Consider the following 60,948-nt stretch of genomic DNA (forward strand, 5'->3'; position numbering starts at 1 on the left):
AGGGTAAGTTCAGGGTTGAATCAGATCCTATAAAAAGCACCACCCACTGGCCAATCAGCTGTTCGGAAAAAAATGACTCCGCTGACAGAAATGCAGCCCAGTCATGACGGGAAGTTTAATTCATTTGATTGATTTTGATTTGAAAGTTTATTTTGAATGTTAAAAAAGAAAAGAAAGCAACAACAACAGGCAATGAAAAGATTGTTCAAAAAGGAGTGGAAAGAAGTCGAAATTTCATCCCACCCCTTCATAAGAAAGAAACTGATCATTTGCGGACACTTAATAGTACCATTAATTAGTGCCAACGTTTTTTTTGTTGGAGGAAATGATCCCTGTTAAAGATAATGGGCCTAATTGACAGCTTTGCTGCTGGAAATGTGGAAAGTAGCCTATATGTCTACACTTCATGGTGTTTGAGGGATTTTCCTTTTTGTTTTTTAAAGAGGGAGACTAGGTATATTTCGGCGCAGCTGTTAATTTCTAACACAGCTCAATATCAGGATGATTTTATTCAGACTATCAATTTGGTGTTGATATGATTTAATTGTGGCGTCAGCTTTAAGCTTTATTGTAGCATATATAACGTTATGACAAAGAAGACCAATTTATCAGACGCAATGATATTAGACGATAATTGTAATACACGCAATTCATCTGCGCAGCATTGATTTCATGGGATTCAAGGGTGTGATCAGTGTCAGATGTACAGGTACAGGTACTGTAGCTACTTGAACCAGTGATGAGTAATTTAACCTACACATAATTTTATTTGTTACCTTGTCTTGATTTTTCCCTCTCTCCTCCTCTATTTCTTCTTTCCTGACCCGTTTTTTTTCCTTCTCTATTATGTGATTTCATTGATGTTTTGACAGGGGAATTTCTTTGATAAGCTTTTAGTGGCTTCTAACCTCTCCGGCACTTTTCTTTTTTTAATCTTGTAAATTTTATACTGTGTTTTTAACATTATGTGCAAATAAACTAATCTAAACAAAAACTAAACATTATTCATCCCGTTACGCGTTGCCACGCATGTTTCCTCCTCCTGCAGCTGCCACGGTGTTGGCCTTTTCTGTAATGTTGCTTTTCTCCTCCTCATATTTTAGTAGAATTAATCTCTGATCCTCACGAGAAATACTTTTTTTTCCCTCACATACGGCGCTCTGTGAGGACGCTCAGTGACGCTGCGCTTCTCTCATGATTGTGATTGGTCCGCTGCGTGCGCGTTCACGGCTCTTGATAAAGCAACCCTGGGTTGAGTTACCGAGTTGATATCCAGTGTCGTGATACCGATTATCCTGATTGCCATTGTTAGGGTTAGTCAACTCAGGATAGGTCTGGGTAACCCAGGAAAGGTTGATCTCGCTTCGTGATACAGGCCCCAGGTTTATCACCTGCATCTTTTGTTGGAAAACATGATGCATGTTGTGCCACCAAGTCGTCTTTGTTTGGCTTTGGAGTGGGAGCAATGTTGGCTGGTATGTTGACTGGAGGATGGATGTGGAACTGCTGATCTCCAAGCCTGATATTCTTATCAAGCCGCCATTGAATGACCTGCTGCACCAAGTCTTTTCTAAAACCCTGAGTTGTTGACTCATAGAGCTTCCTTACAATCCACTGGTTTGATTGCTTGGAGTGGATTGCATTGTATTTTTCTTTTCCTGGGAAGGAGGAGATGATGATGAGCATGCTACATGTGCATTACTTTGGTATGAAAATGAATAAACTGTGATATATTCCAGTCTTTCTCAACCTGAGGGTCAGGACCCCCTAGTGGGTCATGAGATAAATGGCAGGGGTCTCCAAGTCATAATTCTAATGTGGCAACACGAGGGGGTGATTATTAATTTATATAGTAGGGGATCTCTTTACCGACAACGCCACCTTGGGGTAGGGCCCAAGGACCCATATTAAAGGTGAACTATCACCAGAAAGACACTCAGGTTCGTTCGTTCAGGGAGGCAGGAGACGGAGTTCAATGATCATAAAAAAAATATTTTATTAATTAAAACAACGGGGTTTGGCACAATAACCAAAAAAAGGAGAAGAGAGCCCAACTAGGGGATACAGACTGAGGCTTACCGGCTGGAGGAGGGGGTGACAAGGGGGAGTGAAGTCCAAAAAGAAAAGGGAGAGCACCCCAAACACACAGAAAGAACATGAAGTGCACACAAAGCAAATCTTGAACAGGGGTCACACAGCACACAGGGGATCACCACCACCCAAGGAAACCACCACCACCACCGTCGGCCTTCAGCTGTAGGGGAAAAAGGAGAGACATAGTCAAGACTCAAGTATAAAAAAAAAGAAAACAAACAATATCCAATAACATAAGGAAACAAATTGTAATGGATTAATAAACTGACAAATATGGATTTAGATCAATAATAAATCAACCAAACAAAAGAAACACAAAGGAAACTAAGGAGTCTCTGGCCAGAGATATCAACTCAACAGTTAATCATCATAACTGATATACACAAATAACTGAGGACTCAAACTGAGGAGTTCCCCTCCCAAATGAAACTTAATTACAATAAGTTCCCCAAAACAAAACAAGGAACTAAACTAAGAAATTCAAGGAAATCGACCAATGATTAAATAAGAAAATAAACAAAACAATTAAGCCAAACCTTGATTAACACTCACACATACACACACACACACACACACACACACACACACACACACAGCCCAGTCCAGATGGGTGCTGAAAGTCCTGATTGAGCTCGTGGCGTCCCACTGATCGGAAGCCCGGTCAGCACGAGCAGCAGCCACACGCATCCAGCAGCACCACACCCGCAGAAGCAGGAGAGCAAGCCGACAGCAGGAAGCAGGTTGACACACACGCAGCCGACGGGAAGCCCAGTCCAAGCCGGCGAAGCAGCAGCAACAGCGAAGCAGCGATAGCCGCAGTAACAGTAGTAGCAGTGGTAGCAGCGGCAGCAGTAGCCGTGGCTAAAAGACCATAATTAAACAGCAATGCTCCTACTTAGCTTAGCGTTCGTGTGTTCTGGTGGCCAGCTGGGTAGAACCGGCGTCCGCCCAAAGAGGGAGAGGGGTGAAGAGAGTCACTGCGGCAGGGGAAGGCAGCCACTGCGTATCCCCCGTGCAGCAGGCTACGCTCCGGTCGGCAGCGATAGACCACCCTGGATAATCGCCTCGACTGCAGGTGAGACGCCAGACCTAATGAAAAGGTTACGGTTTCAGATACATAACACGCAGCCGAATATAAATACAATGCTAAGGTGTGCATACCTGTATTCTGCAGCGAGCGGCGAGTGCAACGACCTGGAAGTGGGCGGGGCGAAGAGGCAGGAAGCGAGAGGTCAGGAGGAGGGACACGGCCTTCCTTTATCCCCTTCGCCTGAGCGGTGATAGGCTAATAGCCCAGAAAGGGCGTGGTGAAGCCACAACTTGCATTCAGTGTGGCAGTGGTATCTCATACCACTACAATCCACCCCCCCCATTTTCATCGTCGACCCGACGATGCTCCTAACAGAGCGTGTCTCTAAGACCATGGTCTAAAGAAAGCAGACACAGCATTCGACTGAACGGCTGAGGACACAGCCTGAGACACCTCGTGGGCAGGCCTGGGTAGATGATGGAGATTTGAGTGTTGGCCAGCTGTAGGTCGGGCCGTCCGTCGTCTGACAGCTTCATCTCTCCTTAGAGGAGGGATTGTTAAGGGAGCAGCACCGACAGAAGGTGGCTGCACTGTCAAGTGGGCAGGAAGCACAGAGGATGACGATGGCGTACAAAGCACAGCAGTGTCACTACTCCCAGAAGAAGGAGCGGCCAAGGGGGCTGAAAGAGCTGAGGGCGAACGAACTGTCGAGGCAACAGGTGTTGCCGATGCTGGGGCCTGTTGAACTACAACAGGATGCCCAGCTGGTGGGGGGATGGTGTCCCTCACCAGAACCATCAAGTCCTCGTCATCAGATGAGCTCTCAGCCGCTGCAGGCCGGTCAAGGGAAATGGGAAGGGGAGCAGGGGTGTCGCCTGAAGCAGCCACCCCGACTATGGCTTTAAGCAGCGTTCGGTGCACCCGTTTGACCTTGGCAGGGTCGTCCTCTGGGGCAACTGTATACACTGCACCGTTGCCGGGGGGAGCTTTGATCACCTGATGCACTACAGGATTCCACCTGTCCTGGATCTTATGACGACCTTTCCAACCAAACTCCTTTAAAAACACTGCCTGTCCCACCACAAGCGGCTGTGACCGGATGGACTGATCATGATTTTCTTTCCGACGTTGGGCTGCCTCCTTCAGCCTGTCCCGGACACCCTCGAAAGCCAAGTGTAACCGGGTCTGATGCTCCCGGACCCAATCATTCACTGTCCCATCGACAGGATCCCGCACTCTTCCCAGCAAGAAATCAACAGGGAGCCTTGCCTCCCGACCAAACATGAGGAAAAACGGGGATTCCCCAGTGGATTGATGCGGTGTGGTGTTGTAAGCGTGTAGTAGTTGTGGTAGACAAGAGTGCCAATCATGCTTTCGGGAGGTTGGCAAAGTGCGCAACAAGTCATGAAGGGTGCGGTTAAAATGCTCACACTGACTGTTACCTGCAGGATGATACGGTGTGGTGCGGGATTTTTCAATGTTGTACAGATTGCACAGCTGTTGAATGAGCGCACTTTCGAAATTGCGACCCTGATCGGAATGAATGCGTGCTATTCCCACCCGCGCCACCGTAGAGGCACGCTGGTCACGGGTGGGAATAGCAAAGGTGTACTTGCTAAAAACATCCGTCAGCACAAGGATGTTCTCCAGCCCATTATGGGTTGGTTCGAGCATGGTGAAATCCATCGCCAGGATTTCATTAGGCTCCGAAGCAAGCAAGTGTCCCATGAAGCTGCGAACTGGTGGCCCGGCGTCCTTAGCCAATTGGCACCGCTCACACGTTTGACACCAACGCTTGACATCGGACGACATCCCCGGCCAATAGCACCGCTGCCTGAGCAGTGCTAAAGTCCTGCCCACCCCCTGGTGGCCGTGATTTTGATGGACCTCCATGAGGACTTTATCCTTAAGTGCAGCTGGCAACAGCACCTGGAGAACCACTTCTCCCCCATCAGGGTGAGAGACTTGCCGGTACACCACTCTGGCCCGCTCAGTCAACCGCTCCCACTGTTTGAGAAGCACCAAAGCTGATGGGGATAACTGCTTGCGTTCTTCGTGATTCGGGTATCGTTTCTGCTGCCAAAACCCAAAGATTTCCTGGGTCACGGGATCGGCACACTGAAGTTCCCCAATGTCTGCCGGCAAATACTGCGGCAGGGCCTGGACAGCAGCCTGACAGGCTACAGGTCCTCTGACCTGGAGGGCATGTTTCAAGGGCTGAGGAAGTGATGTGCCGGAGACAAATGTCTCAAGATCTACAGCTCTTGGTGGGTGCAAGCGAGACAGCGCGTCCGCATTTGTGTTACTCTTGCCAGGGCGGTAACGAATCTCAAAATCGAACGACGCAAGTTGGGCTGCCCAACGTTGCTCAAGGGCTCCAAGTTTAGCCGAGGACAGGTGGCTAAGCGGATTATTGTCTGTGAAGACAATGCCTTTGTGACCAAGCAAGTACTCACGAAATTTGTCCGTCATAGCCCACTTCAACGCCAAGAACTCCAGCTTCATGGAGCTGTAATTGGCTGGATTTCGCTCTGTCGGTCTCAGACTTCGGCTGGCAAATGCTATAGGGCGGACCTTTCCTTCCTGCTCCTGCGAGAGCACGGCACCTAGGCCTCCGTGGCTTGCGTCGACTTCCAAGATGAATGGGAGGGAAAAGTCGGCATATGCAAGGACCGGAGCTGTGGTAAGCTTGGATTTTAAAGCGTCAAAACTCTGCTGATGTCCTTCGGTCCATTTTGCCAAAACTTGCTGTTCTGACCGTCTAGACTTGGACCCCACCAGATCAGCGACAAGGCGATGTAGAGGGGCAGCCAACTTGGCGAAGCCCTCCACAAAACGGCGGTAGTAACTAGCAAATCCAAGGAAGGACCGCAGGGCCAAGATGGTGGTGGGAGGCTGCCAGTTGGCTACCACTTCAACCTTGCTTGGGTCAGTGGAAACACCCTCGGCCGAAATGACGTGGCCCAAATAACCCACTTCTTTTCGGAAGAACGAGCACTTTGACAACTTTGCCTTCAGACCTTCATGCTGTAACCGCTGCAGCACCACTTCCAGTCTCTCAAGATGTTGTCGAAAGGTAGAGGAAAAAACCACAATGTCATCCAGATACAATAGCAACGACTGACATTGTTGATCTCCAAAGACCCGCTGCATGAGTCGCTGAAAAGTGCTGGGTGCATTCCACAACCCAAAGGGCATACGGTTAAACTCGAACAGTCCGAAGGGAGTACAGAATGCCGTCTTGGGTCGGTCAGCCTCGGCCACCGGAACCTGATTGTACCCGCTGGCCAAATCCATAGTGGAGAACCAGCGGGCTCCAGTGAGTGCATCCAGCGATTCCTCAATCCGAGGGAGAGGGAATGCGTCCTTTCTAGTCCTGTTGTTAAGCTGTCGGTAGTCTACGCACAGGCGTAAGCTACCGTCCTTCTTCTTAACCAGAACAATCGGTGAAGCAAACGGACTGCAACTCTCCCGGATGACCTGCGCACCCAGCAGCTGGTTGATGTGTTCCTTGACCACTTCGTACTCCGACGGTGGGATACGCCGGTAACGCTGACGGATGGGAGTGTCGTCAAGAAGTGGGATCTCATGCGTTATTAAGTTGGTGCAACCCAGGTCGCCATCGTGAGAAGAAAAGACTGAAGCATACTTCCAGAGAAGGAGTTTGGCTTCCTTTTGTTCCTCAGCTGACAGAGCAGACAGATCAATCGCATCCATTTGATCCTGCAGCGTAGGAACCGCAGCCTGGGATGCAATGGTGGCCAGGTAAGATGGAACCTCCGTAACACCAGAAGTTGAGCTCACCACACAAACCTCACGCAAAGCACCAACCTCTGTACGGGGGTAAAGCAACACATCAGAAGTGCCCACATTTACAATGGGTATGTACACAGTACCTCCCTCAACTTGAACCAGTGCTGGAGACGCCAGCAGCCCAGCAGGAAGGCCCCGCTCCAAGGGCTCAAAAAGCACAGAAGTCCCAGAGTGCTGGGCGGAACAGGTGGCTGGAACAAGCTGCATAGTGCCACCAAAAATACGGCAAGCTTTCTTGCCTCGCAGCTTGACCTTGCCAATGAAATCAGAAGGGGAAGTCAGAGAGGCTTGATGACATCTCTGCAATGCCTGAACCACAGACTGTGGTGCTTCAGTAACGGTGGGAAGATCGAACAGGGCAGAGCCATGTTGCCCAAACAAGGTACGATAGCATCGTCGTAAGATGTTCATCCCTAAGACACCCGGGGCATGAGGAGATGCATCGGCTGGAGGGTCCTTGACAACCAGTATTCCACACCCTGGCAAAGTCCTACCACAGAGCTCGACATCAAGCTCCAAGTAGCCAAGGTATGGTATGGGCAATCCATTGGCGGCTTGAAGCTGAAGCCAATGGCAAGACTGGAGTTTCTCTTGGTCCCAAGTCCCAAAATGTTGCCGGAAAAAGCCTTCCCTGACCGTGGACACCATAGACCCAGTGTCCACCAAGCAAGGAACCTTTACTCCGCCCATAACCACATCCGTGTGTGGACAAGTGCCGACTAGCTTAGCTTCTCCCTCACCCCCCAACATGACTGGTGAGCCAGTGGCAGCTCCCCCCGAACTTTGGCTCCGCAGTTCGACGGGCGCTAGTTTTCCGAATGCTGACCTGTATCTTGCCGAGCGGCTGGCCGCCGGGAAGGAGAAGGTGGAAGAGGGGCATGGCCCCGTCTGCACTCCCTGGCGAAATGGCCAGGCTGCTGACACCGCCGGCAAATTACTGGACCACGGTAAGGAGGATGGTTACGCTGCTGATTGATCGGCAGCTGAGCAAGAGCTTCTGTGAGACGATTAAGCTGTTCCTGTTGGAGCTTCAGCATCTGTTTCACCTCCTGCAATTCTGCAGCCTGGGGTGGACTAGCCACTAAAGGAGCAGTCTGGACACCACACTGCAAGCCCATCATCAAAGGAACTGAGTGGCTTCGGCCCCGCACACCCCCTGGCAATCCCTCTCGCTCCCACCTAATTGCCTCCACCCTAGCCTCCAGCAGGGAGACAGTAGGCTGCCTACGTACGAGTTGTTTTAGTTCTTGGCGAAGGGAACCATCGATGACGTTTTCAATAAACTGATCGCGCAGCAAGACGTCTGCATTTGGCATCTCGCTTGGAGCGCTTTGTTTCACCGCAGACATCAAACCCATCAACGCAAGGGAGAACTCTTGAAGGGTCTCCCCATCTTGCTGTCGCCTTAAGAAAAACGCCTCTTGCAAAGCAACGTACGAATCAGAACAACCATACAGCTCTCGCAAAACCGCAATAATTTTAGCTGGATCACTTCTATCTGCAGTCGAGCGATATTTTATTTCTTCACGCGCCTCTCCCTCTAAATGGTCATAAAGAAAGTACGCTTGATCGAACGGGGACAGGTGGCGAGCCCTCATGCAAGCTTGAGCTTCCTCAATCCACTCATCTAGCCCTATACCTGATCTACCCCTAAACACTGGGCACTTCCTATCTCGGGGTACAAGGACCAGTCGCTCTGTGACAGGAGTGGTAGAAGTGGATGATGCTGGGAGATGTTCAGCAGGAATGGTAGGTGCAGCACTAGGACCAGGCACGGTCGCAGCCTGCTCCTGCTGCAACCTGACATTCTCCGCCCTCAGTTGTGCCACCAAATCCCTCAACTCTTGTAGCTCTCCCTCCATTTTCTGCAACTACGCTATGAGTACCGCTGCTACAAAAAAAACACAATGGACCCCCCCGCTGGTTCGCCTTAAGCTGCTGCTTATTCACACACAAACAATCACACAGGCAATCTGAAAACCCAAAAGACAAAGAGGAAGGAAAAAAAACAGAACACACGTCTCCGTCTCCACTGAGTTGATCCTGCCGACAACGCCAGATTTGTGGCAACACGAGGGGGTGATTATTAATTTATATAGTAGGGGATCTCTTTACCGACAACGCCACCTTGGGGTAGGGCCCAAGGACCCATATTAAAGGTGAACTATCACCAGAAAGACACTCAGGTTCGTTCGTTCAGGGAGGCAGGAGACGGAGTTCAATGATCATAAAAAAAATATTTTATTAATTAAAACAACGGGGTTTGGCACAATAACCAAAAAAAGGAGAAGAGAGCCCAACTAGGGGATACAGACTGAGGCTTACTGGCTGGAGGAGGGGGTGACAAGGGGGAGTGAAGTCCAAAAAGAAAAGGGAGAGCACCCCAAACACACAGCAAGAACGTGAAGTGCACACAAAGCAAATCACCACCACCCAAGGAAACCACCACCACCACCGTCGGCCTTCAGCTGTAGGGGAAAAAGGAGAGACATAGTCAAGACTCAAGTATAAAAAAAAGAAAACAAACAATATCCCATAACATAAGGAAACAAATTGTAATGGATTAATAAACTGACAAATATGGATTTAGATCAATAATAAATCAACCAAACAAAAGAAACACAAAGGAAACTAAGGAGTCTCTGGCCAGAGATATCAACTCAACAGTTAATCATCATAACTGATATACACAAATAACTGAGGACTCAAACTGAGGAGTTCCCCTCCCAAATGAAACTTAATTACAATAAGTTCCCCAAAACAAAACAAGGAACTAAACTAAGAAATTCAAGGAAATCGACCAATGATTAAATAAGAAAATAAACAAAACAATTAAGCCAAACCTTGATTAACACTCACACATACACACACACACACACACACACACACACACACACACACACACAGCCCAGTCCAGATGGGTGCTGAAAGTCCTGATTGAGCTCGTGGCGTCCCACTGATCGGAAGCCCGGTCAGCACGAGCGGCAGCCACACGCATCCAGCAGCACCACACCCGCAGAAGCAGGAGAGCAAGCCGACAGCAGGAAGCAGGTTGACACACACGCAGCCGACGGGAAGCCCAGTCCAAGCCGGCGAAGCAGCAGCAACAGCGAAGCAGCGATAGCCGCGGTAACAGTAGTAGCAGTGGTAGCAGCGGCAGCAGTAGCCGTGGCTAAGAGTAGTAGCAGCGGTAGCAGCGGCAGCAGTAGCCGTGGCTAAAAGACCATAATTAAACAGCAATGCTCCTACTTAGCTTAGCGTTTGTGTGTTCTGGTGGCCAGCTGGGTAGAACCGGCGTCCGCCCAAAGAGGGAGAGGAGTGAAGAGAGTCACTGCGGCAGGGGAAGGCAGCCACTGCGTATCCCCCGTGCAGCAGGCTACGCTCCGGTCGGCAGCGATAGACCACCCTGGATAATCGCCTCGACTGCAGGTGAGACGCCAGACCTAATGAAAAGGTTACGGTTTCAGATACATAACACGCAGCCGAATATAAATACAATGCTAAGGTGTGCATACCTGTATTCTGCAGCGAGCGGCGAGTGCAACGACCTGGAAGTGGGCGGGGCGAAGAGGCAGGAAGCAAGAGGTCAGGAGGAGGGACACGGCCTTCCTTTATCCCCTTCGCCTGTGATAGGCTAATAGCCCAGAAAGGGCGTGGTGAAGCCACGACTTGCGTTCAGTGTGGCAGTGGTATCTCATACCACTACACTAACATAAGAAGTCATAATTCTGATATGAAAAGTCAATGCTATGAGATAAAAATGTCACAATTCTGAAATAATAAGTAAATTCTGAGATCTACAATAAAATTCTGAAATGAAGTCAGTAAAACATTAATTATAACCTAAAAAAGCAATAACTAAGATACAAAGTCAAAATACTGTGATGAAATTCATAAATCAGAAGAAGTCATAATTCTGAGGAAAAAAATTATACACATTTATTGTATGTATTATATTGGTTTCAACACTGATATTATTTGCGTGTAATAATAATGTCCAGTGGTTGGACAGGGGTGGTGAATTCTGACTTGGTTTCTCTGGGGACTCACAACTCCTAAAGGCTGAGAACTACTGATAAATCCAGTGAAAGCATGGGATGACATAAGGTATATAATACAGTATGTACAGATGTAAACTGTATTGACACTAATAAAATATGTGTTATGACTTCAAGCAAGATAGTCAAGTTGAGTTCAGTTTAGAGGGGAAGGTAGGTCAATAAATGAGTTACTATCATAATACAGTAGCACAAGATGTTGCTGAAAAAAACGAGTTTTAATTTGAATATATTGTACCTCCAGTAGCATACAGTTTCTGTGATAATGTTGTTTCTGGGATGCATGTAACAGCATAGCTGGTAATCTCCATTGACGTGCTGTATCTTTTATGCTTAACAGCTTGAGTAGAGTCATGCTGATGGCCAACATTGTGGTTGTGATCAATAACACTCATTTGGATTTGTGCCTGCATGGTGATGTCTCTGCGTACTTCAGCATAGAGCTGTGGAACACTTCAAGGTCCCCTAAATAAAAAGGAAGATTTCATTTAGATATTTTCAACTCTATATATCTGTAACAAAGCCTCACAATATTACATTTCATTTCTAATGCTTTGAGGGAAAAAGTACATATTTTTTTAACTTGTACATTTGCAGAATCACATTATCCATGTTTCTCTAAGTGGTGTTCTGATTCACTGATGTCATCTTCTTCAGTCAATAGTCACTGAGCCTCAATATATAAGTGTGAAATTTAGGGATATATGCAGTCAACCTAATGCTCATGAGCTTATCCAAACTTACCTGTGTGTTTGAACAAAGTCATTTGACTTAGGTCTCTCAGGAGATTTTTATCTAGTACAACAGCCTTGAGAGCGTTGCAGGCAGCACACCCCTTCTCCAGCCATTTCTTCCTTCTTTGTTGCTCATCACTGTGGTCATCATGGTAACATTTGTACTCCTGCCCATCATCTTCCCAGCGGTGGATACCACATACATCATACAGGATAGAGGTCCACCGGCGTCTCAATTCCGATTGTTTGAGGAAATTTAGACACTGTTTAGCAAATTTCACAAAGTAAGTGTTAGCCACTTCAAAGTATCCTCATTTGGCTTCATCTAATGATAAACACCAGCAATTCAATTACCATCACTTACCTAGGACCAAGACAGCTGCAAGTAAATAATAATACCCCATAGAAACGTTATTCTGAACATAACTTTTTAAGAGGAATAACATAGCTATGAAACAGCTTGGCAGCTTTATGCTTGGCAAGCAGCAGTTGTGACTCGAAGATCTAAAAAAAGATGGTGAGCTTTGAAAAAATGTCTTTTGTATCGGCAAACAATTCCAAGAGAGAAATAAAAATGAGCCTGTTTAGAGTTTTACGTTTTATAATTCTGAAAGGTTCATATGACAAAAGATAAAATAAATTAAAATTAAACTAAGCATCACCTTCTCATCTCCACCACAAGAGCTGCACGACCACCAGAAGTGATTGCCCAGAGACTTGATCCATGGCTGCAGGTCCCGGTTTTCTTTCTTCCTTGCTGCTGCAGTTGTCTTCTTCTTTACACCTAAATAATATATCAAGATAAAAAAGAAAAAGTAAACCCTGTGGAAAAGCCTCGCCAAAGGTCAAATAAAATCACAGTAAAGCCTGAAGTCTACATCTGTTTCACTGATTTCAGTTTTTATAAGCAGAAGTTATACTTTTCCCACAACCTTGAAGATTACAAATTATTCAACACATTGTATAATGTAACAAATAATATTACCTTTTGCAACATGCCATGGGTCAAACTGATGTCTGAGGTCAGGGTAGGACTCCCTCATGATCTTTTGTATTGATGGAGCCAGTGGTACTGTAACAACATCAACACTAACTCCAGAGTCCAGCAGACGATTCAGCCCCCTCTGGAAACCAACAGACGCCACTGCCGGTGAACTTGTGGTCTCTGATACTTGTATTGTTTATTGTAGCAGAAAAGAAAAAACACATGCAGAATGACCCATAAAAGCAGAACATAATGATTTAACACACTAAATGACTTATCTTCTTTGTTGAGTAAACTTAAAAGCTGTAGCAAGTGTATGTAGCACTGTGGCCTGGGGAATCAGATCTGTAGCTGAAAAATAAGTTACTTGCAGGGTGCTGGCAATTATGATTTAATTGGATGATAATATAAGAGTACAACTTATCGCATGTATGATCCATAACTGCAATATCTACCTAGCATCACCACCAATGTCTGCTGCACATGCTGTGTCCTGGAGTTCTGACAAAAATTTTTCTTGCATGTCAGTGTAGGCTTTGTGAACAACAGGTATTAGATAGGTTGATTGCAGTGAATAATATGATGACTTCTTTGGCAGCTGTAAGTTTAGAACATCAGCCCACTCTGCAGTTTCATTCTGTGTTGTCCCAGTAAAAAGAATGGCTGCTGAAAATACCAGGTTATTCTCAGGCATTCCACGGACCTCAGGACAAGATCGCCACGCTCCCTTATGGCCATTGATGCATATCCATTCTATCTTGATCATGGATCCATTAGTGGTTATGTTCTTCTCATCAATAGCTACACCACGTGTGTCAAGTTACAAAAAGTTCCATAAGGGCTGACTCATTTACAATCCACTTCATCTCGGACCAGTCACTGCTCCGTTCTGCTGCGGCAATGCTCATGTCTGAGGAAGATGTTCTTGTGGGGGTACATGCACTACTCAGTGGAAGGAATGTGCTGTCATCTCTTTCACAAGGTGGTTCTATGGAACTCACACTTGTATTCAGTATCTCAGATGCAGCTGCTGAGCTTGGGTTCTCTGACTTTGAACGAAAAAAAAAATAGTCAAGTCAAATACAAAGTAAAGTGGCTTACTGTTTATTGTTTATTTGTGTCCTTAGCTGCAAAATGGATAGGTTTTGAAGAAGTGGTGTTTTTTTTTTTTTTTTACTACATTATGTGGAACGCATTCATGATTGACAGTTACATGCACTGGGCCTCATTTTTACCTTGTGAAATTGTAGCATCAGTTCATTCTGAAAAAAATGTATGCAAAACAAAATGTAAATTCATGCTTACCTGTGACAGTGTCCAGGTGGGAGGTAGGGCTAGGTATGTACCAGATGATGATGGTTTTGTTCTTGGAACAGTTTCTGCAGGGCTGGTGAGAACCACCTTCAAGTGTTAAATTTCAACTCTAGACTTCAGAGGGGTTTACTGAGGGAGTCCAGAAAACACTTGGTCCACTTCTTGAGGGTTTGAATCAATGTTGGCCTCAGATTGTGTTGTTGCAGCCATTGCAACAGGAGTGCATGCCTTTGAAAACATAAAATCAAATATTGTGTTGTAGATTACAAGACAGATTCTCAATTGTGTTTTACAAACACACACACAAACACACACACACACACCACACACACACACACACACACACACACGAGAGGTCCCGGGTACAAATCCTGGATGAGCTCCCACTTATGTTACAAACCAGGGGAAAGGGAAGCAACACAAAAACCCATAGGTTATAAGATAAAGCAGTTTATTGTAACTTAAATGAAGGAAAACTGATTAACGATAAAAGGAGAACAAACCAAGGAAGAGGGCCAGTGGGTGCTGTTTAACTCAAAAACAAAATATAACAAAAAGAGGACTCACTAGGAGCTTAACCTACGATCTGACTAGTCAAAAATAAAAGGAAAATAAATTCTGATTATCTAATCTATCTTTTAAAACAAACAAAATGCAAAACAGCACCCACTGGCCCTCTTCCTTGGTTTGTTCTCCTTTTATCGTTAACCAGTTTTCCTTCATTTAAGTTACAATAAACTGCTTTACCTTTTAACATCTTTGGTTACTTTGGTGATCCTTATTATCACAACCACACTTCCACATAGTTGCATAATAACAGTCATGTCATCATATTACATTATGTTATGTAGAAGCTTCACTGGTAAGATGACCCTGAGTGATTTGCTGATCATAACGTCACTAGCTGATTCTTGATAGCCAGTTCGTACATAATACCGTTAGCTTCGAACCAAGTGCTACGCGCCATCTAAGCTAGCTAGTAGCTAGTTGTTCTTACCTGGGGTGCTGGCACAGCAGCAATCTTCAAAACATGTTTCTTCCTCTGTCCTGGATGTGTAGGAACATAATCGTCCTTGTTGAAATGCACACTACACACACAAAGCTTTTTATCATTGCCACTTTAGTTTCAATGTTCAAACCTACCGCAAGATGCCAAAGTTGCCTAATAGCAATGTCTGTGACAGGAAAGCGGTGAAATATATACAGCGAATCAGACAGGTTTTTGTTGCTACAGCCTGGAAAATCATGCACCATTTTTATATATTTTCTTGTGTAACAATATAAATCTCTCTCTAGCTCTCACATTAGCTCTCTCAGGTCGCAGCGGTCACCATCCAAGCGCGTAAACACCGTCAAAAAGCTGATAGAGGGTGCCTGGCTGTCAACAGGCGGCACCGCACAGTGATACGAAGGGAGACTATTTTGAGCGCATATTGTTTTGGAAAGCAAAACGTTTCATTTTTGTGACCTCAGCAAACTAGCCGGAACCACCTACTTCAACACCAGAACCAGGTCAGACCTCCACTCACAGGACCAACCTGATCTCACAGAAATACGTGAAATGACCACGACCTCTTAACACCGCATTCCGTGGTGGCAGCACGTAATGGGTTGAAATTACGTGCTGCCACCACGAAAACAATGCCAATGTAAAGTCAATTAGGATCCTCTCCCGTGGTGGACACACGGATTCCCTGATTCAATCACGTCACGTCAACCTCGTTTTCCTCAATGATATCTTTAACATTCCTGTACACACACAAAAACGCGGAAGTGTTCTTGATATTAAAATGGCAAATATATTCCTCTGTTATAATTTCCCACCAATAATAATAATAATGATAATAACGTGATAGTTCGGCTGTTCTAGATATTTGTTATAGCCTGTTCAAATATTCAATCACAAAAATGCCGTTTCTAGAGAACTTGCTAAAATATCTGAAATGAACCATCATGCCTACTTTTTCTTAACATATTTCATCTAGGTGCAGTGTCATTACTAGTTCAGCTTTACTAGATATTAGATTTATTCAGTAGATCTAGCTTTTTACAACCCTATTTTACAAGCTTTAAACGAACCTACTGTCCCAAAAATGCCGTTTCTAGTGTATTAGCTAAAATATCGAAAATTAGCGGACATCTTTACTTTTTCTTACCATAGTTCATCTAGGTGGAGTGTAATAACTAGTTCGGCTTTACTTGATATTAGATATATTCAGTAGATATATATTTTTACAACCCTATTTAGAGCCCTACTTTGCAAATCAGAAGAACTACAACTATGTTGCTGATATGTATCAAACTACATGGCGCGGTCCCAGGGAATTGTAGTTTTTTAAAAATCTAAGTGTTTTTCCCAGATTTGGAAGTTGTAAATACTGAATTGAGAGTACACTGTGGACTTTAAGGGGATGGTAAACACATTTGTGAAATCAGATTTTAAATATCTAATTTCTAAATGGGAGAAAATTAATTTTATCCATATCTGACAGCACCCTCAGTTGTTGACTACACTCACATGATAGCTGAGGTCAAGAGCTCTCTATAACAGTTGGTCCCATGTCTGTACCCCCTTTAGTTGCTGAGTTATAAGCCCTCAAACATGCACTGAGGTCAAGGTTCAAAGGTCAATGGCTGAAAGCAGGAGCCATGTAGAATCATCATACTGACATATGTCACTCTCCAGGTTGAGACCTTTCCAATGATGTATTTGGTTTAGCTCTACGACGAAGTTTAGATTTTTTCATTTTTTGGACACAAGCCATGCCAGGTGTAGTTTCAGAGAGCACTTTGAAGGCCCCGTGTATAAAATGAGTTTTGTTTGTTTCTTTGCTTGTTTTTATCTTTTTTACTGTAGATAGTTACTAAAATGAGTCATCCTCAGACAATACAATACTACTAAAAAGTAAAACCAATAATAACAATAATGAAATAAGCAAAAATAATATTAAAATCATATTGAAATGTTAAAATCTATTTACAGAGTGAAATGGTAGCCTAATAGATAACTTAGATAATATTTATTATTGTTTAGACACCTTATTATTGCTTAGATACTATTTAGCCTATTATTGTATTTACTTTTAGCATGTTCTACTTTTGAGTAATTTCCGAGAAGTTATGATAAAAAAAAATAAAAAATTACAGACTATAGGAGACAACCTCTTCAATGTCTCACGTCAATTAATTAACACTATTTGTCGGCTTTTTATAATGCCTTTGTTGTTTTTTTTTGCTGCTGTCTCCAGTTGAGAGTGGTGATTTGCTAAATACATTCTACAATAATAATTAGATTAACATTTGGTCTATAATATTGTTGGCTATATTACGCATTTTAATTAAAAAAAACGTAAGAATAAAAGAAATAAACACAGAAATAATTACTTTTTTTTTATTGATACTCCTCTCTGACACACACACACACACACACACACACATTGAACACGCGATTGAATGAATGAATGAATGAATGAATGAATGAATGAATGAATGAACATTGGAAGTGGTTCAGCCGCAGTCCCGCCGGCTGGCTCACATTGAGATTACATTTGTTTTTTATTACTAACAAAATGTTTTATATTGACCGTATGAATGGTTTCGTTTTCAAATAAATATTTGGAAACGAAAATATGCTTTGGTGTACTTTTACAGAGTTTTGCAATATGTATATAGCCTACCTGTATCAAAATGTATAATTATCAGCAGCGGTTTGTGTGACAGCTGCCACGGTCGGAGGTATAACCAGCGGGGCAGCCGCTGGTTCTGTGGCGCTGGCTTGGGGTCCACTCTCCCCTGGTGGAGTGGAGGGTGGCCGGGTTGCCAGGGGCAGACGGCTCCATGTGATGGTGTTTCCTCTCTGGTTCTTCCGTGCTCAGCCTTATTTTTATCTTCTTATTTATTTATTTATTTATTACTGGCGTTTGGATTCAGTTACGGCAGACGGATGGCAATCTGAAATGGAATGAAGCCCACAGATGGCAGACAGCAGCTACAAAACAGTAGTGGAACGCGCCCCATCCGCCCACAGCACAATGCTCTTAAAGCCCCACCCTATCAAAAGCTGGCAAAATACATTTATTTTATTTTATGGCCTTGACATTAACCTGTCATATTGTTGAGTTATCAAGAACACTTCCGCGTTTTTGTGTGTATACAGGAATGTTAAAGATATCATTGAGGAAAACGAGGTTGACGTGACGTGATTGAATCAGGGAATCCGTGTGTCCACCATGGGAGAGGATCCTAATTGACTTTACATTGGCATTGTTTTCGTGGTGGCAGCACGTAATTTCAACCCATTACGTGCTGCCACCACGGAATGCGGTGTTAAGAGGTCGTGGTCATTTCACGTATTTCTGTGAGATCAGGACACAGTAGGGGAAAAGTCACTGTTGAAGCATGACACTGCTAATGAGTATGTCATTCAACTTCATGTCAAAAAATCTGAACTATCCCTTTAAAAAGGCTACAGATGCACTTTGGTAACTGGTACACAGTTTCCTATCCAGCCAATCGTAATGATAATGGGTTTTAAGGCGGGTTTTAAAAATGGACAGAGAAGGAGCCTGTCTAACGTGGAGCGGCAGACTGTTCCACAAGTTAGGAGTGCAAGGGTGATGCAGATCAGAGAGGTAGGGCGGGGCAACACCATTTAGAAATTTAAAAACAAATAAAAGAATTTTTAAATAACTGTAAAATGCACAGACATCCAGTGAGTGAGGCCAGAATGGATGTTATGTGCTCTCTCTTTCATGTTCCAGTTAAAAGTCGTGCAGCAGCATTTTGAACCAGCTGCAGACTTAAATGATGAAAGCTGGACTTCACGACTGCACTAATTTGACGATCCAGTTTAAAATCACTGTCCATCCTCAAACCCAGATTTGTAACTGTGGGCTTCACATGTGGTGTCATATGTGTCAACATACATTGTCAAAACCTTACTTAAGTAAAAATATGTAAGTATTATCAGAAAAATGTACTTAAGTGTGAAAAGTAAACATACTCATAGTGCAGTAAAATTATGGCATATATGTCTGTATACATGACATGCATAACTATTGTATCTATCTCTGAAAAGTCAGGAAAACAGCCTGCTTTTATCAGCTTTGTGACAATGACTTTTCCAGCTAATCCAAGAGACTTTTTAAAGAGTTGATGTAGCTTCAGAAGGAGGAGAATTTTCTCAACACATCATTAATACTTCATCCCTCAGTTTATCACAGACATTTAACATCAACACATCTGGATATAGGCCTACATGGTTTTCACTGGACAGGAAGGGAATATAAAATTTTAATCTGAAAAGTAAAGTACCTCAAATTTGAGTACCTTGAGTAAATGTACTTAGTTACATTCCATCACTGATGTTAGCAGAGTATAAAAAACATTGGCTCTAGTTTTGTTTAAATGCTGCTGAATTAAGATTCTTTTCATAAATAATACTGGTAAGCAGTAGTTAAATTCATCATCAGCCATCGTTCAAAAAAACATAATAGGCAGCACTTTTGAGAAAAACACACACATCACAAAGTTTCAGTAACAATACTAGCCATTTATTGCTCAGGTGACTGATTCCATATCCTTCAAATCATAACATCATATAGAAAGGTCAGATACAGTCTTCACAAAAGTAAACACTCTTTGTAATTAACATCCTCAAACAGGCACTGAGTTTTGGAAATATCGAAACTTCCTAAAACACACCCTAAACTCAATAGCTACAGGCACAGAGTGGTGGCAGTAGAAGTTACTTTTATTTCTCAGTGATCAAAAGGATATTATTTACTGATTTTCTACAAACAGTCAAATTATCATCAGTTTGTTTTACAGGAGTATATTGTCTTTAGCATGAGCATTAATAATACAATCTGACCAACCACAGAAAAAATGGAAACCAGAGCCGATAAAGCTCACACACAGAAAGAAGAGTAATACACTGCACAGACTTGGATTTCATTGTGTCACACTCTCATATTTCCCCATGTCCAGTGGTAACTCATTGTAAACCAAGCTGTGTGGTCGCAGCAGCATTTTTTTTTGCTATTTTTGCTACATAGATGTATCAGTCCTTTCCAGGGATACACTCAGCCAAACCTTAGCTCTTAAACTACAATGAACTCAAAGGGGCTATGATGACACACTCTTGTGCAAGCATAGCTACTTAACGGCTACAGAAATCAGGAAGTGAAAGATTTGTTCATATCATGTGCACATCACCTAACTTTGCATTTTCTTTGCAAAAGAGCTCTAAACAGAACATTTTACCAAAAGATGAAAAGAACAGGGCAAAGAAAGAATGTGGCGCAAGATGGGGAACAGAGAAGTTAGGGCCTATGGTCTTTCTTTCTCAGCTTCCTTTATGTACTGCAGCTGAAACCAGTGCCTTTATTACATTATAAACCATTTCCTCTGTGAAATCACCTGCTCAAGATAAACAAACATACTTACAAACACAGACACTCAATTAACCACTGGGTTGTGGTGGAAAGTTTTGGTGTTATTACCATGAGAAGGGCAGATGGTGCACAGCACACAACAGCAGCCTGTTTTGACAAAAAATAGAGAGCCTTGCACTAACCAGGAGTGTATTACACTGCAGTGTTTCTTTTACTCACGAATAAAAAGATTTTTAGTAAATTGTTAGTATATTTACAGTAAAAATCCAAACTAAGATAGTACACTTTTGCTTGAGTTGTGCTTGCAAAAAATAAGCCTTTACTTGTACTTTTAATAGCTGTAGTCCAGTTGTAGGCACCACAAATAATAATGGCGACACATATCAGAAACTAAAGAGTGAAACCCTGACATTTGTTTAAATGGTGCTGAATAAAGATCCATTCATTAGTGCTACTAGGAAGCAGTAGTAAAATTCATCATCATCAGCCATTGTTGTTGCATTCACAAAAAGCTGCAGCTCATTTGCACATGTGTGTGCGTGCAATGGGAAGATGTTTGCTTTCATCATGAATAATGTTAATTTAGGAGTTGGATGAAAACCAATGGCTTGGACTTTGCTGCTCCCTGTAGCAAACGCCAGGATGCGACAGGGGCTCATAGTTCTCAGGAATGTCTCCTCACCCTTGGTTAGAGTCCTGTCTCCAAATGTGTCTCTCAGCTCTTTATCTAAAAGCAAAGGAAAACTAGTCTTGACTTGGAGACTGGAAAATACTCAAGTTTAAGAAAGACTGAGTCAACTATTTGAGTGACTAATGGATTACTGTTATGTCTGTCACTTACAAGCAATCATACAACAACTGTATTCTTGTTTGTGGTACATAAACATTAGGTAAGTGCAGCTTCATGAGTTGTAAAGAATAAAATTAACCTGTACATTTCCTGGATTGCCTTATTGTATTATCTATTGAATTACAACTTACCTCCGACACATTGGAGAAATTCCTGAAATTTTACCACCACCAACTCCTCCCTACCTCTCTGTTACTCCCCAATACAGAGTAGCTTGGTTTGAGAACACCAGCAACAAAATCAGCTGCTAGATCTTTGTCCTCTCTTGGTATGTCAAGCAGTACACGCAAGCTGGGGTTCTCTCTCAGGAGTGATAAAACCTGGAGGGAAGTTCAACACCATAAAAGACAATGCCATAAAAATGAGTAGCTATGGTTAAATATTGCAATTTTTTAAACCACAAGCTGTTTTTTAAAAGATTTTCTTTAAACTAATGTAACTCTGTGGCCTTGTTATAATGATATGTATTAAGTCCTTTAATAACATTTTGTTATTTTATTATACCAAATTAATGAGCAAACATGATACAAAACTGTGATAGTGGGGCGGCATAGCTCAATATTTTTCTATAATTGTTCAATTTTGTGATAAAAGCACCAAATCTGTCATTTTAGGTAATTCTTATCACGCTGATGTATGTTCAAGTGTTCATTTTCTCAGATTAGTTTGGTTTTAATTCGTTATTTGATGCTATAAACACAGTCTGACCACCCGGGCTTCTATTTTGGTACTTCCTCTAACCGGCAGTATGCATTTGCATATTAGCTAAATATTTAGTTTCACCAAGCACATTTAGATTTAACATTTAACATTTAGGTTTAGATTTAAAATTTAGATTTACATTTAATGTTTAGATTTAGATTTAATATTTTGATTTAGATTTAACATTGAGATTTAGATTTAATATTTAGGCCTCTAGTTTCGCAGACCGGGCGAGGCGGAGGCGCAGCGCACCTGCGCTTCGCCAACTGGGTGTGGCCAGGCGGATTTTGCAAGTTTGGCACACCGTGCGCCTGGCGCAGCTACTCCTCTTTCCCACCTCCGTCCCTCCTACCTGTGCAAGTCGGAAAGAGGGAGGATAGAAGGCGTGGAGTGGGTTTTACACACATCACACCAATCAAATGAGCCCCTCTCCTCGCCCTTAAATGCGCCGCACAAAGGCGTAATGAGAGTTTACTCAATTCGCCATGGCAGAAGAGAGCAGCAGCGTCAGATGGCCAAACTTCTCACAGGAGGAAACTGATGTTTTGGTCCGGGAGGTCCAAGCTCGCAGTGTCCGAATATACGGAACTGCGAGCAGACCTCCACGGGCTGATGATGCAAAGGTAGCCTGGGAGGAGGTCACCACAATTATAAATCAATGTTGCGTTTCTCTCGTGCGCGCGCTCTCTCTCTTTCTCTCTTGCAGTCTCACTCTCTTTCTTTTCTTTTGACTTTTCTAGATGACAGATGCTGAATATATACTCCCTATCTGATGCTGTGGCTGTTTGTGGTTGGTTGAGAGGGATGTGAACTCATTAGTTTGCAGCTGTGTTAATCAAATCAGGTTGGGTTTCCATTACGCGTGCCGAACGTGCCAAACGGTGTCAAACCCCTTTGATCTGACATCAGATGTGACGGGACAGTCGATATAGAGATACATTTATGTGCTGATTGCAGATAGTTGCATTGAATAGTGGTTTCGTGGCTATTTATTACATTATTAATGTGCCTGACATTCTGGAAACCTGCCTGTGAGGTTTTGGTGACGTGTGCGCACTGTCCGCTGGACAGCCACACTTTCACTTACACCGGCTGCGCTGACAGTAGACCTGGGGCTCTAGTTTCCCGGCACAGCGCAGGGTGGTGAACCCCGCGCAGAGCAAGTTTCGAGCAGCGCAGCCCGAGAAGCGCTCGGTTTGGTAGTTTGGCAGACCGAGGTGCGCTGAGATGGGTGTGGCGGCGCAGCAGGGGGAGGTGTCGACAGATCCAGCTTGGCGTAGTGACAGTTTCGTGCCAAAAGGCTTCGCCGAAGGTGCGCTAAAAGCTTGCCAGCTGAAACCAGGTCTACTGTCAGCGCAGGTGGAGCGCAGCAGGTGTAAGTGGAAGTTTGGCTGACACCTCACAGGCAGGTTTCCAGAATATCAGGCACATTAATAATGTAATAAATAGCCACAAAACCACTATTCAGTGCAACTATCTGCAATCAGCACATAAATGTATCTCTATATCGACTGTCCCGTCACATCTGATGTCAGATTAAAGGGGATTGGCACCGTTTGGCACGTTTGGCACATGTAATGGAAACCCAACCTGATTTGATTAACACAGCTGCAAACTAATAAGTTAACATCCCTCTCAGCCAACCACAAACAGCCACAGCATCAGATAGGGAGTATATATTCAGCATCTGTCATCTTAGAAAAGTCAAAAGAAAAGAAACAGAGTGAGACTGTGAGAGAGAAAGAGAGAGAGTGCGTGCACGAGAGAAACGCAACATTGATTTATAATTGTGGTGACCTCCTCCCAGGCTACCTTTGCATCATCAGCCCGTGGAGGTCTGCTCGCAGTTCCGTATAGGAACAGCCTGTCACTCACGCCCTGGAGCTGGTCTTCCACTCCTTGGAGCTGGGCTTCTAACCCCTGGACCCGGGATGTTAGAGAGCCCAGCTCCCTCTCCAGCATCCTGACCCCCCCCCGAAGGTCCAGGAAGGGCTGGTCCCATGGCTGCACCCGGGGCTGTCTGGTCTGGCTGCGCGCGGCCTGCGGAGCTGCCCCCAGGTGCCCCCGACTGTCCCCCCGGCTCATCCTCCTCCTCCTCCTCACAAGATGATCTTCAGTTTTACGTTCTAAAAGCTTTTTTTTTTTTTAAATATACATTTATACTTGTAGGGCTTTAAGTTTCCGTTTTTAATTCACAGAGCCTGGTTATTGTTGTGTTTGTGTCAAAATAAAGTTTATCAAACGTTTTCACATCTTTGATTTTGTGATTTACATGCCAAAATGATCACAATTCAACTGGGAAAGACAAGTTCATTTTACAGGCTATGCATCATCAGCCCGTGGAGGTCTGCTCGCAGTTCCGTATATTCGGACACTGCCAGCTTGGACCTCCCGGACCAAAACATCAGTTTCCTCCTGGGAGAAGTTTGGCCGTCTGATGCTGCTGCTCTCTTCTGCCATGGCGAATTGAGTAAACTCTCATTACGACTTCATGCGGTGCATTTAAGGGCGAGGAGAGGGGTTCATTTGACTGGTGTGATGTGAATTGGCTGTGTAAAACCCACTCCACGCCTTCTCTCCTCCCTCTTTCCGACTTGCACAGGCAGGAGGGACAGAGGTGGGAAAGAGGAGTAGCTGCGCCAGGCGCACGGTGTTCCAAACTTGCAAAATCCGCCTGGCCACACCCAGTTGGCGAAGCGCAGGTGCGCTGCACCTCCGCCTCGTCCGATGTGCGAAACTAGAGGCCTATGGCTTTAGTTATTTGACCACAAAGTTTACATGTTATAGAAATCTTAATTTTCTAATGAATTGTGAAGATTTTGATATTATTACTCTGATTTTGTATGATGAGAGTTTAATTAACAGAATATTTAGTCCTTAGTGTTGAAACTTTCATTAGCCCAGAGAGGCTGATAAAATAATCTGCATCCAAGCAGATTTTTCAGTATTGGATGCTTGTTTCTTATTCAGCTGACATGAAGCACGACTCGTGACTACTTATTTTTATACTACTACTTATTTTCATCTGCTGGAAAGAATTGTCCAGACTGGAGCGTGGGCGGCCGCTTGGTCGCCTGATGGAGATCTGTACACTCCTGCAGTGGTTCCCAACCTTTTTCCTTAAGGGATCCCTTTTCCATCATTGAGTTAACTCACGACCCTGACCAAGTGACGTTATGGATATTTCATATTACGCTAAAAAAAGATTAAGAGAACACTCAACAGTCACAGTATAACAGCAAGTCAGTTAAACTTCAGGAATAGCAATGCTTTAAAGAAGCACAAGTGATTGTGAGTCACTTTCAAATGCTTTGGTGCAAATCAAAGTGATGACAGGTGCAATGGAGAGGCAAAAGCAAGACAACCCCCAAAAAGGCAATGGTTTTACATGTGGTGGCCACAGACAATTGTTCTCTCCTTATCCTTCCTCACTGAGTCTTCTCTAGATTTGTGTTCTGCTAGTGTCCTTGTTACTACTGGCAGCATTAGGCGGTACCTGCAGCCCCGTCAGGTTGCACAGGTAGTCCAGTTTCTCCAGGATGGCACATCCATACGTGCAGTTACAAGGAGGTTTGCTGTGTCTCCCAGCACAGTCTCAGGAGCATGGAGGACATACCAGGAGACCGGCCATGACACAAGGAGAGCTGGACAGGGCTGTAGAAGGGCATTAACCCAGCAGCAGGACTGGTATCTGCTCCTTTGTGTGAGGAGGAACAGGAGGAGCACTGTCAGAGCCCTACAAAATGACCTCCAGCAGGCTGCTGGTGTGCATGTTTCTGACCAGACTGTCAGAAATAGACTCCATGAGTGTGGCATGAGAGCCGACGTCCTCTAGTGGGACCTGTGCTCACAGCCCAGTAACATGTAGCTCGATCGGCATTCACCAGAGAACACCAGAAGTGGCAGGGCTCCCATTGGTACCCCGTTCTCTTCACAGATGAGAGCAGGTTCATACTGAGCACATGTGACCTGAGCACAGGTGTGAAAGAGTCTTGAGACACCATGGTGAACGTTATGCTGCCTGTAACATCATCCAGCATGACCAGTTTGGCAGTGGGTCAGTGATGGTCTGGGGAGGCATATCCTTAGAGGGTCGCACAGACCTCTATGTCATAGCTGGGATGAAATCCTCAGAGCGACTGTCAGACCTTACACTGTTGCAGTGGGCCCTGGGTTCCTCCTGGCGCAGGACAATGCCCAGCCTCATGTGGTCAGACTATGTAGGCAGTTCCTGGATGATGAAGGTATTGATGCCATTGACTGGCCCTCTCGTTCCCCTGACCTAAATCCAACTGAGCACCTATGGGACTTTATGTATCGGTGCATCCGATGCAGCCAGGCTCATATGCCCTGATCCAGGTCTGGGAGGAGATCCCCCCCAGGACACCATCCTCCGACTCATCAGGAGCATGCCCAGAGTTATCAGAAGTTAATACAGCCACGCACTACTGAGTCACATGCAGAGTTGCCGTGATAAAATTCTCGGAAGTTGGATCAGCCTGTGATTCCAAATTTTTACTTTGACCCTCAGTGGGTTGATGATTTTGGTTTCCATTTTGGTTTTCAGTTGTTATGTCATTTTGTTCTCAACAAATTAAACAATGTACATCAGTAAAGATTTTCAACTTGAATAATTTGTTCATCAAGATCTGATGTGTGATTTAGGTGTTCCCTTCATTTTAATAAGCAGTGTAGCTTCTGTTCAGGTCTTTACAGTGCGTTTATAACATGAATCATAATCTAAACTTTAAATAACATTTAATTTACTTTTCTTCACAGAAATGAATGAAATGCTGAGATAAAGGCCTACTGTATATTTAAAAGAAACGTTTTCTTACAACCCTGTTCATCAAGAAGGCCTCGTGACCCCCGTGAAGCTTTGGCGTCCCATAATGAGGGCCCCGACCCCCAGGTTGAGAACCAGTACTCTACTGAGTGCACTTATTTGGTTTGACTTTTGATGTTTTTTACTGTGGGAATGAATTTGGGTCACTTTACTTTACAGCTAAGACACAGAGCACTTTAACAGTAAGAGTGAAATACAAGCTGTACCTCCACTTTGGTTGAAGTGCTGCTTCAAGTTGTCCATCCTGGCTTTGAAGATATGTGGGCAGGATTGCAAAACACTTTTCATTTTTGGGGGTGGGTGCTCAAGCAAAAAAGAGGGCACAGTTAAATCTCAAATGAGGTTGTCAGGCTTACATCACGCTTTTAATAGAAAATTTATGCCATGGACCAATTTTAAAAAAGTAAAATATTAAATAAGAAAAAGAAATAGAAAATAAATGTCTCACAAAAAATGGCACTCATTTGGTCAGAGGGCAAAAGGGCAGGTTCTTGAGCACCACCTGGGGTCTATCTGTGCATGTGCCTGATATTCAGTATAATCCATTTTAAAGTTATAGTCTTACCAAATTCTAAAGTACTGTAGTAGTGAAAGTGAAACTAAACAAATGTGTCCTGGAGCTACGCAGGAACAAAATACAGAGCCCAGTGGAAAGTGAAGCAAATATTCACAGTGTGATCTCACCTGATGACGAAATGTGACAGAGAAGTAGCAATAGTAGATTTTTCGTCTTGTTTTGATCAACAGGTGACCGACCTGGCTCAGGTGTTTGTTCTGCTTTTTACTGGCACTGGGAGGAGGGAGTGTCTCTGTTCTGACACAACTAAATTAAGGACTGTATGAAACTTACTGGGGTGGGGAGGGGGGATGATTCTCCCGTTTCATTTAACATAAAATAAAATAAATTAAATAAAATGAGAACTAAAACTCAATAGAATTGACAAGACAAAACAACAACGACAACAACAACAACAACAATGCACAGACTGTAGAGATGCAAATTTACCTCAATGATCAAAGCAAACAAGGAAATAGGCAGGTATAAGGTTTTCTTTTAAACTGAAAAAAAATAATGGTATGTATGAACAGTTGTTTTAATATGTTATTACTAAAATGATCTGTCATCAGTGTTCATTTTGTTGACAAAAACAATGACAACAAATATTTGCCAACAACCCTTTTCTCATGACAAAGATGATATGGTACATCTGTAGTGTAGTGGATAGTGCCGGCGCCCCATATATAGAGGCAATGCCCCGACGCAGTCGTCGCAGGTTTGAGTCCGGCTTGCAACCATTTACTGCATGTCACCCCCCGCTCTCTCTCTCACCCCATTTCACTCTGTCCTATACATTAAAGACAAAAAAGAAGACAAAAAAAAAAAAAGATGATACACTGAGGAGGTAAAAGAAAGATATTCGATAAAATCTAGGACAAACTGTATGTGTTATTTTCACTGACGAAACGAGACGGTACACTAAAATGTTAGTGTTGATCTATCGGACGTTCAAAATAACGAAATGATAAATTATTTCATGAAATGTTTTGGACAAATGTTTAAAACTAGTAAGCCAGGTCATGCTTGAATTATATTTTCTGATACTGTTTGAGTGGAATGAGATCAGAGCGCCTATAGATGGCAACCACCAGGATGTTTTGCTAACCTGCAAAACGCTCACACCAGAGCAGTGTCAGCTGTTAGCACAAGATGTGAGCTGCAGTTTGTCAGTAAATGAGCAGCGTGTGTCTGACTGTGGAGGGTGGAGTTGTTGAATAGATTTTTGGAGTTTGTTGGTAGTGTTGGCTATTAGCAGCTAGCTCTGGTTGTTAGCCACTGAACTTCGGCAGAGCGAGCAACCGCCAGCTGCCAGACTTCACATCTGTTGATCCCCACAGGACTCCACTCAGTCTGGACTGTCTGAAGCAGGTTTATGGTTTGATTCCTGTTTGACAGGCAGGTCGGAGGTTCAGTTCTGTCAGTGTAGCTATGCTGTATGAAAACAGTGTGAACTTTGGGTGGAGGAAACAAAAGTTGGGAAATGGAGCAGGTGGCAAATGAGGAAATCCACGTGACTCTGACACCTGAAGTTTCACACAGATATCTGCTCTCTGCTGAGTGGACTTTTCTAGTCCACAGAGCTACTGGTGAGCTGTTTCCTCCTGACTCTGTGTTCATACTAAGCTAAGCTTGTCCGGGAGCTTCCTCTGCTCAGAGCTGACAATGATATCAGTCTTTTAATCCAACTCTTTTGTAAGAACACTGAATGCTCAGGTAATATTCATATTACTGCAGCTATAGTCACAGATGAGTAGACTCAAGACAAACGTTTGAAAATTGGAGACTTTATTGAAAAGCAAAAAATCAGCACCAAAAGAAAGAGCAATACATTTGATTTTCACATTCATTTATGGTTATCAGTACACAGGACAATGTGCCAGAGGTTGTGTGGATTCCTATAGAAGCCCATTATTCATGTTAAATGATGTTTGACCTTTCATTAGGTCCTAGGTTAGCTGTGGCGTTATAAATCTGACAGGCGACACCATTCTCTGACCCTGACCTAATGTATCTTTAAGCTGCCGTTAAATCCTTCACTCACCCAAGCAAAGAGCTGAAACTCTGCTGCCTTATATCTCCATCATATCTGCTCAGGCTAAACTACAGTAGCTGGCCCAACTGGCTTAATAACTTCATGACTGCCATGGTCCGCTCAGCTGTCCAACCACCATCTCTGTCTATGTGGTTCCTCCAGTCTTACCAGTAGCTACTAGTTAGCAACCCTTGTGGTAAACTTTTCATGAATCATGTCTCTTCACCTGTCCTGTCTAATCCACCACAAGAGGTGATTTTAATCACTGCATTCAGTCTCTACATGTTGACAGAAACCTGTAATTCATTTGTTCTGAAGCCATAAAATATTACAATATAATCAAAAACATTTATTTAGCATTCTTAGAAACAGGAAACACTTTGTTGCATCACAGTAAAATAAGTGAGAAAATAAAGAATAATAGAAAAATCTGACAAAAACATTAAAAATTTGTGATCTGGAATAAATCTATTATATTAAATGTTTGAATATCAAGCATATGAATCATAACCACTTCATTCTGATTGCAGGAAGCCATCTTTCAGTCGTTATTTGTAAAGCATTGTAAAGTTATGATATAACAGATATCAGAGTGTTTACTCTTTTTGTCAGTCAGGTTTCTGGATTGAGTTTCTCAGAGAGCTCAGAGCTGCTGTCAGGAGCTGTGAGGTCAGAAACAAACTGTTAGTGTGAAACTGTGAAGTCCACTCATCCTGCTCTGAACATTTATAAACAGTAAATACAGGAAACAGTCTTGGAAAAAGTTCATCTGCACAATAAATGTGAAACCTGTTTTAATCTAAAGTATAAAGTGTGTATCAGATCAGTAGAAATAGAATAAGAGTAAGTTTTACTTACAAGATGGGGGAAGTTTGGCTGAAATAAAAAAAAAAAGATGATAATTTCAGTTACAGTCGCTAATGCCAGAATATATAAATCCATTCCAGCCTTCTGATTAATCCTTACTTTATTTACTTATCTCTTCTCTCCTACCTTATTGTGGTTTAGTCGTATTATCATGACTCCAAAAGTAGATCAGGAGCTAGAGCCTTCAGCTATCAGGCTCCTCTCCTGTGAATCATCTTCCTGTTACGGTCCGGGAGGCAGACACCGTCTCCACATTTAAGACCATACTTAAGACTTTCCTTTTTGATAAAGCTTATAGTTAGGGCCGGCTCAGGCTTGCCCTGTACCAGCCCCTAGTTAGGCTGACTTAGGCCTAATCTGCCGGGGGACCTCCTATAATACACCGGGCACCTTCTCTCCTTCTCTCTCTCTCTCTCCTTTGCTAACACTCATGTCCTGTTACTGCATCTTGCTAACTCGCGTCTTCTGCAGGTCACTAACTCGGCCGTACTGCATGTCACTAACTCGGCTTCTTCTCTAGTGCCTTTGTGCTCCACTGACTCGCAGGTTAACTTATATCACAGCGGTGCCTGGATAGTGTGACGTGTGTGCTTGTGCTGCTGCCGTGGTCCTGCCAGATGCCTCCTGCTGCTGCTGTTATCATTAGTCATACTACTACTGTTATTATACACATATGATTATTGTCACATATGTATACTGTCAGCTATTAATATATACTTTCAACATATTGTACCACAGTAGCTGTATTTATTATAATATCATTACTTAAATAATGTTGTTGTAAGCTACTGTTACTACTGTCTGTCCTGCATCTCTCTCTGTCTCTCTTCATGTATCATTTTGTCAAACGGATTACTGTAAATTTATGATGTCGATCTGTTCTGGGGGGGGGGGGGGATAAAGCCCTGTGAGGCAAATTGTGATTTGTGATATTGGGCTTTAGAAATAAAATTAATTGAAAATTGAAACTGATGACGGATAGGCTTTGAGCCTGACAGCACTTACTGTTGGTTGTATAAAATTGAGTTGCAGGGAACTGATGTTTGTTTCAATTCAATTCAAATGCAACCAGGATAAAAGCATCAACTCAAAGACCAAAATCAAAGAACTAGAAAAGCCAGTTAAACAGCACCTTTCCTCTTTTTGTAAACGATGAATCCAGAGGCAGCGACGAGGACGAGAACAACCACTGCTGCAGTGATGGGGACGGTGATGTCACGGGGCTTCTCTGATAACAACAACAACAAAAATAAAACATAGGACCGGTACAGATAAAGCAGGTTTGAGCAGAAGTCCATCCCTCCCTCCCTCCATCCATCCATCCATCTGACTTGGACTTGAGTTAATACAGTATAATGGGCTGTTATCTTAAAAGTGTGTGTCTGTAAAACCATTTTAAGCATCATATGTGTTAGATTTAAAAAGACAGACACTGTGGCACATTTTGTTAAAAACTAGAATTCCCTCTTCACGGTTGTGTGCCCCCTTTGAAACAGTTTATTTGCACTCACAGTTTATATCCTTGTCTGTGACAACATGGATGCTTCACACACATCTTCAACCCCGACAGCACAGAGGATCTAAACAATCAGCACAGTTTCAAGGTGGACACCCAAGATTAGTGTCACCAATTCAGTATCTGACCAAATGTCTCACCTTCTGTTCCTGAGTTATGACGCTGAATAATGGCCAGGGAAGTGTTGTATTCAGAACATTATGATGTCACAGTGAAGTTGACCTTGAACTTTTTATCCTATCAGACAGTTGTCTGAAATTTTGTCATAATTAGAGTATGGATTCTTGAGTTGTGACCAAAAGCATGTTGTGTGAGGTCACAGTGACCTTATAAAAATATTGCGTTCATGAAAATGAGTCAGATATAAGGTCACAGTGACCATGGCCTTTGACCACCAAAATCTAATCAGTTATTTCTTGAGACCAGGTGAACATTTGTGCCAAATTTGAGGAAACTCCTTCAAGGTGCTCTTCAGATGTCACATTCACGAGTATGGCACAGACGGACAACCTGAAAGCACAATGCCTCCTGCCACAGTTATCACTGGAGCAGAGCAGAGGCATAATAATACATGAATCATAATATAAGAAAATAAATATATCTAAACTGAAATGATCAAAGTTAAAGTTGTCTTCAGTTAGAAATTAGATACAATGGAATGAAATCATGTTGTGGAGAGTTCAACATCGGCCATGTACTGTATGATTCTGAGTTCAGTAAAGAATGGACACGCAGAACAAAGCTGTTATTTGTGTGGTAAAAACAATGTGGTCTATAAAATGCTTTAATCTTTCTTTGACTTTAAAATGATCTTGTTAAGCTCACAGGACCTGACCAGAGATCAGAGGGTGAGCAATGTGCATTGGTTTATTATTATTTTTTGAAGATGACTTCCCAGCTAAACTGGAGGACAAAAGCTAAACTACCTAATGCTGAGGTAGCTAACACGCTCACTGACAGGTTAGGCTTTTTGTCCATGTGGTAGGCCGAACACATTAACAGACCCATACAGCACCAAAAACAGTGAAAAATCAATGAATCATGAACTGCAGGACAACTAACGTAAACTAAATACATCTTTCTCACATCTGTCACTCTTACCCATGTTGGTCCTGATCACTGCTTTGTCCAGTTTGGTGACGATGTGGTCCTTCACACCAGAGAGATGAAACACACAGTCGTACCTCCTCCAGTCTTCAGGTGGGACTGATGACAGGTTCAGGTCAACACTCATCTGGAAGGATCCATCGTGGTTGGGGAGGATCTCTCCGAGCTCCACGTCCTCATGAATCTCCTCTCCATCTTTCCTCCAGAACATCATGGCTCTGTCAGGGTAGAAACCTGTAGCGTGGCAGCTGACTGGAGAGGAGGGAGACTTCTGGAGGAGAGACACTGAGGGAAGGTCTGCAGACAGAGAGGCAGGTAAAGACATATGTGAGTTCTACCTTTTTTGCACAGTAAATTTGAATGCTTGTTCATACCATTGGAGGATAATTGTTGCTGGTCAATCTAAAAGTAATCTCAATCAACAACAATCCAAAGTGTGAAAATTCTTCACACAAGTGTGCTAAGTGCATTCACACTGCATAGTACAGGAAAATGCAGTGTACTACTGGCGCAAACAAAACGGTCCAAAAGTTGAGTGTAGAATGATGGACACCTCTCACCCTCAACTGTCACCATCTTTGTAATGTAGCAAACTTCTCAACTTTTGACATGGCAGGGATAACACAGAGCATGTTGGTTATACATGTTTTTTGCACTAAGTACCAGTACTGTTGTTGAATAAAAGGTGTCAGTGATGTTTGTTGGGTCTGTAATGATTTGGTACCGTTAACAGTAATGCGAGTGCTAACATTAGTTTGCTAGCTAATGTTAGCATTTGCTGGGTAGCTAACTTGCTCCTAGCTAAGGCAGCACATATTAATCAGCACTGATGTTGTGACGTAGGTTTGGTTTAAGTGTGGGTGGAGATAGCAGTCAAATGTTGGCAATAATGCTCCACTGTCTGTTTGCAATTTGTCATTTAAGAAGAAAACAAAGATGAAGAAGTAGAGGTGGTTAAAAAGCCGTCGTCATTTCCAGTGAGTGCAAAATGGTAGTTTGCGATTTGAGACAACACTGGCCTGTTGAAATTAGTGCACCACGCAAGAAGTACGTAGTACAGAGTAGGGGTGAGTTCGTGTACAAAAATCTCTTAATATTTAGAGTGGGTAATTTTTTTTATGTGTAAACGTGTACACGGGTTTCTCCGCTGGGTGGTGCTATTGCATTATACTAGTAAAGCCCCAGTTATCCGAATACCAACCGAATGGGCCATTTAACGGTTACAGGCCGCCACTCCGAAATATCGCCATTCCGACATCCCGAATTCTGGTCCCTGAGTCCTGACAGTAAGCTATGGCGAGCCTGTAGACGCCGTATTTCCCACGCATGTCAGCGATTTTCATCGGGGACGCACGCGAGTAATTCAGGCTGACATTACCTGTGCATGTGGTGCATGACATGGGAATAAAAGAAACTAACTAACCTGTTTTTCAGCAAACTCCTCTGGTAATTTTATTAAAAAGCATGGCATATAGGCGATCACAGATATTTGATGTGGGAAAGATGTAGCCAGATGTATTACCTGTTTTTAAGCGACACCAAGATACGTGGCTCGTCCGTCCGTCCGGAAAAAAAGTTTTTCGTTTATGATCTCACTCACTCCTAGAACACAGTGTATTAAATTGAAGTGTAGTAATGAAAGTATGCGATTTTGAGACACACCCCAAGTCTCCGCTTTGATGGACAGAAACGTCAGAGCATTCCAACATGTCAGTCTCTACTGATTGGTGAGAGCTAAATCAAATTTTACTGCCACAAAAAACAATCAAACAGAAATTAATGTCAGACAGTTTGGAGTGAAAATACAACAGCAGTTCATTCTGAGCAGGTTGTATGAACATTGTTATGTTAATGAAACTACATCAGGTCATGTGATTCTACCTTTTCTCTGCAGATAGCTCTTTCCAAAGGCCACATAAACCTTCAGCCACTCAGGACAAACATGAGTTAAGTAGTTTTCATGGTCTATTAGTCTGACTTTGTCAGCATTCCATCTCAGTTTGGTGACGACAGCCTGTGGTTTCGGAGCGATCCATGTCAGTGTCTTCAGGTCCAATGATATGAAGTCTTCTCCATCATAACCATACTGCATAAAACCCTTAACCTCTCCAGTTTCATCATCCCACCCACAGCCACTCATCATCTGGAAAATGTGGATACCTGAGAAACAGAGACTGTAATTAACAGTGATGTACAGATGATACCTCCAGTGGAAAGATGATCTTAAACATATTGTACATTGTGTGATGCTCAGTCTTTTGGTGTGTTTATGATTCAAGAGCAGATCATCAGTGCACTTTTTCTTCACATAAGTGATGAAACACAATTTCTATTTCACAGTTTAAAAGTTACAAAGGTAACCATATATTTTAAGATGATGTAGTTTTGCTGTTGTTAAATGTGTTCCCCAATCAATCAATAAATCAATATGTTCACTGTTTTCCATAGAGACATGTGAGAACAATGAGGTGCTCTTCACAAATTCAAGGTTCACAGGTTAAGACTAACTGATTTACACATGGTCATTTTGTGGGTGAAATATTCCTTTAAGATGCCAAACATGAGCTGCAGTGTTACTGGTTGGTGTCCAGCTGAGGACCTCATCTCTCTCCCCCTCACTTCCTGTCATATCTGACAGAAAGTAGTCTTTGATGCAGTCCTAGGTTCCAGTGACCAATACAACTGACAGTTCTCCAGGAATTCACTGAATTATCTTTATTGCATAACTTCAACTACTTGGATTACCAAGTGGGCAAACTGGGCAAGGCAGCTGGAGTTTATAGAGCCAATTGACACAGTTTCTCTCCACCAACTGTAAAACTTAAGTGCATGATGGGAAACACCTGACTGTCCTTTAATCTTAAAGTTTATTGTCTTAGTTGTTTGACTACAACGTTTACATGTTATAGAAATCTTAATTTTCTAATGAATTGTGAAGATTCTGATATTATTAGCATGATTTTGTATGATGAGATGAAAGGCGCTGCAGCACATCTGCTGGAATTACAAGAACTGACCTTTTGCTAAGCCCCGCCCCTTTATGATGTTCTGTTATCATATTTTTGGAAAAATGAAATAGTGATTCCAGAGAGAAGCAGACAGAGGGGTCTACAGTCTGTGTTTGAAGGATATATCCAGGATGTCAAACTGACTCAGCAACAACAACAGGTTAAAAACACCAGTAAACCACCACATCACTGGTGATCGCGACAGAAGACAATGAATATAAAGGCAAACGTTGCTGATATTGAACCAGCTGTGTGGCATCGCAGTGTGTGCAGATTAACAGTGTTTGGCTTTGCCCTTGTGCTGCTGCCAGTGGCTGGACCTCCACCGCTGGACAGGCAGGGATCTCCAGGAGTCAAAACAACATTGATCTGCGCACAACACAATGACACACAGTTGATTGAATATCAGCAAAGTTTCCCTGCTTCCCTTCACAGCAGGGTAGGTCTTTTTTCACTGTTATAATCAACAAAAAGCAAAAGCAGCATGTGTATACATGCAGTAGGCTATGTCATCAGTAGCTAGCTATCTAACCCTACACTTTTCAGGGTTTGATTTGGGTTTTGGAACAGGGAAGAAATGTTTATCTTTTCCCAGCCTCTCCAGGTAACGAGTATCATTAATACACGACGTGCCCCAGGCACAACATTTAGCTCCAAATCCACACAACCAGCCTGAAAATGAAGTCTAAAATGACTGTATTAGAGTCAATGGAGCACAGCTGTATTGTTGTTGGACCCTGGTCTGAGCCGGCCCAATGCTACATTATGATTGGCCTGTCTGCGTCTGGGGGCGGGACTTAGTGAAAGGTCAATTGTCCAGACTGGAAGCCCGGGTGGCCGCTTGGTCGCCTGGTGGAGATCTGTACTCTACTGCAGTGGTTCCTTAACTTTTTCCTTAAGGGACTCCTTTTCCATTACCCCTGACTAAGTGACATATGTTATGGATATTTCATATTATATTCAATACATAACAATAACATTAAAGAACAACTGAAACTTTACAATTAACTCAAATAGTGAACTCAATCATTGCAGGAAGTTGTGCAAAATGAGTAAATGAATTTTGAGCAGCGTTATTTCTGTGAATTTTACATCAGAGATGAGTTTTCCTGATATTTTTAGAACTTTTTTACACAGTTCTCTGTCTTATCTTTATTTCAACAGTCATACTTGATCGGCTCATTTTTGAACAAATTCAGTGTTTTCATCTCCCAGATGTTTGGCCATTGTTCTACAAGCTCTGTGGCAGGATGAGGCTGTTTCACAAAGACTGAAGGCTCTATGAATATAGCTTATGCTCAGGTCTTTACTATGCACCTATCCTGGGAGATTTTATAACTTAAATAATAATCTGAACTTTAAAAATAACAATTTAATTTACTTTTCTTCATAGACATAAAATGAAAGGCTGAGTTATAGGCGGACTGTATATTTGAAAGAATAAAGGCCTCGCAGTGCTGGGAACCAGTGCTCTACTGAGTGCACTTTTCTGGTTTGACTATCGATGTTTTGAAATATCATACTGTGGGAATGAGTGAGGGTCACTTTACTTTACAGCTAAGATACAGAGCACTTTAACAGTAAGAATGAAATACAAGCTGTACCTCCACTTTGGTTGAAGCGCTGCCTTAAGTTGTCCATCCTGTGTTTGTAAGTATGTGGCAGGTTCTCCAAACAGTGTCGAGTGTACCACTCCAACTGCTGCGGATTGTTTTCTAATGCTGTTTTCATCCAGTCCTGTTTTGGTTGTATTATCTTTATATCGGTGTCACAGTAACCCGTCAGAAGGTCATCAACCATTGCAGCACCCAGAAGCTGTGGGAAGTTTGGGACTCCAGAAGATGCAGTGAAGAAAAACTTCAGGGAGTGTTTTACTGCAGGACAAATGAGGAACATTCAGTTTAAATATACACATCATCATCACCTTCATTATGATATATTCAGTGTGATCCATTTTAAACTTACAGTCTTACCAAATTCTAAAGTACTGGAGAAGTGAAAGTGAACTAAACAAGTGTGTCCTGGAGCTACGCAGGAACAAAATACAGAGCCCAGTGGAAAGTGAAGCACATATTCACAGTGTGATCTCACCTGATGACGAAATGTGACACAAGAGAAGCAGCAAAAGTAGATTTTTCATCTTGTTTTGATAAAGAGGTGACCGAGCTGGATCAGCTATATGTTCTGCTTTTTCTTGGCACTGGGAGGAGGGAGTGTCTGCTTCTTCTTCTTCTTCTTCTTCTTCTTCTTTTAGGTTTTATGGCAGGTGGCAACCAGTGTTAAGGTGCATTACTGCCACTCACTATATTGGAGTAATTTATCCCCCATGAAATGTATTGGAAAACGGTTTAAAACTAGGAAATTATATTTAAACTTGAAATTATATTTTCTGATACCATATGAGAGGAACAAGATCAGAGCGCCTATATATGAGCACCAGTTTCCTGATGTTAAATTCAGACAAAACTGAAATTATTGTTCTTGGCCCCAAACAACTCAGAGACATTTGATCAAGATTTGTCTTTTAATTCTCATTTAAAACAAACCTCACGGACTGCATTTTTTCATCTGCGTAATATTGCGAAAATTAGGCCTATCCTGACCCGAAAAGAAGCAGAAAAATTGGTCCACGTTTTTGTTACCTCAAGGCTGGATTACTGTAACTCTCTATTATCAGGTAGCTCTAGTAAGTGTTTAAAAACTCTCCAGCTAATTCAGAATGCAGCAGCACGTGTACTAACAGGAACTAAGAAATCATATTTCTCCTGTTTTAGTTCCTCTGCACTGGCTCCCTGTAAAATCCAGAATTGAATTTAAAATCCTACTGTTAACTTATAAAGCTCTAAATGGTCAGGCTCCGTCATATCTTAGTGAGCTCATAGTGCCATATTATCCCACCAGAACACTGCGCTCTGAGAACGCAGGGTTACTCGTGGTCCCTAAAGTCTCCAAAAGCAGATCAGGAGCTAGAGCCTTCAGCTATCAGGCTCCTCTCCTGTGGAATCATCTTCCTGTTACGGCAGACACCGTCTCCACATTTAAGACTAGACTTAAGACTTTCCTCTTTGATAAAGCTTATAGTTAGGGCTGGCTCAGGCTTGCCCTGTACCAGCCCCTAGTTAGGCTGACTTAGGCCTAATCTGCCGGAGGACCCCCCTATAATACACCGGGCACCTTTGTGCTCCACTGTCTCTCAGATTAACTCATATCGCAGCGGTGCCTGGATAGCGTGACGTGTGTGGTTGTGCTGCTGCCGTGGTCCTGCCAGATGCCTCCTGCTGCTGCTGCCATCATTAGTCATTAGTCATACTTCTACTGTTATTATACACATATGATTATTATCACACATGTATACTGCCAGATACTAATACATACTTTCAACATATTGTACCACAGTTGCCAGAACTATAACTATAATATTATTACTTTCATTAATGTTGTTGTAAGCTACTGTCATTACCTGCATCTCTTTCTCTCTCTCTCTCTGTCTCATTGTGTCATGTGGATTACTGTTAATTTATTATGCTGATTTGTTCTGTATGACATCTATTGCACGTCTGTCCGTCCTGGAATAGGGATCCCTCCTCAGTTGCTCTTCCTGAGGTTTCTACCGTTTTTTTTCCCCATTAAAGGGAGTTTTTTTGGGGAGTTTTTCCTTATCCGCTGTGAGGGTCCAAAGGACAGAGGGATGTTGTATGCTGTAAAGCCCTGTGAGGCAAACTGTGATTTGTGATATTGGGCTTTATAAATAAAATTGATTGATTGATTGAAAAGTGGTAACCAGTAAACAGTCAGCACCAGGATGTTTTGCTAACCTGCCAAACTCTCACACAAGAGTGTCAGCTGTTAGCACGAGATGTGAGCTGTAATTCGTCAGTAAATAAGCAGCATGTGTGTCTGACTGTGGAGGATGGAGTTGTTGAATAGATTTTTGGAGCTTTTTAGATGTAGCGTTGGCTATTAGCAGCTAGCTCTGGTTGTTAGCCACTGAACTGCACAACCTGATCTCACAGAAATACGTGAAATGACCACGACCTCTTAACACCGCATTCCGTGGTGGCAGCACGTAATGGGTTGAAATTACGTGCTGCCACCACGAAAACAATGCCAATGTAAAGTCAATTAGGATCCTCTCCTGTGGTGGACACACGGATTCCCTGATTCAATCACGTCACGTCAACCGTGACACGTTTTCCTCAATGATATCTTTAACATTCCTGTATACACACAAAAACGCGGAAGTGTCCTTGATATTAAAACGGCAAATATATTCCCCTGTTATAATTTCCCACCAATAATAATAATAATGATAATAATGTGATAGTTCGGCTGTTCTAGATATTTGTTATAGCCTATTCAAATATTCAATCACAAAAACGCAGTTTCTAGAGAACTTGCTAAAATATCTGAAATGAACCATCATGCCTACTTTTTCTTAACATATTTCATCTAGGTGCAGTGTCATTACCAGTTCAGCTTTACTAGACATTTGATATACTCGGTAGATGTATCTTTTTACGACCCTGTTTTACAACAAGCCGCAAAAAACCTACCGTCCCAAAAACGCCGTTTTTAGAGTACTATCTAAAATAACTACAATTAGCCAATATCCTTGCTTTTTTTCTTAACATAGTTCATCTAGGTGCAGTGTAATAACTACTTCGGCTTTACTAGATATTAAATTTATTCAGTAGATCTAGCTTTTTACAACCCTATTTTACAAGCTTTAAACGAACCTACTGTCCCAAAAATGCCGTTTCTAGTGTATTAGCTAAAATATCGAAAATTAGCGGACATCTTTACTTTTTCTTACCATAGTTCATCTAGGTGGAGTGTAATAACTAGTTCGGCTTTACTTGATATTAGATATATTCAGTAGATATATCTTTTTACAACCCTATTTAGAGCCCTACTTTGCAAATCAGAAGAACTACAACTATGTTGCTGATATGTATCAAACTGCATGGCGCGGTCCCAGGGAATTGTAGTTTTTTAAAAATCTAAGCGTTTTTCCCAGATTTGGAAGTTGTAAATATTGAATTGAGAGTACACTGTGGACTTTAAGTGGATGGTAAACACATTTGTGAAATCAGATTTTAAATATCTAATTTCTAAATGGGTGAAAATTAATTTTATCCATATTTTATCCATATCTGACAGCACCCACAGTTGTTGACTACACTCACATGATAGCTGAGGTCAAGAGCTCTCTATAACAGTTGGTCCCATGTCTGTACCCCCTTTAATTGCTGAGTTATAAGCCCTCAAACATGCACTGAGGTCAAGGTTCAAAGGTCAATGGCTGAAAGCAGGAGCCATGTAGAATCATCATACTGACATATGTCACTCTCCAGGTTGAGACCTTTCCAATGATGTATTTGGTTTAGCTCTACGACGAAGTTTAGATTTTTTCATTTTTTGGACACAAGCCATGCAAGGTGTAGTTCCAGAGAGCACTTTGAAGGCCCAATGTATAAAATGAGTTTTGTTTGTTTTTTTGCTTGTTTTTATCTTTTTTACTGTAGATAGTTACTAAAATGAGTCATCCTCAGACAATACAATACTACTAAAAAGTAAAACCAATAATAACAATAATGAAATAAGCAAAAATAATATTAAAATCATATTGAAATGTTAAAATCTATTTACAGAGTGGAATGGTAGCCTAATAGATAACTTAGATAATATTTATTATTGTTTAGACACTTTATTATTGCTTAGATACTATTTAGCCTATTATTGTATTTACTTTTAGCATGTTCTACTTTTGAGTAATTTCCGAGAAGTTATGATAAAAAAAAATAAAAAATTACAGACTATAGGAGTCAACCTCTTCAGTGTCTCACGTCAATTAATTAACACGATTTGTCGGCTTTTTATAATGCCTTTGTTGTTGTTTTTTGCTGCTGTCTCCAGTTGAGAGTGGTGATTTGCTAAATACATTCTACAATAATAATTAGATTAACATTTGGTCTATAATATTGTTGGCTATATTACGCATTTTAATTAAAAAAAACGTAAGAATAAAAGAAATAAACACAGAAATAATTACTTTTTTTTAATTGATACTCCTCTCTGACACACACACACACACATTGAACACGCGATTGAATGAATGAATGAATGAATGAATGAACATTGGAAGCGGTTCAGCCGCAGTCCCGCCGGCTGGCGCGGTCACATTGAGATTACATTTGTTTTTTATTACTAACAAAATGTTTTATATTGACCGTATGAATGGTTTCGTTTTCAAATAAATATTTGGAAACGAAAATATGCTTTGGTGTACTTTTACAGAGTTTTGCAATATGTATATAGCCTACCTGTATCAAAATGTATAATTTTCAGCAGCGGTTTGTGTGACAGCTGCCACGGTCGGACGTATAACCAGCGGGGCAGCCGCTGGTTCTGTGGCGCTGGCTTGGGGTCCACTCTCCCCTGGTGGAGTGGAGGGTGGCCGGGTTGCCAGGGGCAGACGGCTCCATGTGATGGTGTTTCTTCTCTGGTTCTTCCGTGCTCAGCCTTATTTTTATCTTCTTATTTATTTATTTATTACTGGCGTTTGGATTCAGTTACGGCAGACGGATGGCAATCTGAAATGGAATGAAGCCCACAGACGGCCAAGAGCAGCTACAAAACAGTAGTGGAACGCGCCCCATCTGCCCACAGCACAATGCTCTTAAAGCCCCACGCTATCAAAAGCTGGCAAAATACATTTATTTTATTTTATGGCCTTGACATTAACCTGTCATATTGTTGAGTTATCAAGGACACTTCCGCGTTTTTGTGTGTATACAGGAATGTTAAAGATATCATTTAGGAAAACGAGGTTGACGTGACGTGATTGAATCAGGGAATCCGTGTGTCCACCACAGGAGAGGATCCTAATTGACTTTACATTGGCATTGTTTTCGTGGTGGCAGCACGTAATTTCAACCCATTACGTGCTGCCACCACGGAATGCGGTGTTAAGAGGTCGTGGTCATTTCACGTATTTCTGTGAGATCAGGTTGGAACTGCAGCAGAGCGAGCAACCGCCAGCTGCCAGACTTCACATCTGTTGATCCCCACAGGACTCCACTCAGTCTGGACTGTCTGAAGCAGGTTTATGGTTTGATTCCTGTTTGACAGGCAGGTCGGAGGTTCAGTTCTGTCAGTGTAGCTATGCTGTATGAAAACAGTGAACTTTGAGTGGAGGATAGAAAAGCTTAGAAATGGACCATGTGGCAAATGAGGAATTCCACATGACTCTGAAGTTTCACACAGATATCTGCTCTCTGCTGAGTGGACTTTTCTAGTTCACAGAGCTACTGGTGAGCTGTTTCCTCCTGACTCTGTGTTCATACTAAGCTAAGCTTGTCTGGGAGCTTGATATATGATATGATATCAGTGTTTTAATCCAACTCTTCTGTAAGAACACTAAATGTTCAGGTAATATTCATGTTACTGCAGCTATAGTCACAGATGAGTAGACTCAAGACAAACTTTTGAAAATTGTTGACTTTATTGAAAAGCAAAACATCAGCACCAAAAGAAAGAGCAATACATTTGATTTTCACATTCATTTATGGTTATCAGTACACAGGACTATGTGCCAGAGGTTGTGTGGATTCCTATGGAAGCCCAGTATTCATGTTAAATCATGACTGACCTTTCATTAGGTCCTAGGTTAGCTGTGGCGTTATAAATCTGAGCTCTCTGACAGGCGACACCATTTTCTAACCCTGACCTAATGTATCTTTAAGCTGCCTTTAAATCCTTCACTCACCCAAGCAAAGAGCTGAAACTCTTCTCTTTATCATATCTGCTCAGGCTAAACTACAGTAGCTGGCCCAACTGACTCAACAGGTAACTTCATGACTGCCGTGGTCCGCTCATCTGTCCAGCCACCATCTCTATCTATGTGGTTCCTCCAGTCATACCAGTAGCTACTAGTTAGCAACCCCTGTGGTAAACTTTTCATGAATCATATCCCTTCCCCTGTCCTGTCTAATCCACCACAAGAGGTGATTTTAATCACTGCATTCAGTCTCTACATGTTGACAGAAACCTGCAATTCATTTATTCTGAAGCCATAAAATATTACAATATAATCAAAAACATTTATTTAGCATTCTTAGAAACAGGAAACACTTTGTTGCATCACAGTAAAATAAGTGAGAAAATAAAGATTAATAGAAAAATCTGACATACTGTATGTAAAACATTAAAAATTTGTGATCTGGAATAAATTTATTACATTTAATGTTTGAATATCAAGCATATGAATCATAACCATTCCATTCTGATTGCAAGAAGCCATCTTTCAGTCTCTTTTTGTAAAGCTTTGTAAAGTTATGATATAACAGATATCAGAGTGTTTACTCTTTTTGTCAGTCAGGTTTCTGGATTGAGTTCCTCAGAGAGCTCAGAGCTGCTGTCAGGAGCTGTGAGGTCAGAAACAAACTGTTAGTGTGAAACTGTGAAGTCCACTCATCCTGCTCTGAACTTTTATAAACAGTAAATACAGAAACACACTTGAAATAATCAGCACAATAATGTGAAACCTGTTTTAATCTGCAGCATTAAGTGTGTATCAGATCAGTAGAAATAGAATATAAGTAAGTTTTACTTACGAGATGGGGGAAGTTTGGCTGAAATGAAAAAAAAAAGATGATAATTTCAGTTACAGTTGGAAATGCCAGGATATATAAATCCATTCCATCCTTCTGATTCCTTCATTTATTTACTTATCTCTTTTCTCCTACATCATTGTGGTTTAGTCGTATTATTGTGACTGACAGGCTCTGAGCCTGACAGCACTTACTGTTGGTTGTATAAAATTGAATTACAGGGAACTGATGTTTGTTTCAGTTCAATTCAAATGCAACCAGGAGAAAAGCATCAACTCAAAGACCAAAATCAAAGAACTAGAAAAGCCAGTTAAACAGCACCTTTCCTCTTTTTGTAAACAATGAATCCAGTGGCAGCGACGAGGACGAGAACAACCACTGCTGCAGTGATGGGGACGGTGATGTCACTGGGCTTCTCTGATAACAACAACAAAAACAAAAATAAAACATGGGCCCGGTACAGATAAAGCAGGTTTGAGCAGAAGTCCATCCATCCATCCATACATCCATACATACATACATGTGGGTTTGCTGCTATAAACTAAGACTGACTTGCTCCACCAGACTCCACACACAAAACAAAATCATACAATACAGTACCAAAATACACTTAATGAAATCACATTAGTTCATAATCACAAATCAGCTCTATAATCATACAAAACAGCCTTTGTTGACCAGAATCTATCCAGCCTGTGTTTAAAAGAGTTAACTGAAGGAGCCTGCACCACATCCTCTGGGAGCTCATTCCATGCCTTTACAGCACGAAGTGTGAAAAAGTTTTTTCTCTTTTCAGAAAAATACCGGAATAATTTTAGGGAGTTCCCTCTTAACTCATACTGACTATACCAAAAGTTTACAACAGGCTCAACTGTGGTATCATATATTCCATGAACAAACTTATAAACCTCGATCATGTCTTCTCTATGTCTCCTGTATACTAAAGTTGGTAGTTGCAATTTTCTTAACCTCTCTTCACATGACATCTCTTTGAGACCTGGGACTAATTTAGTAGCTCTCCTTTGAACCTTCTCAATCTTTTCTATGTATTTTAATTTATAAGGACACCAGACCGAGCTTGCAAATTCAAGATGTGATCTCACCAGGGATTTGTATAATGGCAAAAATATTTCCCTACATACATTTTGAAAGGTTCTTCTTATAATCACCAGCATGGAGTTTGCCTTTTTAACTTTTTCTGAAATGTGTGTGGAATTCAAGTGAACTATCGACCACTACACCTATGTCCTTTTCCTCAATCACATGCTGGACCACCAGTTCTCCAATAGTGTAATTAATTTTATTGTCATTAGATTTCCCAGTGTGTAAATGTTTACACTTTCTGAATTTAATTTCAATAACCACTCATCACACCGGTTACTCATGCTATGGAGATCTTACTGAAGATAGGCTGTGTCGGTGTCCTTAGTAATTATTCTAAACACTAGTATTGTCCGCAAAAAGATACACATCAGATTGTAACATATCTGGTAAATCATTTATATAAACATACTTACTATACATACTATACTTTCAACATATTGTACCACAATAGCCAGAATCATAATTATAATTTCATTACTTTCATTAATGTTGTTGTAAGCTATTACGGTTACCGCCTGTCGTGCATCTCTCTCTCTCTCTCTCTCTCTCTCTCTCTCTCTCTCTCTTTCTGTCTCATTCTGTCATACGGATTACTGTTAATTTATTATGTTGATCTGTTCTGTACGACATCTATTGCACGTCTGTCATCCTGGAAGAGGAATCCCTCCTCAGTTGCTCTTCCTGAGGTTTCTACCGTTTTTTTCCCCTGTTAAAGGGGGTTTTTTGGGGAGTTTTTCCTGATCAGCTGTGAGGGTCCTAAGGACAGAGGGATGTCGTATGCTGTAAAGCCCTGTGAGGCAAACTGTGATTTGTGATATTGGGCTTTATAAATAAAATTGACTGATTGAATTGAAATTGAAACAACAAACAGTACAGGCCCCAACACAGATCCATGTGGAACTCCAGAGGTCACTGGTTTCCAGACAGAAGTGGCACCATTTACCACCACCTGTTGTTTCCTATTACTTAAAAAGCCCTGTATCCAGTCTGTAACTCTGTCATCTATACAATAGGATTTTAGTTTGACAGTAGTCTTTTATGGGGAACTGTATCAAAAGCTTTTTGAAAGTCCATATAAATGCAATCAACAGACTGTCCTCTATCCAAAGCTGCAGCCCACTTGTCAAGAACTGAGAGAAGCTGAAGTGTAGTTGATCTTCCAGATATAAATCCATACTGCTTATTGCTGAGAAGACTATTTGATTTCACATGATCAACAATATACGTCCTGATTAGCTTTTCCATTGTCTTACATACTATGGATGTCAAACTACCTGGCCTGTAGTATCCTGCTAATGATTTATTTCCTTTTTTGAAAGTTGCACTGATTTGTGCCTCTTTACATTCACAAGGTGGTAACTTTGATTCTAATGATTGATTATATAATATTGTTAGAGGTTCAGCAATCCTACAAGCCAGTTCCTTTAAAGTACTAGGATGTATTGCATCTGGTCCTGGTGATTTGTAGATGATAATATTCTGTAGAAGCTGTATAGTGTCCTCCAGGGGCGGCTGGCCAATAGAGGGCGATAGGGCGCAGCCCCTCCACGAGCCACAAAAGAAAAGAAAGATGATAATAAATGTATGATTATCATAATCATTATTGTAATATATACACACAATATATTAATTATTCTGAAAATTTTCACTTGAAACAGCTCGTTCTGCCTCTGAATATCCAATCAGATGCAGTATGAAGTCACATTCCGGCCCTTTGGGGTGATATCAGCCTGGCTGGAAATCGCCCCGACTCACTCTCATAGACTTTCATGTAAAATGCTTTTTTTTCTAAATGCAGGCACTCCAATGCAATCTCTATGGGTTCCGGGAGGGCTTGCCCCAACGTGTTTTCGTCATATACGTAAACCACCAAGTATCATTCATGTGCTCCTCGGATGGTCCGATCTCCCATGTTGGGACGTCGTTCTTACTTCATTATGTGTTCATGAGTGTTTAGGTGGTAATGTGGAGACAACATGGACATTACAACGAAGATGTTTTGTATTTTATCACTCAAAATGTTTAAAAAACACCTCGTCAACCATTTTCACTGAAATATTGCTTTACAGTTGGAAACTAATTTTTCCGATTATTCCGACATCACATCAGGCAGCGCCACTGCACAGCTGTCACATTCAAGATCAACATGGCTAACGTTTCCAGCTGATCCAAGAGGATCAGCACGACACGTCTTAGGCTTGCGTGTGTTTTTCCCTGTCTATCCACATTTGTAGTCTTTCAAGATGCAAATATCTCCATATTGTCCAGTTGACACTCCATCAAACTTTGTATGACAAGACCAGCCACTTCACCTTTGCCACCCAGACAACTGCAGCCTAATTATGCATGCATGACAGGGCAGTAGTCACCATATACATTGAGGGGGACATGTGCCCCCCCCCCCCCCCCCCAATTCCCAAAATGTCCCTCCAATATATAACTGAAACTGAAAAACAACAACAAAAAATGTTCAGGTCAGGTCAAAGAACAGTGATACTATGTGATGTGCATTATATTAAGTTGTAGGATATGCCTGCTGTCATGTTCCACTGTTTGTTAAGTATTTTATTTTTCTCCCTCATGTTTCATGTCTTGTCTTCCTGTTTTATTTTGTGATCACTCACCGCTGTCTCTGTTCCAGGTTCCTGTCTGCCCTGCCCCCTCCCCGTCTGTGTGCACCTGATCCCTGATTGCACCTGTGTCTAATCACTCCCCATCAGTCCTGCAAATATTCCCCCTTGTGTCTTGTCTCATCGCCAGTTCGTTGATGTTCACAGCTCACGTTCCAGCATTTTTCTACAGCCTCAGTCATAGCTTAATTGTGTTTGAACCTTGCCTGTTTTTTGACCTTGCCTTTTGCCTCACGCCGTGGATACCTTTGCCTGGTTTGTCTGCTTTCTCGTGTACCGACCCCTGCCTGGAATAAACCTTGTTTTGCTGCTTTTAACCGGTCTGAGTAGTGCATTTGAGTCCTGCCGTTTCTGTGCTAAGTTCATGACACCTGCATTTATTTCTTTAATCAGAACACAAAATTAATTTCCACTTAGCTATAATAAAATGTTTTCGGATTAAGACTGACAGTGACTCAGTGAATACCTTACTCAATTTGATTAATGGTAAAACAGGTCTCTGTTTACATTCAAAGGTATTTGTGTGGGCAAACTGATGAAAATTAGTCTGTTGATGACCACAGTAGATTGTTCAGTCATTGCAGAGCCAAATTAATTCAAATTTACCCATTGAACGGGTCACCTCAGCCATCATCACAACAATTGCCCCCCCCTGAGAAATTTGGCAGGAGCCGCCACTGGTGTCCTCAGTAGTTATCATAAAAGGTTCTGTTTACTGGACTTCCAATCCTGGCAGTTCAGGAAATTGCCCTTCAGGTTCCTTCACAAATACACTGCTGAAGTATTCGGACACCTTTTCATTACCTTTGTCCGTTTTAGGGAATTTAACGTTATTCTGGTCAGTATACAAATCTCCAACTGAAGTCCTAATTTCTGTCCTTCAATTCCAGATAACCTTTGGACTCTGCTTAGATTGCCTTACTAAATCTTCTTCATAATTCTTTCTTAAATTCCGTGTTCTCATTTTCACAAAGTTTCTAACTGCAATACTCCTGTTGTACCTCTGGGTTTTTACTGCTTACTGCCTTTCTTGCAAGGATATTTTTTTCATTAATTTTCGTAAAGTTGTCTAGGGGAAAGTTTTGTTTTTTATTCTTATCATAAGCCCTGATTTTTAGGATTTTACCACAAGCTACAAACTTATCCTCCACTTCATTCAGCTTAGTCTTAATTAGTCTCCTTTTTAAAAAAAAAAAACAAGAAAAAAAAACCGCTTTTGTACAACAGATGACAGAAAACACAATGATCACTTTTGCACAAAGGACTTAAATATGAGACGTGTTGGATTTGAAAAGACAGACACTGTGGCACATTTTGGCAAAAACTAGAATTACCCTCAATGGTTGTTCGTTCTCGTAGTTTATATCCATGTCTGTGAAAACATGGATGCTTCACACACATCCTCCCCCCGACAGCACAGAGGATCTAAACAATCAGCACAGTTTCAAGGTGGACACCCAAGATTAGTGTCACCAATTCAGTATCTGACCAAATGTCTCACCTTCTGTTCCTGAGTTATGACGCTGAATAATGGCCAGGGAAGTGTTTTTGCAGAACATTATGATGTCACGGTGAAGTGGACCTTTGACCTTTTTATCCTATCAGACAGTTGTGTGAAATTTTGTCATAATTAGAGTATGGATTCTTGAGTTGCGACCAAAAGCATGTTGTGTGAGGTCACAGTGACCTTATCAAAATATTGCGTTCATGAAAATGAGACAGATATAAGGTCACAGTGACCATGGCCTTTGACCACCAAAATCTAATCAGTTATTTCTTGAGACCAGGTGAACATTTGTGCCAAATTTGAGGAAACTCCTTTGAGGTGCTCTTAAGGTATCACATTCACGAGTATGGCACAGACGGACAACCTGAAAGCACAATGCCTCCTGCCACAGTTATCACTGGAGCAGAGCAGAGGCGTAATAATACAGGAATCATAATATAAGAAAATAAATAAATCTAAACTGAAATGATCAAAGTTAAAGTTGTCTTCAGTTTAGCAAATTAGATACAATGGGAAAAAATCATGTTGTAGAGAGTTCAGCCATGTATTCGGCCATGTATTGTATTATTCTGAGTTCAGTAAAGAATGGACACATAGAACAAAGCTGTTATTTGTGTGGTAAAAACAATGTGGTCTATAAAATGCTTTAAACTTTCTTTGACTTTATTTATTTATTTATTTTTTTTATTTCTCTTTTTTTTTTTTACCCATAATGCGTGGTTGTGACCGTCACCCACCCTCACTGGAGACTAGCCTAACAGCCTTTATTGGAAAAACTTCCTAATATGAGTCAGAGAGGGCCGTCATACACCAAAGTGTGTCAAGGGGAAAGTAAGGAAACAAGCAAGGGGGAGGGGGCAGGTGGTTAAGTCCTGAGTTATATAGTGACAGTGCATGCGGAGAAGAAGGAGGAAAAACAAACAAACAAATAAACAAACAAACGAAAAAAAAAACAGGGGAGAAACAGGCAGTGTAGCTGATGTATTGTGGCCTTGAGGTGGTTGTGCTCCATGCAGATTATCAAAAATAAACATATACATGTCTACTATACTGTACTGAAAAACAAAAACAAAAGAGAAGTCTATACTGAACACCAAAAATGTGAGAGTCTTGGTGGAGGGGGAAAGCCCGATTGCAGAGAAGAGTTGCCAGCGCGGTGTGGTAGGTTTGAGAAGCAAGTGGGCCCCTTTGGAGTGATCCCATCGGTTCTTTGCGATGCGTCACGGAGCTGAAGTATCGAACATGCATGCGTGTATTTGAACCCTCCCAATGTGTTTATGAAAACCATCACCAGGGTCCAGGGCCAGCCCTGCGGGGGAAGGGGGGCGGTATGGCACCCCAAGACCGCAGGAGCGCCCAGACCCCAAGAGCAGGGAGCCGCAGACTTTAAAATGATCTTGTTAAGCTCACAGGATCTGACCAGAGATCAGAGGGTGAACAATGTGCATTGGTTTATTATTATTTTTTGAAGATGGCTTCCCAGCTAAACTGGAGGACAAAAGCTAAACTACCTAATGCTGAGGTAGCTAACACGCTCACTGACAGGTTAGGCTTTTTGTCCATGTGGTAGCATGAACACATTAACAGACCCATCCAGCACCAAAAACAGTGAAAAATCAATGAATCATGAACTGCAGGACAACTAATGTAAACTAAATACATCTTTCTCACATCTGTCACTCTTACCCATGTTGGTCCTGATCACTGCTTTGTCCAGTGTGGTGACGATGTGGTCCTTCACACCAGAGAGATGAAACACACAGTCGTACCTCCTCCAGTCTTCAGGTGGGACTGATGAAAGGTTCAGGTCAACACTCATCTGGAAGGATCCATCGTGGTTGGGGAGGATCTCTCCGAGCTCCACGTCCTCATGAATCTCCTCTCCATCTTTCCTCCAGAACATCATGGCTCTGTCAGGGTAGAAACCTGTAGCGTGGCAGCTGACTGGAGAGGAGGGAGACTTCTGGAGGAGAGACACTGAGGGAAGGTCTGCACAGAGAGAACCAAGTACAGAATATGTGAGTTATACCTTTTTTTGCAAAGTACATTTCAATGCTTGTCCATACCATTGGAGGATAATTGTTGCTGGTCAATCGAAAATTGATCTCAATCAACAACAGATGGTGTGAAAATTCTTCTGAACAAAATAAATGAATAAGTATATTAAACAACCCATCAGCTACACCTACCTTAGCTACCTCCACACTGTCTGTATATAGACAGAAAAGGAAATTACACCACAACTTAAAAAACTCACTACAGTCAGTGAAGAAGGATCCGCCTGTTTTTGTGGATTACAACAAAGCAGTTCACAGCAGTGTTCAATGAAACAGCAATATGTCTATTCTGAAACACTGTAAACTTACTTAACTCATGCTAACTGTGCACTAACTATCAGACAGACAGTTTGGAGTGAAAATACAGCAGCAGTTCATTCTGAGCAGGTTGTATGAACATTGTTATGTTAATGAAACTACATCAGGTCATGTGATTCTACCTTTTCTCAGCAGAGAGCTCTTTCCAAAGGCCACATAAACCTTCAGCCACTCAGGACAAATGTATGCGAAGTAGTTCTCATGGTGTTTTAGTCTGACTTTGTCAGCATTCCATCTCAGTTTGGTGACGACAGCTTGGGGTTTTGGAGCGATCCATGTCAGTGTCTTCAGGTCCAATGATATGAAGTCTTCTCCATCATAACCATACTGCATAAAACCATTAATCTCTCCAGTTTCATCATCCCACTCACAGCCACTCATCATCTGGAAAATGTGGATATCTAAGAAACAGAGACTGTATTGAACAATGGTGTACAGATAATACCTCCACTAGGAAGATGATGTACATTGTGTGATGCTCTGTTATCCTTCCAGTCTTGTGGTATGTTTTTGATTCAAAAGCAGATCATCAGTGCACTTTTTCTTTACATAAGTGATGAAACCCAATTTCTATTTCAAAGTTTAAACGTTACAATGGTAACTGTAAATTTTAAGATGATATCGTTTGCTGTTGTTAAATGTGTTCATCAATATGTTCACTGTTTTCCATGGTGGCATGTGAGAACAATGAAGTTTTCTTCACAAATTCCATGTAACAGGTCGAGATTAATTGATTCACACATGGTAATTTTGTGGGTGAAAGGATATGTCTCATCTACAGTAGTTGCATTGGTGTGAACTGACAGGTTTTTAGAACGTTGCATAATGGTGCATTGCATGTAGTTGCCTGTTTCGACTTAACACCCCTTTAAATCAAGAAGGCCTCACGGCCCCCCGTCATGCTTTGGCATCCCCTAATGGTTGGTTGAGAACCTGTGCTCAACTTTGTGCACTTTTGTGGTTTGACTATTAATGTTGGTGGGAATGAGTTTGGGTCACTTTACTTTACAGCTACGATACAGAGCACTTTAACAGTAAGAGTGAAATACAAGCTGTACCTCCACTTTGGTTGAAGCGCTGCTTCAAGCTGTCCATCCTGGCTTTGTAGGCATGTGGCAGGTTCTCAAGACAGCGTTGAGTGTACCACTCCAAATGCTGCGGATTGTTTTCAAATGCTGATTTCACCCAGTCCTGTTTTGGTTCTACGACCTTTATATTGGTGTCGCAATAACCAGCTAGAATGTCATCAACCACTGCAGCACCCACAAGCTGTGGGAAGTTTGGGACTCCAGAAGATGCAGTGAAGAAAAACTTCAGGGAGTGTTTTACTGCAGGACAAATGAGGAACATTCAGTTTAAATATACACATCATCATCACCTGTCATAAATATGATATATGTGGCAGTGACACCTTTAATATAGGGAAGAGGTGGAACGAAGGCTGTGATGTTGGTTCAGGCCGTTGGGATGAGACAGGTGCACATCTCATCCCATGCTGGCGGTTTGGGAGGACAGCGGCAGTGAAATGCAGACAAACTGGTAGACTGTGAGCTGTTATCTGTGTGTAATGTGTTATTCTGTTGAGTTTGAATGTTTGTCACATTTATTGTTTCCATGCTTTTCAGAGCTGCTTCCCTGCTGGGTTAAAGGCACTGGTAGTCGGTCGGAAAGATCAACGTGTTTTTAATTCTAGCCATGTAGCTTTTTAACATTTAATCACTATGCATTTTAATCTTTTGTTATTAAGTTTTTTTTATGATTATCCATCTCTGCAGAGCATCAGGGATCCATTAGCTGCTCTTTCTGTGGGCAAGTTAGGGGGTGATCACACAGAAATGAGACGCTAGAGACGCGGACGCTTCAAAGACGCTTGAAACTCTGAAAGCGCTTATTCAATGCGTGCTAGCTACTGCCGTCTGACGCTCAACAAGTTGAAAATATTTTAACTTTTCAGCGTCTACGCGCGTCTAAAAAGAAGCGTCTAAAAAGAAGGGTCTACAAAAACGCGCATCTAAAAAGACGCCAGAAAAATGCCCGTTTAAAAAGACGCTTGAATGCCGGTCAGATGCACCGTATCATAGGAATACAATGGTTTTACTGACGTTGCGTTTCTAGCATTTCATCTCCGTGTGATTGCTCCCTTAGTCCGCCCTGACACATGAGCCGGTAAAGGGACAAAAAGACATGGGTGTTGCCCTCAGGGCAGACTCGTTTTCTTTCTTTAATTTTTGATTCACTTTAATCCTAGCACTTCAAATGCAAGACGTATTGATTGCAGTGTGCACTGTTCTAACAGTGGAACTTAAACCCTGCCTTTTAAGAGACAGCTGGGGGGGGGCAATCCTGAGGAGGGTGAAGTGGGAGAATATAGATTGCATGTTGAGCTGCAGTAATAAAAAATGTCTCCCTGATAAAAGCATGTGGTACTGTCATTAAAGGGATTAAGATGAATTAGAAGAAAAAACATTTGGAAAAGAGTACTAAGAACAGTCTGAAGTCTGAGGTTTTTGCTCACATGGATAACTTTTAACATACATTTAACTTATTACTTGAAACTCTGTTTAACAGGAACATCTGATATTGTAACATTGGCTGAAACATTTGAATACATTTTATGTTTATGTTACTATTGTTTTTTGTTGTTGTCAGAATTTAATCAAAAACTAGTGGTGTGTATTTGTCCATGCATTTAAAACGATAAAAGGGGTGTGTGTTTGTGTTGGCATGAATGAATTTGTGGTGTGTTTGTAGTCAGTGCTCTTACAGCCCTGAGAGAAAAGGCAGGAAGAAGACAGGGTGTGAGAGGGGTGACAGTGAGTGATAGACAGACAGATGCAGCACAGTGCAGTGGTGATGGATGGGTAATGACCGGGCTGTGAGCAGCTAAGGACAGCTAGAGGTCAGAGGTCAGCAGTGATGCTGCAGTGATGAATCAGTGTGTAAAAGTAGCAGCACTGTCACTGCGGACTGAAATAAACATTGCATAATTTCAAATAGTGCTAAAATCACTTGCTTAGTGTGTAAACAATCTCTCCATTTGTTAGATGCTCTGTGTTCAAACTAGGGCTGCAATGATTAGTCAACTAATCGATGACTAATCGACTATTAAAATAATCGGTGACTATTTTAGTAGTCGATTAATCAGTTTGAGTCATTTTTCATAGGAAAGTACTATAAAAGTGCCCCAAAATACTCTTATTGCAGCTTCTTACGTTCAAATATTGGCAGACTTACACACTCTCCCATGATGGTGATCTAAAACCCTTTGGCGTGAGTACGAAACAAGACATTAGATGACATAATTTTGGGGTTTGGGAGAGACAGACCGACATTTTTCAACATTTTAACACATTTTTCGATTAAAGTTAAGTAAAAGATTAGTCTACAATGAAAATAATCGTTACTTGCAGCCCTAGTTCAAACCAGTAGAAACAGAGCCCTGGAACAATTAAATGATTCTTCTGACCTATAACAATAAATAGGCTACTTTTTTTTACCTGTCACACTAGACTTTTGGATACTTTTTTCTTCAGTGATCTGATTAGTCAGAGGTCGGGGTGTTGACAGCCTGTGATCCAATACCCTGAAGTTAACCTGCTCCGCAGCAGGTTAGCTGAGTTAACCCTGAAGGTAGCTCGCTAACTTCAAATCCTGCTTCGTAGTACAGGCCTCTGGTTGATAACCAGTTTTGTAGTGCTGGTTATCCAGATGGCTGATATTAGAATTAGTCAAACCAGATAACGAGAAGATATCCTGGGTAAGATGAACTGGCTTTGTAGTAAAGGCCTTAGATGTGCCATACATAGCCTCCATATGCCCTCACTGTCTGTCTTCATCAGTCCGGCTGTCTGTTTATGTCCTGATTACGTAGTCTTCACTCTAATACCTGTCTTTATTTTGTCTCGCAAGGATTCAAACTCTTTTATTGCTGATTATGTGATGTCTGCTAATGCTTCTGTCATGCTATGCATAACTGTGTCCCTTCTGGTAATGCTTATGTCTTGTTGTCTATAAATGCCTTGTTTGCTAATGTCTTGTGCATAACTGTTTATTATGTGATAATTTTTATATCTCGTACATAATGTCTGTTGGCTGATTGCTTATGACCTGTCATGTAGAATTGTCTTCTTCCTCTGCCTTTAATGTGCTAACTGTTTCACTTATTTTGTATTTATGTTCTCTTAATGCTTTTATATCTTTCTGTTTTGTGGCTATCTTAACATCTGGTCCAGGGACAACAGTTGAAAAGTATCCCTTGGCTAACACATTTACAGCAACATCTTTTTATGTGCACTGTAAAACTCAAATCAGAAAGAAACAAAGTACTGTAGACGTAAAAGTGAAACTAAAATACAAAACTGAGAACAAAATACATAGTCGAGTAGAAAGTGAAGCAAGTCTCACCTGATGACGACACGTGACACAAAAGAAGAAACAAAAGTATTGTTTTCATTTTGTTTCGATGAAGAGGGGACCGAGCCGGCTCAGCTGTTTGTTCTGCTTTTTCCTCGCACTGGGAGGAGGGAGTGTCTCTGTTCTGACGCGACTTTGTTAGGGACTGTACAAAACTTATTGGGGTGGGGAGGGGGATGAATCTGCCGTTTCATTAATTAAAATAAGAAAAAAAAAAGAAAGAAAAATAATTCAGTTCCTAACTGATCACAGTGACGCATCGTTGTTTAAACTATGCTGCGCACATGACATAATTTGTAGCATTCATAATTCACAGAGACAATTTTTATATCTGTCAGTGATCCAGTATAACTAAAGGAAGCAGATGAGACTACAAAAGCCCAGTTTTCACCAGCAGTCTGACAATAATAATAATAATAATAATAATAATAATAATAATAATAATAATAATAATAATGATGATGATGATGATGATGATAATTACAATAATAATAATAATAATAATAATACATTACATTTCATTTGTAGGCGCCCTCGCGACATTAAAGGTCGCTGTACAGGCAAAGATAGAGAAAATAACACCAAACTGAAAAAGTCAATGAGATAAGAAATAAACTAACAGAAAACTATGCATAATAAAATAATAATAACATAACAACAAATAAATACTCAGCAAAACAAGTTTACAGTAAGTAAATTCTGTGTAAATAGTGAAGGTGTGTGGCTAGATGGACAGCAGTCATACTGAATAGGCTTTTTGAAAGAGACTGGTTTGAGGAAAGTGGAGAGAGTTGATGCTACAAATGTCCAGTGGGAGGGAGTTCCAGAGGCCGGGGGCAGTACAGCTAAAGGCTCTAGACTCCATGGTGGTCAGGCCGGCTGGTGGGGTAATCTCATTTTTATTATAAAAAGTTGTGGATGGTACCATTGAACCATTCCATACAATCCTGTTTTTTTTTTGTTTTTTCGTCAGTTGGTAAATGGAGAATCAACATTTGGAGACTATTTTGCAGACTGTACCTACTGTTTCTACAGTGGCAAGTTTACATACATTAGTCAGCTGTAACTTTAAAATGAAAGACTGTTTTGCTGCTTTTTTACCTTTACTATTTAACATTTAGCAGCTATAGACTGAGAAAAAAAATCATTTAATTCATCATGTTGCTCAAATTACCAGCAGCTATCAGCAACTTTTAAGGTGGAATGTTTTCTTGCATGTTACTCAGTGCATGAGTTGAAGTGAATCAATCAGCACAACTTAAATGTCAATATGATAATGTCAATGTCAATGTCAAGTAAACTCAAAGTGCTTTACATTAAAAACAAAAATATATATCACACAACATTAAAATCCAGAAAAACATCAACACAATTATATAGAAACCCCTGCCCTGTCACATAGCCACACATGTAAGAAGTGCAGGCATATGATTAGCACCCCCCCCCCCCCCACCACACACACACACACACACACACAGTATTTAACTATAGGCTTGGGAAAATAGAAAAGTTTTGAGTTTGGTTTTGAAAGTGGACACAGTTGTGGACCTCACGTCATCAGGCAGTTTGTTCCAGAGAACAGGACCACAGTAACTGAAGGCGCCCTCACCAGACCTGGATCTAATTTTGTGTACAGCTAGAAGAGCTCTGCCTGATGACCTGAGGCCTGAGGGTTGTATGCAGTGAGCAAGTCAGAGATGTACTGAGGAGCCAAACCATTAAGTGCTTTATAGACTATTAGCAGGATTTTGAAGGAGATTCTGTATTGTACCGGGAGCCAATGAAGTGATTTCAGTATTGGAGTAATATGATCAAATTTACAAGTATGTGTGAGGATTCTGGCTGCTGCGTTTTGAATGAGTTGGAGGCGTCCTACTGATTGTTTGGATAATCCTGTGAATAGAGCATTGCAATAGGCTAATCTGCTTGAGATGAAGGCATGAACCAGTTTGAGTGATATATTCTTGAAGTTTTGATATATTCTTCAGGTGGTAGAATGCTGTCCTGGTGATATTAGTGATGTGAATTTTGAAATTGAGATCAGTGTCTAAGATAATGCCAAGGTTTCTGACTTACTCACTGCATTTCAGAGACAGTGATTCCAAGTGCGAGGAGATTATTTGTCTTTGACTTTTTGGACCAACTAGGAGAATCTCAGTCTTGTCTGTATTCAGCTGTAAGAAATTCGTGGACATCCAGTGAGTAATACCATTAAAACAATTAATTAATCTGTTGATAGGACTGAGATCATCGGAGGAAAGTGAAATGTATAACTGTGTATCATCAGCATAAGAATGGTAGGAAATATTATGTTTCTTTATGATAAAATCAAGCGGGAACATGTACAAATTGAAGAGCAGTGGCCCAATAACTGACCCTTGTGGGACCCCAATATGATATGATAACTCTGACCATTCCATTTCTGTTCATTGTCTCTTTTGCATGGCATATGTTGTGATTATGATTTGATTTACCACTTTTTCCTTACTTGGAGAAAACAAGAATGTGTGTGCTCCGACAACACTACAGCCCTCCACTACTCTCCAGCCTGTTCCTTTTGTTTTTAAAAATGTTGGTGTGCAACCCCATTCCAATGACAATTAACAAGATGCAGATGTGAGAGCTGTACAGGACAGTGATGTGGTTACTTTCTGGTAACATTTCCACCTACATTTGAGTGTCCATTTGAGTCCATTTCAAAATCTGAACATCGATACAGCCAATAGATGGCACCAGAGGGTAAACTCAAAATCTTCACACAACAACAAATGAGGCAACGGTGGAGGCCAGAGGGAGCGTTGTAGATGGCGGAGGTCTGTGAGGCCATTAAATACATTGCAACAGGTGGACAGAGAATTCTTTTCACTATATTGATTTGTTTCGTCCCGTCATTTTTAAAATGTCTTTGTCGTCTTCTACAGTCATGTCTCACTTGAACTAACACTGCCTCCGATCTCCGGTGGTACTGCTGTGTTTTGTCCATATCTTTGAGCTTTAACAAAACGTGCACAAATACGGTGGAAATGAACCCAGAGTATGGACAAAGGCTCCATGTGTGTCTGTGTATTTCATAAACCAGCTTGGGTGGCAGTACCAGAAACACAGACGTTTTGACAAAAAGTCTAAATTTACCAAAAGGACATTTGTGAGTGCTGCATTTTTTCCCTTTCTGTTTGCTTTTGCTGTTTTTGGCCGTGCACCTTTCGAGGGGATTTATTTTGAGAGTGCTTGCTTCTTTCCTACGTGAGTCTGTATATTTCTAACATTGAGCATTAATGAGCCTGCACTGGTTTTGTTCATATTATATTATAAAGATGAGTGAATGACAATCATTTGTATTTGGTTGAAGTTATTGCATTAGAAGATATACACTGGAGTAAAAGTGCACCCATTTTTTTTATTAGTACTGTAACCTGCTGTCATGGTTCAGCAGTGACGCCTGTCTGTTGCCAAGGTTACTGAGCTCAAAGAGGGAAGTGAAACATTAAAGACCAGTTTCATCCAGTCTGAGGGAGACCAGCAGAACTAGTAGTCACTTCTGCTGTAACCAAAAAGACAGAGTTTAGTTTATCTCATAAAAACCTTATTAATCTCACCAGTGTTCCCAGTCCTGACCTGACTCACTGGGACTCTGCTGCTGGTTTTACTCAGATACTGCTCTCAGTCTGCACTCAGCAATTCAGTCTTTCTATTTTCTTTTTCCCATCACCCACACTTTTATAACACGTTTCATTAATAAAGTTTTGCTGCATGTTGTAACTTATTATTTAAAAATAATAAAGACCTTTTCATCAAATCACTGGTTTTCATGTGTTCTTGTACAAGAACAGACTTGCTGTTTAAATGGTCCCCTAAAATACTAAAAGATTTATCTCAGCTGAGTTTGCTTGGAAGTGTCTTTAGAAAGAAAATATGAGAGAATGTAATGCCACAATATTTTCAAAACAAAGTATTCATCTGATAATCATCGAATTATGACCCACACATGGCAAAGTCAATTCATTCTTTATTACAGATTCCTTAAAGCTTTTGTTACTGCAGAAACTGTTTTTTACTATACTAATTTTAAGCTCTTTTTTCTGTATCATAGCTGATTTTGTAAATATTTTATGGAAAATCAGATGTACTGTAAGTATTTTATAAATGCAATGTGCCATTGATAGAAACTCTGATCTGGAAATAATTTTAGAAATGTCTTTAAAGCTTAATGAATCTGAGTAAACTACATATTCTCAGAAGAATAAATTGTATTTGGAATATGAAGTAGGATATCATAGTATCAGTGTCAGCAGTGTGAACTAAAAATATAACATGACTAATGTATTTTCATATGAACACACTGTTATTGAAAACATATCACGTGTTTAGGATTATTGATAACTGAACAACTTTCATGT

The 60,948-nt window shown here is 41.6% G+C and overlaps 2 protein-coding genes and 1 long non-coding RNA gene across 4 annotated transcripts; all 3 read right to left on the minus strand.

Annotated features, from left to right (window-relative positions):
* Positions 1 to 13,498: 13,498 nt before the first annotated feature.
* Positions 13,499 to 15,607, minus strand: LOC144467397 (uncharacterized). 2 transcript variants are annotated; one of them, XR_013493629.1, is made up of 5 exons: positions 15,332 to 15,607; positions 15,172 to 15,203; positions 15,026 to 15,075; positions 14,020 to 14,256; positions 13,499 to 13,763 (listed from the first exon to the last, which is right to left on the minus strand). It is a non-coding gene; the product is annotated as an uncharacterized LOC144467397 (long non-coding RNA). The 2 variants fall into 2 exon arrangements; XR_013493628.1 differs by having other exon boundaries at positions 15,172 to 15,607.
* Positions 15,608 to 29,144: 13,537 nt separating this feature from the next.
* Positions 29,145 to 38,138, minus strand: LOC117263556 (major histocompatibility complex class I-related protein 1-like). The gene is made up of 7 exons (XM_078175983.1): positions 38,002 to 38,138; positions 37,515 to 37,784; positions 34,784 to 35,062; positions 32,897 to 33,199; positions 31,412 to 31,507; positions 30,271 to 30,288; positions 29,145 to 30,074 (listed from the first exon to the last, which is right to left on the minus strand). The coding sequence occupies exons 1-7, from the start codon at positions 38,048 to 38,050 to the stop codon at positions 30,025 to 30,027; spliced, it is 1,065 nt and encodes a 354-aa protein (XP_078032109.1). The 5' UTR covers positions 38,051 to 38,138; the 3' UTR covers positions 29,145 to 30,024.
* A 5,259-nt stretch (positions 38,139 to 43,397) lies between these two features.
* Positions 43,398 to 56,675, minus strand: LOC117263551 (major histocompatibility complex class I-related protein 1-like). Its single transcript, XM_033637050.2, has 7 exons — positions 56,543 to 56,675; positions 53,197 to 53,466; positions 52,261 to 52,539; positions 51,450 to 51,752; positions 44,844 to 44,939; positions 44,526 to 44,543; positions 43,398 to 44,336 (listed from the first exon to the last, which is right to left on the minus strand). Exons 1-7 carry the CDS (start codon positions 56,589 to 56,591, stop codon positions 44,287 to 44,289), a joined length of 1,065 nt encoding a protein of 354 aa, XP_033492941.2. The 5' UTR covers positions 56,592 to 56,675; the 3' UTR covers positions 43,398 to 44,286.
* Between the last annotated feature and the right edge of the window lie 4,273 nt (positions 56,676 to 60,948).

The sequence above is a fragment of the Epinephelus lanceolatus genome, chromosome 16 (genome assembly GCF_041903045.1).
Source record: "Epinephelus lanceolatus isolate andai-2023 chromosome 16, ASM4190304v1, whole genome shotgun sequence".
Classification (NCBI taxonomy): domain Eukaryota; kingdom Metazoa; phylum Chordata; class Actinopteri; order Perciformes; family Serranidae; genus Epinephelus; species Epinephelus lanceolatus.

Bases quoted from the DNA above. Each gene is read 5' to 3' on its own strand.
- LOC117263551 (XM_033637050.2), bottom strand. From the start codon at position 56,591: ATGAAAACAATACTTTTGTTTCTTCTTTTGTGTCACGTGTCGTCATCA. The intron at 53,467-56,542 runs GTGAGACTTGCT...TTTGTCCTGCAG, and splicing joins GTGTCACGTGTCGTCATCAG to TAAAACACTCCCTGAAGTTT. The intron at 52,540-53,196 runs GTACAGCTTGTA...TCTGTTTCTTAG, and splicing joins GCGCTTCAACCAAAGTGGAG to ATATCCACATTTTCCAGATG.
- LOC117263556 (XM_078175983.1), bottom strand. From the start codon at position 38,050: ATGAAAAATCTACTTTTGCTGCTTCTCTTGTGTCACATTTCGTCATCA. The intron at 35,063-37,514 runs GTACAGCTTGTA...TCTGTTTCTCAG, and splicing joins GCGCTTCAACCAAAGTGGAG to GTATCCACATTTTCCAGATG. The intron at 33,200-34,783 runs GTAGAATCACAT...CTCTGTCTGCAG, and splicing joins GAGCTATCTGCAGAGAAAAG to ACCTTCCCTCAGTGTCTCTC.